At 35.8% G+C, this 60,948-nt stretch overlaps 5 protein-coding genes across 19 annotated transcripts in view; 2 read left to right on the top strand and 3 right to left on the bottom strand.

Annotated features, from left to right (window-relative positions):
* Positions 1-915: 915 nt before the first annotated feature.
* Positions 916-13,202, bottom strand: LOC132033818 (uncharacterized). 14 transcript variants are annotated; one of them, XM_059423914.1, is made up of 12 exons: positions 12,785-12,979; positions 4,885-6,076; positions 4,008-4,194; positions 3,773-3,932; positions 3,652-3,689; positions 3,507-3,558; positions 3,344-3,377; positions 1,887-2,073; positions 1,616-1,799; positions 1,501-1,538; positions 1,352-1,406; positions 916-1,233 (listed from the first exon to the last, which is right to left on the bottom strand). In XM_059423914.1, the coding sequence occupies exons 2-12, from the start codon at positions 4,992-4,994 to the stop codon at positions 1,151-1,153; spliced, it is 1,128 nt and encodes a 375-aa protein (XP_059279897.1). In that variant the 5' UTR covers positions 4,995-6,076; positions 12,785-12,979; the 3' UTR covers positions 916-1,150. The 14 variants fall into 14 exon arrangements, with proteins under 14 accessions (XP_059279897.1, XP_059279898.1, XP_059279902.1 ...); XM_059423915.1 differs by lacking the exon at positions 12,785-12,979 and adding an exon at positions 6,313-6,330 and having other exon boundaries at positions 4,885-5,189; XM_059423919.1 differs by lacking the exon at positions 12,785-12,979 and having other exon boundaries at positions 916-1,172; positions 1,212-1,233; positions 4,885-6,248.
* Positions 13,203-15,325: 2,123 nt separating this feature from the next.
* Positions 15,326-17,529, top strand: LOC132033817 (pentatricopeptide repeat-containing protein At1g34160). The gene has a single exon (XM_059423912.1). The coding sequence runs from the start codon at positions 15,326-15,328 to the stop codon at positions 17,054-17,056; it is 1,731 nt and encodes a 576-aa protein (XP_059279895.1). The 3' UTR covers positions 17,057-17,529.
* A 204-nt stretch (positions 17,530-17,733) lies between these two features.
* On the bottom strand, positions 17,734-25,679 carry LOC132033820 (very-long-chain aldehyde decarbonylase GL1-9-like). The gene is made up of 3 exons (XM_059423927.1): positions 25,441-25,679; positions 24,977-25,329; positions 17,734-18,669 (listed from the first exon to the last, which is right to left on the bottom strand). The coding sequence occupies exons 2-3, from the start codon at positions 25,205-25,207 to the stop codon at positions 18,127-18,129; spliced, it is 774 nt and encodes a 257-aa protein (XP_059279910.1). The 5' UTR covers positions 25,208-25,329; positions 25,441-25,679; the 3' UTR covers positions 17,734-18,126.
* An 18,656-nt stretch (positions 25,680-44,335) lies between these two features.
* LOC132033816 (NAC domain-containing protein 17-like) lies at positions 44,336-48,307 on the top strand. Its single transcript, XM_059423910.1, has 3 exons — positions 44,336-44,807; positions 46,348-47,553; positions 47,843-48,307. The coding sequence occupies exons 1-3, from the start codon at positions 44,588-44,590 to the stop codon at positions 48,220-48,222; spliced, it is 1,806 nt and encodes a 601-aa protein (XP_059279893.1). The 5' UTR covers positions 44,336-44,587; the 3' UTR covers positions 48,223-48,307.
* Positions 48,308-49,858: 1,551 nt separating this feature from the next.
* The window catches only part of LOC132033815 (uncharacterized aarF domain-containing protein kinase At1g71810, chloroplastic), a 17,492-nt gene continuing 6,402 nt past the window's right edge, over positions 49,859-60,948 (bottom strand). The window contains exons 7-21 of one of the 2 annotated variants that reach the window (XM_059423908.1): positions 60,191-60,234; positions 58,822-58,912; positions 57,740-57,781; positions 57,547-57,655; positions 56,497-56,611; positions 56,361-56,410; positions 56,176-56,254; positions 54,590-54,640; positions 54,324-54,465; positions 53,598-53,642; positions 53,289-53,393; positions 53,117-53,158; positions 52,125-52,304; positions 51,050-51,169; positions 49,859-50,425 (exon numbers count right to left, since the gene is read on the bottom strand). In XM_059423908.1, the coding sequence (XP_059279891.1) occupies positions 50,321-50,425; positions 51,050-51,169; positions 52,125-52,304; positions 53,117-53,158; positions 53,289-53,393; positions 53,598-53,642; positions 54,324-54,465; positions 54,590-54,640; positions 56,176-56,254; positions 56,361-56,410; positions 56,497-56,611; positions 57,547-57,655; positions 57,740-57,781; positions 58,822-58,912; positions 60,191-60,234 (1,320 nt within the window). In that variant the 3' untranslated portion in view covers positions 49,859-50,320. The remainder of the gene's footprint in view (positions 50,426-51,049; positions 51,170-52,124; positions 52,305-53,116; positions 53,159-53,288; positions 53,394-53,597; positions 53,643-54,323; positions 54,466-54,589; positions 54,641-56,175; positions 56,255-56,360; positions 56,411-56,496; positions 56,612-57,546; positions 57,656-57,739; positions 57,782-58,821; positions 58,913-60,190; positions 60,235-60,948) is intronic. The other variant, XM_059423909.1, reaches the window with a different exon arrangement.

The following is a 60,948-nucleotide window of genomic DNA, read 5'->3' as shown; positions in this document are numbered from 1 at the left end:
GTTATCATGAGGACGACATACTTAAGTACGCCTACATATAGGCGTAAGTATCTCGCGGTCGTATAACTTCGTAATTCCTTCACAAGTGTATGCCGCTTGGGGGCATAAGTAAATTAAACCTATTTTTTTTTTAAAATTTGATTCGCGGCGTGGGTCAACCCTAAACTTTTTATGGGTTTCAATGGCCAAAGCCCGAAAATTTAAAAGATTTGAATATGAAGGGCAAAATTTAAAGACTAATTTAACGAGGCAATTCTGCGAATTGCCCTGCTAGTTATCCAAGGTTTAAGCCCATAATGCCAAACCAGTTTCCCTTTATGTCTTCATATTTTCTTATGATTGTTTAGAAATAGTTAACCACTTTTTTGTCCGTGAAAGGGAGGTCATTTATAAATCGCATTGTAGTGCAGCTCTCGCTGAAGACTGCTTTGTTTGCAAGCTATCATTGTTTTCTTGTTGTTGAGGCCTCAATATGATTTATGTTATCCAATTTTTTGTGCTCGATTCCACAACAATGCCAAACCCATCTATTTTAAGGGAAGCCCAAGTGAGAGATTGATTATGAAATAAGAAGGAATAATTACTTAATGTAGCTTGATTTATTTATTGATAATAACTACTCTTTTAGTTATTTATATTTAGTAACTAATTTACTTTTCTAATTTACCATCCATAGCTATATCAGTAACTATACACATACATGGTTAAACAAATATCCCTTAATAATAGGCATTGACTGTTATTAAAATTGGTTCCATAATTTTAGCTTCCCTTTCCTTCTTCAACCATTATTCTCCTTCTCTCTTCCCTTTCCTTCTTCAACCATGTTCCATTTCCTTCTTCCACTAAATCCTAAATCCTAACTTCTTCTCAACAACGGCTATCATTGTTAACCTCTTCTTTTTCACTAAACCCTAAACCTTTAATTATTTTTGTTTTCATTAATTAATATGTATGTAATTTATGTATTTGAACCAGTTCTTCCCTCAACCTCATCTTGGTTTCGAGACAGAATCCTTCAGAAGACACAAACAATTCCTACGTTGGGGGTGATGCGAATGGAGTATATAAGATAACAAAAACCTATGACCACAACAACACTTTCTGATCCTTCAAATATATCACAAGCTGACCATCAACATTTCCTACACTACAGCTCAAATATATCTAATGTGTCACTGTCATCCTCTCCTGCAAAAACAAATGTATCTTCTGTGTCACTGTCATCCTCTCCTGCAGAAACAATGTCGATTTATATAAGACGAAAATGCAAAACACAACATCCAGATCAAGTTGAGAGCAGACAATTTGAAGCCGAGAATCAGCAGCTGCAGATCAAAGCAGGACTTACCACCCTCAGGCACATCGGTATCAAAATCGCTAGGACCTCCACCCATGTTGAGTTTCTGAGAGAACAATATAGGGGTAATGTTAAAACTTCAGCATAAATAGAGACGCAACTAAATACTAGTGCCTATTAATATTTCTAGAGATGCTTACCGAAAAGTCCATGTCCCCAAAATCCATATCCATCCTAGCTGAAATATAGTATCATGGTCAGCAAATATACCAAGAGGTTAATATTAACAGTAAAGCATTTCCCTAGTGACATTACACTTACGGTTACTGTCCTGTTCATCGTTACTGTCCTGTTCATCTTCATCAACCCATTTGTCCCAGTCAACTTTCAAAAACACTGGACGTAGACCTTCCTGCTTTATCAGTCTGCTCCACCATTTGTCTTCTGCCTTCTTCACCAGACACACGATATGTCTAGAAGTACTATTAGTTTTGCTCTCCTGAATGATCAGTTTACAGTAAGATTAACATTGATTCTTGGACAAAATATTTGTAGATGCGAAGGGAAATGAGGCAGATTCACTTACATCAACATTAATTTTATCAAAGAGATCGAGATCCACTTCGTATGGTACATTATCAGCTCCAGCAGTTGCAGAAAAGAAGAATTTTCCTTTTGGTTCCAGTTTCAGCTTCACATTCTTGGCATCCGGCAATTCCACCGTGATAAACAACTTGTCAGACCTCTGGGCCCATTTGACAGTAGGATGTCGGCTGAGATTGAGGAGCAGAAAAAAATGGAAATCAACTAAATCATAAAATCACGAGCACAATCAAGATAAAGCCAGGAAGAGACAAGTAGCAAGATATCTCCAATTTCAAAATGTTGCAAAATTCCAGACAGATAGCTCAGAAAGGCATAGCCAGTCCAAGAAGCCGTAAAATTTACTCAATAACAAGAAATTTCGAGGAGATAAGCCAACAAATTATCGTATGTATAACTATTTCCTTTTGTCATTTGCATCACACTATCCTACAATATTCAGGATGTAAGAATCGAGTTCCACAATGGCTATACGTTAACTACATGCAGAAGCCGAAATTTATTTCTTCTAAAGCAAGAACGAGATCAAGCCCATAGGCATTTAGAAATGAGTGAGGTGCTCGGTTCAATAAGAGAACAACTTCACATAGGGCAAAGCTATGAGATAAAGGTACTCTTCCACTGAACTACATGTTTGAACAGCTGGTGACGACTGCTGAGCGTAGTAATAGCCTAATGGGTTATGGGTGCACGAGTGCACCACGATAGCTTACTGTGGATGGATGACAAGCTGAGACACTTCATAGAGAAAAATCGACTTGATATTGGAAACACTTTATCAGTAAACAATCTTCACCTTTAACACCCCCTTAAATGTCAAACCACTATGTAGCCACTCTCCAGAGGTAACAAGATGAGATGTACAAGTTACACACTCAAACTGCAAAGCAGAAATTAAGAACCTGACACTCACTCGGAATTGAATATCCTTAACCTTTTGGCATTTCCCTTGGTTGAAGGTCTAAACAAAGTTCAACCAAATATTCACTTAAACAGAATCATAGTCAACAAGACAGCAAAGTATCAACAAGACCCGGTTAGACAAAGGATAGAGACTCAACACCCAATCCAAGCAAAATGACCACCGGAGGGGATTTGGAGTCTTTTCTTCACTCGAATGAAGCTGAAAGTCAAGAACGAGAATGGGAAGTAGCGCCGCAACTCGGGACCGAAAGCACAACATGAATAGCAAGCGCGTAGGCGCAGGTTTTCTGTCTTTCCTTTCCCAAAAAAGGGAGGGAAATGCTAAACTAACATAAAGCCAAATCAACTATACCACTTATACTGCCAGTAGAAAAGCCTTGCATTCTCAGCTGGACAAATGATTGAGCTGGGCAGTTACAAACTAATTTGGAGCATAGTGGACAATATTGGATAAAGTGAATTGCGCTACACGGGTGAACTAATAAAACGCCAACAAGAAGAAGAAAAGATACATACTCCTCAATTTCTTCGGTGTCACTGTCATCCTCTCCTGCAGAAACAATGTCGATTTATATTAGACAAAAATGCAAAACACAACTTCCTGAACAAGTTGAGAGCAGACGATTTGAAGCCAAGAATCAGCAGTCACTCAGTTGCTGCAGACCAAAGCAGGACTTACTCTCAGGCACATCGGCATCAAAATTGCTAGGACCTCCACCCATGTTGAGTTTCTGAGAGAACAATAAAGGGGTAATGTTAAAACTTCAGCATAAATAGAGACGCAACTAAATACTATTGCCTATTAATATTTCTAGAGCGCTTACTGAAAAGTCCATGTCCCTAAAATCCATATCCATCCCAGCTGAAATATAGTATCATGGTTAGCAAATATACCAAGAGGTTAATATTAACAGTAAAGCATTTTCCTAGTGACGCTATACTTACGCTTACTGTCCTGTTCATCTTCATCAACCCATTTGTCCCAGTCAACTTTCAAACACACTGGACGTAGACCTTCCTGTTTTATCAGTCTGCTCCACCACTTGTCTTCTGCCTTCTTCACCAGATACATGATATGTCTAGAAGTACTACTAGTTTTGCTCTCCTGAATGATCAGTTTACAGTAAGATTAACGTTGATTCTTGCACAAAATATTTGCAGATGAGGGAGATTCACTTACATCGACATTAATTTTATCAAAGAGATCGAGGTCCACTTCGTATGGTACATTATCAGCTCCTGCAGTTGCAGAAAAGAAGAATTTTCCTTCTGGTTCCAGTTTCAGCTTCGCATTCTTGGCATCCGGCAACTCCACCGTGATGAACAACTTGTCAGACTTCTGGGCCCACTTGACGATAGGATGTCGACTGAGATAGAGAAACGCAAAAAAATTGGATATCAACTAAATCATAAAATCACGACCACAATCAAGATAAAACCAGCAAGAGACAAGTGGCAGGACCAATTACAAAAAGTTGCAAAATTCCAGACAGATACACTTCAGAAAGGCATAGCCAGTCCGAGAAGTCACAAAATGTATTGCAAAGCAGGAAATTTCTAGGAGATAAGCAAACAAATTATCATATGTATAACTATCTCCTTTGTCATTTTTATCTACATCAAACTATTCCACTATATTCAGGATGTAAGAAATCGGATGAAGACTCGTAGCAGTGGGTCCTGATTTGCTATATAGCTAAATCCAAAAGTAGAAATTTATTTCTTCTGAACCAAGAACCACATCAAGCTCTCTATATGCATTTAGGAATGAATGAGGTGCACAGTTCAATAAGAGAACAACTAGACATAGGGGCAAAGCTATGAGATGAAGCCAAGAAGGTACTACACCACCGAATTTCATGTTTGAACAGCTGGTGACTACTGATGAGCATGGATGGTGGAGATGCCAAAGCATCAATGTTCATTTGTTGGGTAGCAGAGAAGTTAGTGAGCAAGAATGGCTGCAAGCACCGAAAAAGCTGTAGGCTCGCATCTTAAGTCCTACTTGTGTCTACTATTTAAGCAAAATGTTTGACATTTCAAGGCAGGAGATATACAGGGTTAGGAAAGCGCATCTTCCTGGCCTGCTTTGTTCCAGCCAGTATTTTGTGTGTAATTTGGGCGCCGACTTCATCATCAGATATTTACAACGAAACAAGTTAAACATTGCCTACATCTGATTCACTCTCTCCCAAAGATAGTAGAATAAATCATTCTTCCCTCAAACACAAATGCCAAGTCAAGATCTGGATATTCTTGCCATAGTCGGCTATACTAGTTGAATTTCCCTAGGTGTGAATGCAGACTTCCTGCAAAAAGATCATATCTTATTTTGCTTGGGCGAGGTATGAGTTCAGACATCCTGCAAAATGACCATATCTCACTTTGCTTGGGCTCCATGTTTTGTGCTTTGTTTTCTTTTGTATTCAAAAGGATACCCATAGTTTCTCATACAGAAGACCAGAGTTAAGAAACGACTGGATGATTTTTTCCCCCCATTTGTTCAACCCTTGGCGAACAGAATTAAACAATGCAACTACTCGGTGAAACAATTAAAATGCGCACAATGCAACTACTCGGTGAAACAGTTAAAATGAGCAAATAGATCCACATGCCATCCATTTTGTATTTGCTTGGACCTTTTTATTTGTCTAGTTCCATTGTCAATCTTTGGGTCTTTTCGCTTCTCCATTTGCTAAACTGATGAAATAATCACTAAATACCTAAAGAGAATTCTTCATAAAAAATATCCATGGTTGTTGAAATAGTATGATATACCATGAAGACTCAACTAAAACAAATTAATTATCCCATTATAATTACTCAGTAGTGACGGGTGAACTAATCATACCTTTAACTTGAAGAACGAGGTACTATCAAAGTTCCAAGTTTATGACCATCAAATATATCAATAAGACAATAATATAAGTACATTTTTTAGCCATATTCCATCTTGACGCACACTTCTATCGGTATTCCCAAATACTAATTCCTGATATTTAAGTGATCGAAAACCCAACACATTGTTTATTACCCATATTTGATACTCGCGCCCGTCACTATTGAGAAATTATAATGGAAAACAAATCAAATAACAGAGGAATACCAATAACAATTGGAATAGATTAGTTTCTAGTAAATGCCAAGTTCAAGCAACGAGCAGACTAAATAAATAAACGAAGTAGAGAAGAAAATATGATGTCGGAAAATTCAAATACAAATTCCTCTTCGTAATACTAGTTCATATTCCTTTACTTGTTCCTACAAGGCTAAATGGTCCAGTTAATGTGATGCTCAAAACCCCAAACCCTGGGGTTTAATTCAAGCATTTCGAGTAAAAAGATGAAAAAACACACAAAGCCTTTAGTATATCTAACGCAATGGATGAACAAAAAAAGGTAAAAACAGAGATCACATCCGACAGTACGTACAAGATAGATACGCGTAATAAAACGCCAACAAGAAGAAGAAAAGATACATCATACCTCATGGTTATAGAATTTCTCTTGGGAATACAGACGGGAAAAATTGAGAGAGAGATATATGCGTTGCGTGTATACAACTGCGTTAAGAATAAGCAAGACAAATGGCAGTTGCTTTATTTACATGGGGAGGTGTAGGGGATTAAATTTCTTTAGGTATCAAAGAATATTCTTCATGCATGTTGGGGAAAAAATTGATACTCCGACATGCATGGAAATTGAAAATTACTCATAGAAGTGTCTACTCCAAGCCTGTAGCAACCTGTCATGGAGCTGAAAAAAGTTGCGAAGGAGATATCAGAACCACTAGGTATTTGGCAGAATAACCTGCCTCTATCTGTACACTCTCATCGCTATGTTGAGGTATTTGTATGGTTGTAGTTGCTATTCAGTTGTCCTAGTTCTTATCTGCAAAGAAGGTTTTCATATAACAGTTGCTGTTTTTGGTTTTAATGTCCATGACCCATCTTTGGGATCATAATTACAAATAAAAGATCGAAGAGCAGTCAGTGGCAATACATCTTCATTTATAGTGATGGAAGAAGGGCTCTCGATGCACTTGGGAACTCAACTCATAGGGCCATTCTAGGTTTTAGTAAACTTCACTTAACGACCTCTAAGTCTGTTGGATTAGAATGGAAATGGCGGTTGGGATCTCCTATATATCAAATTTTCTTGGTGGAGATTTTTGATCTCACTAATTGGATGATATATACTTCTGATGCAACTATGTCTACACGTATTCCATGGTGATTATTAGAAGTCTTTGGCTAATGCGTTTGTTCTTTCATCTTTGTTCTGTATTCTAGGCTAAGCTCGACATCCTTATGCACCTATTTCACTTGTTTGGCGTAGTAGGGTATTCGGTGGCTCCCTGTTCAGTGCTATGCGTGGTTCCTTGGTAACATCTAGTTTGATCAAGGAAACCACTTACCCATTCTCTCTTTTTCCCATCGCTATCAACTTACAGACAAAAGACTGAAAAGAGAAATCCTCCCACATTCCTCCCGTGTCGCGAGACTCACGATCAAGTCACTGTGAGTGTCAATGGCAACTGATCTTGTAATAGCTTATTTCATGTTGAGATCTCGGTCTGCCTTAGGCTTCAACTTTGATTTGTCCCCGCGGAGTATTTACAAGAAAATTTGGTAAAAAGTATTCTGAACCAGTTCTGCTCTTATCCTGGTAGACAAACAGATCTCCTTGTCCTCACCTGCAAAATGCCACAGTTTCTTGTATGAGATTTCTGTTTCCAGAATGCTACAGTACAGTTTCTTTTGTGAGAAAATTGCCTGTTTCCAGAACAGAGATACTTTACTCTTTATTTAGGCAAAGTTAATGTTGTCTCTTCCTGTTGATCAGCTGGCTGAATAGATACATGAAACTCCCATTTGTTCTTTTTTGTTGGATACACAAGGTTACTTGGTGGATAACAGGCCCGCCCCTCTACCCTTCTCCCCTCTACCCTTCTCCACTTAAATAAAATCTAGGCATGATTGAACACATGACGTGCACCTACATGAGAACCCCATATGACTGGGGAAAAGGACCTACTATCGCGAGTACTTATTATTTAGTTGGAAAGATTAAGGAAAGAGAAGGGAGCAGAAAATGGGGGAAAATTGGAGAAACTTCATCCTGAAAGGAAGTAAACAATCAAGAGTGTTTTATTATTTTTTGAAACTGGTAAATTTGTAAAAAGTGGCTTCTCATATAGGAGCCGTTTAGCTGAAGGACTAGTAATGCTGGAATCATAATGCAAGGGTTGTTATGCTGTATATAAAAATCGAGAGTTGCTAAATTGCCACACTAATTTAATCCAAATTTGGCCACACTTATATAAAAACCACCATAACCTCTATTATACAATTTTAAATTAAGATAAACTTTGAGAAGAAAAGATAGAAATGACATTAAGTAAGCATAAATTATTAAATTTGACCTAAATAGTCATATAAATTTACCCCATTTGAGCCATTGTGGCCAAAATAGTGTGGCCAAAAGACCTTATTGATAAAGATATAAGAATTGTTCTGTGAAAATGGAGAAACAGCAATACAATAAATAATGATACAAGATTTTGCTTTGCACGAGTGTTAACTTTAGAAGCAAAGTTTTGTCTTCATAATAATTTGCTAGGTTCCCATAAATTATGGTGCAAACTGAACGTTGCACTAGCTAGTATATAGTTCTATATCCTACTAGTCGTTATAGTACTAGTTATCCAAGGTTTAAGCCCATAATGCCAAACCAGTTCATATTTTCTTAGATTGTTTCGAAATAGTTAACCACCTTTTTGCCCGTGAAAGGGAGGTCATTTATAAATCGCATTGTAGTGTAGCTCTCGATAACTGCTTTGTTTGGGAGCTTTTCTTCTTGTTGAGGCCTCTATGTGATTTATGTTATCCAATTCTTTGTGCTCGATTCCACACAAATGCCAAACCCATCTATTTTAAGTGAAGTACAAGTGACTGATTGATTACGAATTAAAGAACCCGAAGCAAAGGGTGCAGCCACCAATTTATTAATTTAGGGGAATCTAAAGACGTAGTTACGAATGTGGTCACAGGCGAACCACTTATGCTCGAGCTCATTTTCCCTTATGCGTCCTAATGTCAGCAAAACAATACTAGTTTTTTTTCTTCTCCTTTTCCGGACATTCATAGGATGTTTTTCAGCTCGATCAAAAACAGAGACCAATTCCCCTCACCTCGTTTTCATTTCGAAACAAAATCCTTCCAAAGACACAAATAATTACGTTGGAGGGCGATGCAAACGGAGCATATATGATCAACAAAAATTCAATGACCACACCAACACTTTCTCATCCTTCAAATATATCATAAGCTCACCATCGACATTTCCTGCACTACAGCTCTAACCACAACTAAAAGTACTACACTAAAACTCAAGCAGGTTAAAGTGTTCCGCTTTTACAAATTCATCAAGTTTTTGCTTCGGGTTCGGTGCTTGCAGGCGCTGCTGCTTTAGATTCACTATGTGCAGAATTTTCTTCCTCAATTTCTTCAGTGTCACTGTCATCCTCTCCTGCAGAAACAATGTCAATTTTATATTAGACAAAAATGCAAAACACAACTTCCCCAACAAGTTGAGAGCAGACGATTTCAAGCCGAGAATTCAGCAGTCGACTGCTCAGTTGCTGCTGATCAAAGCAGGACTTACCCTCAGGCACATCGGCATCAAAATCGCTAGGATCTCCATCCATGTTGAGTTTCTGAGAGAACAATAAAGGGGTAATGTTAAAACTTCAGCATAAATAGAGACGCAACTAAATGCTATCGCCTATTAATATTTCTAGAAGCACTTACCGAAAAGTCCATGTCTCCAAAATCCATATCCATCCCAGCTGAAATATTAGTATCATGGTTAGCAAATATACCAAGAGGTTATTATTAACAGTAAAGCATTTTCCTAGTGACATTATACTTACGCTTACTCTCCTGTTCATCTTCATCAACCCATTTGTCCCAGTCAACTTTCAAAAACACCGGACGTAGACCTTCCTGTTTTATCAGTCTACTCCACCACTTGTCTTCTGCCTTCTTCACCAGATACACGATATGTCTAGAAGTACTATTAGTTTTGCTCTCCTGAATGATCAGTTTACAGTATGATTAACGTTGATTCTTGCCCAAAATATTTGCAGATGAGGGAGATTCACTTACATCAACATTAATTTTATCAAAGAGATCAAGATCCACTTCGTATGGTACATTATCAGCTCCTGCAGTTGCAGAAAAGAAGAATTTTCCTTCTGGTTCCAGTTTCAGCTTCACATTCTTGGCATCCGGCAACTCCACCGTGATAAACAACTTGTCAGACCTCTGGGCCCACTTGACGGTAGGATGTCGGCTGAGATCGAGAAGCACAAAAAAATTGGATATCAACTAAATCATAAAAACACGACCACAATCAAGATAAAACCAGCAAGAGACAAGTGACAGGACCAATTACAAAAAGTTGCAAAATTCCAGACAGATACACTTCAGAAATGCATAGCCAGTCCGAGAAGCCACAAAATGTATTGCAAAGCAGGAAATTTCTAGGAGATAAGCAAACAAATTATCATATGTATAACCATCTCCTTTGCCATTTTATCTACATCAAACTATCCCACTACATTCAGGATGTAAGAAATTGGATGATGACTCGTAACAGTAGGTCCGGATTTGCTATATAGCTAAATCCAGAAGCAAAAATTTATTTCTTCTGAACCAAGAACCACATCAAGCTCTCCATATGCATTTAGGAATGAATGAGGTGCACAGTTCAATAAGAGAACAACTAGACATAGGAGCAAAGCTATGAGATGAAGCCAAGGAGGTGGTCCTCCACCGAATTTCATGTTTGAACAGCTGGTGAAGACTGATGATCATGGGTAGTGGAGATTAGGGATGGAAATTAGGGCGGGGCAGGGCGGGGTGGGGCAGCGCAAAGGTTAAACGGGGCAGGGCAGGGCAGGGCGATTCTTAAACAGGGCAGGGCAGGGCAGGGTGGGCCGGGTTAAAGCTCTTATTTTTAAAAAACTTAATGGGGCAGGGCAGATGGCAGGGCAGGTCTGAGCTTAGACTTGTTTAGTTGTTTCACAAACTTTTGTGGCAATTTCAAGTGCAAAACTTAGCAAAAAAAAGTGGGAACTTTGCAGGAAAAGGGTGATTTTTTTAATTCTGTTGATTTTTGTATGCTTTATTTCTTTAACCTTGGTAAAATATAATTTGACTAAAATTATTTTAGTGAAATCACGATAGTGCAGTGATGGTTCCAGATAGCTTTTTTTTTTTTTTTTTTTTTTTTTTTTTTTGAGATGGAAATTTATTGGTCCCATCTAATGCTAGTGCAGTGATGGTTTAAGTAATTCCTTAAAAGTCAGTCTACATAATGATAAATACTATAAGGAAAGATCAAATCAATTGTAAAAACTAAAAGATCCAACAAAATAATAGGAAGGTGGAACAACTCATCAGTTAAAAAAAATTAACTAATGTACATAGTTTTACTCAAGATGAACGACATATATTGTATAAACTTGAAACTTCTAATACATAAAGTTCAAATAAAAAGCAAAAAATAAATAACGAAATACTGTATAATAGGAAAATGAAGGTAAAAAAACGCAAACAGGGCAGGGTAGTGCGGGGCTAAACGGGGCAGGGCAGGGCGGGACCTTAATAGGGCAGTGACTTAAACGGGGAAGGGCAGGGCAAAACTTTAGCAGGGGAAGGCTTAACCCGCCCCACCCTGCCCTATTACCATCCCTAGTGGAGATGCCAAAGCATCAATGTTCATTTGTTGGGTACCGGAGAAGTTAGTGAGCAAGAATGGCTGCAAGCACCGAAAAAGCTGTAGGCTCACATCTTAAGTCCTACTTGTGTCTACTATTTAAGCAAAATGTTTGACATTTCAAGGCAGGAGATATACAGGGTTAGGAAAGCGCATCTTCCTGGCCTGCTTTGTTCCAGCCAGTATTTTGTGTAATTTGGGGCGCCAACTTCATCATCAGATATTTACAACAAAACAAGTTAAACGTTGCCTACATCTGATTCACTCTCTCCCAAAGATAGTAGAATAAATCATTCTTCCCTCAAACACAAATGCCAAGTCAAGATCTGGATATTCTTGCCATAAATATCCATGGTTGTTGAATTTCCCTAGGTGTGATATACCAGACATCCTGCAAAATGATTTATAATTAATCCCATTATAATTGGGCTCCATGTTTTGTGCTTTGTTTTCTTTGTATTCAAAAGGATACCCATATATATATCATATAGAAGACAGAGTTAATAAACGACATGATTTTTAGTGAAACAGTTAATGCAAAAATAGACCCACATGCCATCCATATCAAGAAAAGATGCCTTGTATTTGCTTGGACCTTTTTATTTTGTCTAGTTCCATTGTCAATCTTTGGGTCTTTTCGCTTCTCCATTTGCTAAACTGATGAAATAATCACTAAATAGCTAAAGATTAATTCTTCATAAAAGCCATGGTTGTTGAAATAATATGATATATCCATGAAGACTAACAAAACAAAAAGGATTTATTTAATTAATCCCATTTAAATTAATAGTGACGGGTGAAAAAAAAAAAAAAAACAGAAGAATGCCGTACTAAAAATTCCAAGTTATTAACCATCATATATCTTGATGTCAATAATATAATTTTTTTACCATATTCCATTATGTCTGAACCCACACTACTATTTCATATTCCCAAACTTGTCCTAATAGTTAAGTGATCGAAAACCCAACACATTGTTTACTACCCATATTTGATACTCGCGCCCGCATCCATACGGTATAATACAAGTGCAAAGATTAATTACGTCAGAGCAGCTACTGGTCATGTGCTACCAAGGTAATATAATCAATCCATAGACTACAAGCAAGAAAGTGAACTTTTTCCCATTTAAATTAAGGAAATGAAAAAAAAAAAAAAAAAAACAGAGTAATACCTTTACTTGTTCCAACAAGGCTAAATGCTCAAAACCCCAAACCCTAGGGTTTAATTCAAGCATTTCGAGTAAAAAGATGAAGAAAAAAAAACACAAATATTTTAAGTATGACTCAACGCAATGGATGAACCAAAAAAGGCAAAAACAGAGATCACATCGAACAGAACATACAAGGTAATGAAACGCCAAGAAGAAAAGATACATCATACCTCATGGTTATAGAGTTTCGCTTGGGAATACAGACGGGAAAATTTGAGAAAGATATATGCTTTGCGTGTATACAGGCTACGTTAAGAAAGACAAATGGCAGTTGCTTTATTTATATGGGGGAGGTGTAGGGGCTACTCGAAATGTCTAGATACTTCTTGGGCCTTGATTTTGTGAAACCTGTATTTCTCTTCTTCTTTCGTTTTGTTTTTTGCTAAATGGATAAACTTTTTGATAATTTATACAATTGATGTTGAAAAATGATACCAAAAAGAATGTCCACTTAATCATTTGTACACTGTTAAAGAAAATATAACTCTTAGAAAAGAACTAGGCAATTTAACTAAAGTATCCTTAATTAAATAGGTATTGAGATTTAATCACTTAGCACTTAATAAGGGGGTAAATATGAAAAAATAAGGTTAATTCATTCATGATTTGGTAAGTGGATACTCTTTTGAATTAAAAAAAGAAAAAGCTAAGTGTAGACTCTTTTTGAACTGGAAGGAGTAATAAGCAGGCACGGAGTCAGTGTATTGGTTACAGGTTCAGCCGAATCCAGTAACTTCATCAAACCTGTATTTATCTTAAGAAAATTCTTTAAACATATGCGAATTTATTGATATAGAACCCAATAATTTAAAAACATTAGAGTCCCCAACCTATAAGCTTGAAATCCTGATTCCGCCTTTGTAATATGTACTATTTAAAATTGAGTGTTTGTATAAGATTTCACTTGGAAGTTTTGTGAGTGAATATCATTTTGACTTGAAATACTTCGCTAATCAGTTTTTCAACGTTAATTTTTCTATTTTAAATTAATGTTGGAATATTTGATCAAAGAGAAGGACGAGGAAAAAGGAAGAAAATCTACTTAAAACAATTAATGCTTGGCCGTTTTGGATTAAAACATCTCATAGATACGTTGACACGATGAGATGTTTGATGTAGTTAAACTCATGTGACTTTTATTTTCCACCAACTATATATTGAGGGTCAAATCTGATGATTAGATAAACGCTGTAAAAGATAAAAGATCATTATTACAAGAAAAAGGTAAAGACAGAACAGAGAAGAAGTTTGCATTAAGAACTTACATCTTTTATGCATGCAACTTCTTTTCTTAGCAACTTCCAAAGCTACATTTAGTTCACACATTTAATGATCTCTCTCTCGAATTGAGTACAAGTTCATCAGCACGATTCATAGACTTCTTTGGAGATTCATTATGTGACCCTCATTTAAATATTTATGACCATCAAAGTCCACGTATTTCTCCTTGTGTATGTCTCCAGACCAATGTTCTCAGAGGCGTTTTCAGGCGAGCTCTAGGGTGGGGCGTACCAAAAATATTTCAGGGCGCAAATGAAAGACTTAGATCCATAGGGTGTACGCCCTAGAATTTGGGGAGTAAAGGCGTACGCCCTGGGCGTTAAGGCGTACGCCCCGGGCGTTAATTTAATTTTTATTGCTTTAAAAGTGTTTTTGCTATAGATTATGATTTTTATTATTGTTGTAATGATATTTATAATTTATGTTATCATGTTTTTATGTTGTAGTGATTTTCTTAAAAAAATATATATAAATAAAGAAAGCAACTCTCATAGAAAATAACACTGCCATAAATAGTTTTTTTAAGATGATTATGTCTGAATTAATATGATAGAGATTTCACAAAGACTATATTCCTGAAGCAACTTCATCCATTTTTTTGTCATTGCTCTTACGCTTTTCGACCTTCTCCTTCTTTGAATATCAACAACTCTGCTGGGGTTCGAATCAGGAATATTAGGGGTGTTTTCACCCACTTTTTTATTACTTAAAATACCGAAAGGCAAAAATTAAAGATCAACAATTTGAGGAGCAAAAATTAAAGACCACCCCAAGATAGGGGCAATAGTGCGAATTGCCCTACTTGTTTCATTTCATGAAGGAATTGCACGGCTTTCCCTTCAAATGGGTTGGTCTTTAATTTTGGGCTTTAAATGGGCTGATCTTCAATTTTTGTCCTTCAAAATCAAAATTATATCTAGCGTAGTATAAGTTCTTTAAGAACACGGAATATAACTTGTGAAATATTATGATACGAAAATATAAATTCATGTCCGCGAAAAAGTTATTTATCTCAAGGTGCAAAATTAAAGACCAGCACAAAGAGCAGAAGTCCAAATGACCCTCATTTCATCACTCTGTTGGGCTTATTTAGTTCTTGAGCTGAAATATGAGGGCTATATTCATCAATTCACTTAATATTTTACTCAAAAAAAAAAAAAAAAAAAAAAAAAAAAAAACCCCGTTTAAAACTGCTCCCAAGCTCACATTCGTGAAGCATGCATGGCCTACGTAGATTCATTACTCTCAAAATGCACTTCCTTTTCACAACTCAAACAACTCCAAGCACATCTCATAACCACCGGCATATTCCAATTCTACACATCCCGCTCCAAATTCCTCGATTTCTGCGCCATCTCTCCCTTCGGCAACCTCCTTTACGCCGCCCACATCTTCCGCCACATCACTTCTCCTTGCAAAAACGAATACAACGCCATCATTCGCGGCCTTGCCCAAAGCCACAAACCCATTGATGCCATCACATTTTATATCTCTATGGCACGTGACTCTTGTATGCCTGATGCTCTTACTTGTTCCTTTACGCTTAAAGCTTGTGCACGTGCATTGGCCCGTATCGAAACCCCACAAATCCATGCTCAGGTGATACGATTTGGGTTTAGTGCAGATGTTTTGTTGAGGACGACTTTGCTGGATGCATACTCGAAATGTGGTGATTTAAGGGATGCGTGCAAGGTGTTTGATGAAATGTGTGTGAGAGATATCGCGAGTTGGAACGCGTTGATTGCTGGGTTAGCTCAAGGGAATAGACCAACTGAAGCTTTGTTGCTTTTTAAGAAAATGAGAGAGGAAAATGTTAATATGGAGCCGAATGAGGTTACTGTGCTTGGTGCTCTTTCTGCTTGTTCGCAGTTGGGGGCGAATAAAGAAGGGGGACGTGTTCACGATTATATTAAAAGTAAGAATCTTGATGGAAATGTGATTGTTTGTAATGCTGTTATTGATATGTATGGGAAATGTGGTATTCTTGGAAGAGCTTATGAGGTGTTTAATGAGATGAAATGCTTGAGGACTCGTGTCACGTGGAATACTATGATTATGGCACTCGCGATGTATGGAGATGGAGAGCAAGCACTTGAGCTTTTTGAGAGAATGGGGCGAGCTGGGATTGAGGCGGATAGTGTGAGTTACTTAGCTGCCATATGTGCTTGTAACCATGCAGGGATGGTTGAGGAAGGAATGAAATTGTTTGATGCCATGGATAGATATGGAGTGAGTAAGAATGTAAAGCATTATGGTAGTATGGTGGACTTGTTGGGAAGGGCTGGGAGGTTGGATGAAGCTTACAAAATTGTTCAGTCAATGCCTACAGTTCCTGATGCAGTTTTATGGCAAACTCTGTTAGGGGCTTCCAAGACTTATGGAAATGTGGAAATGGCAGAGATAGCGTCCAAGAAGCTAGTTGAAATGGGATCAGATCATTGTGGGGATTTCGTGTTGCTATCCAATCTTTATGCAGCACAAGGGAGGTGGCACGATGTGAGAAGAGTAAGGGAGGCGATGAAAGGTCAGGATGTAAAGAAGGTACCAGGTTTTAGCTATATTGAGGTTGGTGGAACGATATACAAGTTTATGAATGGTGATAAGAACAATCCGAAGTGGGAGGAGATTTATTGGAAACTTGACGAGGTCTTGTTAAGGATTAGGGAATACGGGTATGTGGCCGAAACTAATTATGTGTTTCATGATATTGGAACGGAGGAGAAGGAGAATGCACTGTGTTACCATAGTGAGAAGCTGGCAGTGTCTTTTGGTTTGATTAGTACACCTGATGGAACTTGTATAAGTGTGAATAAGAATCTTAGAATATGTGGGGATTGCCATGTTGTGATTAAGCTCATATCAAAGATATACAAGCGGGAGATTATTGTGAGGGACAGGACTCGTTTCCACAGATTTAAAGATGGGACTTGTTCTTGTAAAGAATATTGGTGAGGTTGATCCAAATGTTTATGTAATTCGACGTGGCACAGAAAATCATATGTATAACTGAAAGGGCTGACCTTGTGCACAAAGTGCTATCCGAGTTTGACAGATAGGGGAGAATGGATGTGTGCCGTATGCAGCATTACTTGGCATTTCCGCAAAGAGACTGTGGAAGTCGCGACTTACAGGTCACTAAAGGAGCAACTCTACCATTATAACAGAGCTTGCACTCACAAGAGATATGATTCATTTTCAAAAATCTGAAGCAAGGAGCTTCTTCCTCTTGCAGAAATTTGTGTTGAGGAATCTGTTTTGTATAATGTCATGAAAAGAGGAGTTTTACAGAAAATTAACTTTCACCTTTCTTTTGCTGTTGATTCAATTACTATTGGCACTACATGTGCGCGCTAGTCAATAAACAAGTCGAACTAACCTGTTCTCTTTTGATTAAGCAAATATAATGGTGTTGCAAAGCAGCAAAATTTTGAATCTTTGATTGGTGCGACGGGCAGCAAAATTTTGACTTTTTGATTGGTGCTAAGGCAGGCCCCATGAGTAGTCGATCAAATGAGAGTTCGTCAACGAAGGGTTTATTAGACTAATAAAGTGGTGATAACTAAAGAACTAAAGATAAAAGTTTATAACTGGTATGTCAAAAAGGCTTCTAATAAATAGCACAAGGGTGATTGAAATAACTCCAGAGACCATGAAATTTTACACTACATAGTTTTAACAATTTTAATTACATGATCTTGATTTCTTGTAACTCACAACTCTCGAATACCAATACAAAATCAACCTGCTGAAGTATAAGCAAGTTGCAATAGTTGAAGTAATACTGCACAAAGTAAGAGCTCAGAAACAATAGGCTTACAAATCATCAAGAGGTTAGACAAAAATTAAGAATAAACAGGGTCAACTGAAAAGAAAGGAATGAACATTTCTACTTTCTGCAGCACACTTTCAAGTCTTGATGAATGTAGACCTTCCAAGTCAACTGCTAGAGTGAACAACCTCAACTGGTAGCTATCCCTACAAAAGACATGTTGATTCATACAGAGACTAATGATAAAAACCAACTAATCTTTCATCAGTCGCGCCTCAAATCCACCCTCAGGCCTTTTTACAAGTCTGTATGGCATGTATGTTCCAAGAAGTTTGTCCCATATTGGAAAGAACGGCTGAGAATAATTGAACTTTGTGCCTTGGAGCTGATGATGAATGTCATGGTAAGCAGTGTTATTTTGGAAAAACAAATGGAAGATATTACCAGGCAGCCAGAGTCCACAATGATCATCAACCGTTTTGACCACAGCAAAGCAGAAAAAGATGACAGCAGTACGTGCAGTCATTCCGGCAACAAGAAATGAAAGAGCACCACCAAAGGTATCCAAGAGGAGACCTTCAAGTGGGTGGTTATAAAGGGCACCAATCGCGTAAGGCACAACCAACCGATGATGCTGGGAGTGAACATGGCGGTATAAAAACTTGTTCTGATGCATGTAGCGATGCACAAAGTACTGCCAGGTATCCATGACCAGCATCGCTATAATGATCTGCACAATCTGAACAGGAATTGAGGGCTGGACTACATTTTCTGATACAGTTACCTTACATGTTAACTGCAATAGAAAACCAGAAACTTGAGTCAGTTATTGTCTAGAAATTTCAAAAGCTAATCAATATCATAAAGAAACAGGCATATGCAGCTTGTACTGGAAACTGATACTTCCTCTTCCATTTTAAGTGTCAAAATCTTTACTCTAAATGAAATTGAACTTCAGATAACCTTATTACACAACCTCAAAATTTTCTCTCACTCAGCACTATAAGACCCAAGCAACATTTTTTCATGCTAGCTAGCAGCTTTTCCCCTCTAACTTGATAGAGAATGGGACTAGCCTCCAAGAGTAAATAGCTCAGTACAAGCATTAAACAACATTATACACCCTCGAAAAGAAAGCACTAAACAGCCATGTTTGTTAAGACGAGAGGATCATTTTCCACAACAAAAGAAATCTAAATCAGCAAAAAAAAAAAAAAATTACCGCTAGAGGGATATGATTATAAAAATTGCAGACCGATCACAGCTCTAATAATCACTTAGAAGTGTTATACAACTATCACAGAGTAACTAAAATTCGACTGATAAGAAGTTGTGACAACAAAGATGTGATTTGAATCACAAGAACCTTTTTCCTTTTATTTTTTTGGGAATGCTTGAATCACAGGAAATATTTTATGGCTGCCGAAAAATATGGTACCCCACCCCCCAATCCGCCACCCTCCAGTGTTATTAAATGAAAAGCACAAGGTTAGCAAATTTATGCAACTGAAACTGCTCCTAGATTGTTTGATTCCTGGTCATTCCACAGTAATCTCAAAATCTATGTTGCTCGGACTCTTGAAAGATGAGGATAAGATGAATGAAGTAATCCACGACCTGAGGTCAATCTAAACACGGGAAAAGGTGTGATAATCACAAACAGGCCAATAGCCTCAATAACCTCAATAACTTGGGAGGTAACCTCCAAGTCTCAAAGTCACCAGGTGGAATTTGATTTTGAATTCTTACCACCTAATATATAAACAAAAAAGAATGAAAAAGGAAAATGGAAGAGAGGAGAATGCAACTTTAGGCAAACTCACAATATTAGATCATGAGACAAGAACTCATTTCGCTGACAGTCGATGAGCAAAATAAACATTTGCAGAAATCTCTAAAAGTCCAACATGTAAGTAAATGAACTTCAAGAACTATTCTGTTTAGTTAGTCCCTGTTAGATCGTTAACCATTTGTCACACAATTTCCCGCCGATCTATCCATAATAAATGATCATAGAGACGTCAAGTCATATAGATGACATCCTTGGAACTATCTATATGTCAAGCAAATACAACTGTACCAGAAAAAGTTTCAAATGTTACATTAATAGCCCAACACCCTATATTGGAGGACACAGATAATTCCAGTCTCAACTCCCAACAATTTAGGTCAATACTTCATTTTTGTTGATAGGTCATAGGTGAAGACTTTTGATGGCTATAAACTCCACAAAGACAAAAGATGACTGCCTTTATCCTATGATCCTGTTAGCTAATGGAACTTCTTGGGCAAAAACCTTGATAACTGCATTAAAAATAATTAATTCAGATAAAGAATAAGCAGGAGGATTTGAAAAAGGACAAATTCCCAACCCTTATTTAAATAAGGCCAAATACATCGATGACCCCTTAAACTTGTCCAGATTTTTCATTAGACACCTAAGTAAAACCTACGACCAGTTGAACACCTAATTTATGCTACATGTATTTGGCCTTCAACTTAACTTGAATTCAATAAGAGGATTCTCTTTGTGTTGACAGGACATCATATGATCCAACGCATTGTGGGGCATAGTTGATAGAAATTCAATGTAAAGACTCAAAAAGTTGTTTGTGGGGTTTTCTTTTAAGTCTTTTTCTTTAAATCTCTCACATTGTTGGCAAGTGTATTGAGAATTTTTCTGAATAAGAAGGAAAAACCTCAATTCACTTTCCAACCATGTGAAAGAAAGTTAACGAAAAGACTTAAAGAAAACACCTACAATAGTGAATTGAGATTTTTGAATGTGGAAACATTCAAAAAGAATTGAATGTTTCCATTTAATTTCTATCAACTTTCCCCCTACAATACGTTGAATGGCAAGTTGTCCTAATCAACACAAAGAACCCACAAGTAAGGAATCACAAATCATGAACTGCACTGCATTTATTCTACCGCTTCAAGAAGCTCTTGTTTAATTTATGGATGTTATTTGTAATCGCCTAAAATTTCTAAACTTTGTTATTTTATTTCAAAATTTTAATTTTAGGAATTTGGCAAAATCTTACTTCATCACTCTATAAGAAAATAAACTCAACGTGTATGTATGAAATAGTAATTTTGGAGACCTCATCTTAGGTTTGACTTCTTAACACTAATCTTGTTTGTGAATTTACGATATTACACTTACATATTACAATTATTGTAAAGGGAGCAAGTGTAATATCATAACTACAAGAAATGCTAGTGTTCCAAAGCCAAACATAAGGGGAGATCTTTGAAATTATAGGCAAGTGCAAAAACATAAATTAAAAAAAAAAAAAAATGAGACTACAGTCATGAAAAGATGTAGCATTAATAGATGACTTGACCCAAAGTTAAGTTTCAAAGAAGAAACCATAGCCTGAGGTATATGTATGTAGTTGCTTCAGTGAGCTCTCTTTCATCAAAAAAAATTGACTAAAACTCCCTCCATTCTTCCATATATTCTCATCAAAACTCTCATCATGAATACTCTATTTGTTCAAGGAGAATCATCTACATCTTCCCTCTTCTCTTATGATGTATTTATGAGTTTCAGAGGCGAAGACACCCGAAAACTTCACCGGTCATCTTTACTCCCAACTGCGTCAAGTCGGGATTAATAACTTCATAATAATTTTAATATAAACTTTGCTAGGTCTTAGGATGAAGGAAATAAAGCAGAATGAGTTTGATGAAGCTGAATGGTGTGAAGAAGAAAAAGGTGCATCATTTGCCATGTCAGCATCTTGTGTTTAATAGGTACAATTTGAGCATGGATTAAGTGTTCAATAGGTTATAGGTTTAGCTAAAGTATCGAATGAAAAATTCGAACAAGTTTAAGGGGGCGTCTATGTATTTGGCGTATAAATAAAATGGTGATTGATGACCACACATACTGATAGGCCTCTTCTGAAATGTCATGTCATTCCAGGCTTACCAAATTCAAGAAATACTAGAACAAGCCGTTAGCATGGGGAATTAAAAAGTTAAAAACAGATAAAGGAAAAAGATATATTTCAAAGACAGCCCTTATTTCTTTTTGGTGCACCCATTAGATTTTTGTTTGTATAGAGGATTCAGTGTCTTTCATAGAAAACCATCTCTTTTTGTAGTTGTTTTCTACCTTTTTGATATACCTCTTGTATACGGGCTTTGCCCATGTTTTAATGAAATAGATTTACCTTATCAAAGAAGGTGCATTTTGGCCATCTTCGAAGGGGGGATAAAAGAAATTTAATGAGTTTTATTCTCTAAAAATGATAATGGTGGTGCCCGAACAAAATTTGCACCACTTGACTATTTCCTCAGGTACCTACTACCTCTTACCAGCAAAGGCACCGGGTATTTCTACCTAACAAAGCTTAGGCAAATGAAAGGAAATCACCTATTTGCTGGGATTTGGACGTTGCTCTCCCATGGTTTTCACCCACTTCATTAACCGCTAAGCCAGACACTCGGGTGAAAAAAGAAATTTAATTAGTTGACGAACACATTGTGGAGAATCTAGTGTTTATTCTTCCTTTGACTCATCTATGGATCTATGTTGCTTAGCATAGTATATGACCTAGAGCACAATCTGCTTGGTATAAACTAGCGCTCACACTGAAAGATGTTTGTAGGAGAAAGGGATCACCAGTTCATCATTCTTTAACCAGCACAATTTCTGACAGGAGAATAGGAAATCACTTCTTTGGAGCAAACAAATTCCTAATACATATGTGTTTTTTTCAATACTACAGGTCCGCAGATGCTATAACACCAATATGCAAGTTCATTCTCAGAACAGAACAGGACCAATATGAAAGTTGTGGCCTAACAGAGGGAGAAGGTATGGAAAAGCACATCCACATGGATAAATTATATTGGTGTTATTCAATGGCTACATTGAGGAAACCCAGGTGAGTAGCTACCCATTGAAAAAACATTTCTTGTTATTATAGTCGTCAGGGAAACAATATTGGCACCTCACATTTAATTTTAGGTTGATCAGCTCAGTAGTGACTAAAATCTAGCGAGACCTGAATTTTCTACATGATAAGGACATAGTGTCCTAAAAACTTTTGAAATTACAAATTCTGCAAGTTTTATTCTAAAAGCTTATAGTTCAATAAATGTATCAATGTATAAAAAATAGAAGCAACAAGCAAGGTCCAGTTTGTACAAGTAAATCTGGCATTTCAATAGTGACTGGCCAGACATTCCACAGCACCCGGATTTGGCAGATACAACAGTATGCTAGTATGCCAGACATCATATCTCCTACTTTGACCATTACGGGAGCAAGTGATCCTTCAGATAGTTTTCCTTTAAAATTCCAATAAGTAATGTGAGATGAAAAATCACTGTTTAGTGTCTAATCTCCTTGAAGCTCTTCCAAGTCCTCCAACTTTGAACCATTTCCATAAATTGGCGTACTTAAAACATATGAGGCATGATATTCAGTAAGACTAGAAAAGCTAATTAGCTCTTGATTTCACTTCCTCGTGCTTATAGTTATAGGTCAGGTCAAATACACAAATTGATTTAACTTCATCTATGAAATGTGTACAATCTAACATAACATTTTTTTATCTAACTCTCTTATGCTTGCACCACACCCGAATTTGAAACTTGTCCAACCCTTTGTTCATTAACTTGTTAGAAATACTTCATTCACTCTGGAGAATTTAACATAATGGTTAGTTTTGCCATGCTTTCAATGCTTTAATCTAGCTTCCCTCTCTCTGTCCCCTTCTATCAATTTCATGAGGAAAATGTTCTTAAAAGGGAATGTAGTCAATCCTTTGAACGGTCAAAGACTGTACTATTATGTGTATGATTGGGTGTGGAGGGGGACACAGCAAATTTGTCGATGGCCACCATTGGACCATCGTTATAGAACTTAACAATGCTTCCAGTGCAAAAGAATTGAAATTCAACATTCTTGCATTCATTAACTTGTTAAGAAACTACTTTCATCGTTTTTAATGCTTCATTTTGTCATGAGGATATGACATAATGGTTACCATGCTTTAGATATTCTTTTCCATACTTTCTTTCCTCCTTTCTGACTCCTTTTCTATCAATCAATTTCATGAGGAATGATATTCTTTGAAGGACCGTACCAAATATGGCGACATGCTTAGCATTTGAACACTAAGACTGTAATATAGGAAAGGATGGGGAAGTGAGCAAGCTGTCGATGGTCACTGTTGTCCAAAAAAGTTATCACTGCATAATGTAAGGCTGATTGGCATATTAAATAGAAGAATCCCGAATCTATGTCAAACAACCACTGAACTAAATAAAGCGAACCACATGAGAAGTCATGCAATAGTTAGTTATCCTCTGAAGTAAATAAATGCAAATGACAAGCTGGTTATAATTGGAAGTGCAGCAGCGATATAATATGAACAATTTGATATAAATAGCCTCAGCCGATGCATAAACTGCTCCCCGACTAGTCAGAGGTAGGAGGAGAGTAGGTATAACGTACACAGACTTCTCTTAGCATTTCTACAAAAGGGTTTCCGTTCCTCAAACGCGTGACCTACATGTCGTCAAAGGAGCACTCTACCTATCCATTCCCAGGCCTTACCCACCTAGTCACACAATTACCTATTTTATTTTTAATAACCGTGGTGTCCGGGCTAACTTGCACTCACCTCGACTTATTCCACGAGAGCTACCTCCCACCAGCATCAGGTAGCATCAGGTACCAGGTAACTCTGTCCACCAAGTCTTAGACAGATGGGAATCACCTAATGTATTTAGCAAAAATTACATCCAAACCATTCGGCCATCTAGTTTACAAAATATGTACACAATGGATAGATAGTGTATAGTTTATCACTAAATATGCATATACTATACATACCTATACACTACCTGTACAGCCGAAGTGTATAGGTAGTGTATACTTCGTCCATGTTTTGTAAACTAGATGGACGAAGGGTATATTTATGTAAGTTTCCCATGTTTTTATTTGAACCTGAGACCTCATGGTTCTCCTCCCACTTCATCGACCACTAGGCCACACCCTTTTGCACCACAGTATCTAATTAATCACAAAATTCCAAGCAAGACGGATAGACAGAACAAAAAACAGCTGAGGGATTTACCAAGAAGAGCAAGTGGGCAACAGTGGCCTGAAAAAACTGCTGAAGAAGAACCCCTTTAACAACAGAACCAAGTGGAACTACATTCTTGTCATCTTCTTCTTTCCTAGTATGAAGACGATAGTTATCCATTGGTGGCAATAGTTGATAAAACCCTGCATATAACCAATACACCACTATTGGTGCAAATGTCCCCATCACTTCATCACTCACATAACCTTCCCAAAACACCATTTTATTTTTTTCCCCTTTTAAAAAAATATAACCCCCCTTCCCTTTTCCCCTCAATCCAACACACTCTCAATTATGAATTTCCAGCTCAAGATCTACATATACAAGCACACATTACATATACCCTGAAACAAAAAACAACAACCCAATAAGTTCTTGAATAAAAAGATCAAATTTTTAGCCCCCCCAAATAGAAATTTGTGCTAAAGATAATGGTGGGTATGGGCAAAACTTACACAAATAATGATTGGAAATGTCTTTTTTGTGAATTCTTGAAAGAACAGATCTGGGGCATATTTATGTGTATATATGTGTTGTATATGAAGGGTTGAGTTGGGGTTAATGCAATGTTAGTGGTGACAGTTGTGAGATTTGGCTTCTTTATTTTTTATTTTATTTTTTTTTGAATTTATGATTCTGAGAGATTCGTTGGAAAAGGGAAAGGGATGACAAAGAAAAAGGGGCAAACAACAAAAATAGCTTGCTCTGCTATCTTTTGTTTCTTTCTTCTTCATTTTTAATTCTTTTTTTAGAAAAGAATATCTTAATTTTACTTGAGATTTTTTTAATGGTAAATGTAACATTTGACTTTTTAAGAGGTGATCATTTTCTTTTCTTTTATTAGAATTTTGAATCGATTGTAAAAGCATTGATTGCAGGGAGAACAGTGTATGTTGTGAGGAAAGTCACATGGGGCCATTTTATGAGTCAAGTCACCAGAATACTTGTGTCCGTACACCGTTACTGCAAAAAGATACATATCCTTGTGATAGTAGTATCATTACGGCTCGTTTGGTACGAGGAATAAGAATAAATAATCCTGAAATTATATTTGAGATGCGTTTATTTCATATTTGGTTAGGATAAAATCACGGTATAACTAATCTCGAGATTAGTTATTTCGGAATTATATTGTTATTTTATCTCTATGAGAGGGTGGAATAACTAATCCCAGGATAAGTTATCTTGGGATAACTTGTTTCCAACCAAACGACCCCTTAGTTTGTTTAATTTTATGAATTTTGCTAACTTAGTGCTCCCTTCGTCTCAAAGATTGTCTTAGTTTGACTAGATACGAAATTTAAAAAATAAAAGAATATTTTTAAAAGTGTGGTCCAAAACTATTTGTGCGCTTGTAAATTATTTCATAAAATTAAATTATTTCTAAATATAAAAATGTGTCAATCTTTTTTGGATAAACTAATAAGGAAAATAAGATAAATTTTTTTTTTTTGGGACAGAGGAAGTATATGAATAGATTAGCACACAAAAATGTGAATTTTATCCATTGAACGCCACTTAATTTTTGTAAGGTAGAAGTGTTAGTGAGTTTTGAGCTTATGTCTAAAGAATTAGGAGAAATGTCTGAAATGCCCTTAAACTAGTTGAAATGGAGTAATTTGTCCATTTGTTTTTGGCACAAAAATGTTTTATTGTAGTCAAATGGAGCAAATATATCCCTGAACTATGCAATTATGCCCTTCGTTCACGTATCTAGTCTATCGAGTTCGAGTGTTTAGGAAACGCATTTGTACTAAAGTGGAATTGTATATCTGGTCACAAGAATAATTAAAGTGTCTATCTGATGGTTCTTGCCAAGTTTAAGTGTCAAGCCATGTATTTTGCTTGAAAAAAGAGAACCTAATTCTTATGCATAAAAGAGGAATTGACAAAAAGATTCAAATGAAATTCTAGCTTTTACCCTTTGAGGAAGAGACTAATAAGTGACGCCCAGAGTTTTAGCTTAGAATAAAAGGCTAAATGCTAAACTGCTAAAGATATAGACATTTCCCATTTCACGTACTTGAATTTAACAATAAGAAAATTAACGTGCTTGCGATCAAAACGTATATTCCATCTAATAATAATTCGTGTGACACAGTTCAGATTTTGAGAGTCAAACCTGTTAAATTTAACCATGTCTTCGGACAAAGAATCTCTAAGTTTTTTGAGATGAAATTTTGTAATGAATCAGAGAAATAAGGAGAAATTAGGGATTTGAGACTCAATTTGGGGATTTAAATTCAATTTGGGGGATTCACAATATTAAGGAATAAGTGAAGGGGAGCCACATGGCAGGAAGTGAGTGGTCCAGCTATTTCATGCATCAGCACAACGAAGGGTCATGATTAGATCTCACTTAATGAGCTTCAACGGCTCAGATTAGAAAGCAGTTAAGTTGTTGAATGTCTATATCAACAACTAATCTAGCTGGCCCAAATCAGTACAATCCAAATCTTCTTCCTTCTAAATTCCTCTTCTCTCTAATTCTTCTATCCTCTAACTCCTTCTTCTTCTCAATTCTAGGTCTTATCATGGGAGTTCAACCATTAATAATTACCTTGATTTCGAGTTCCATTATTGTATCAAGGAGTGTATATCAATTGTAACGTTGAATATTAATAAAATTCCCCTTCGATTCACTCTTGTGTTTGATTCACATTCGTTTAATTTCATTTTTTAACCCTAAGAACATAACAAATTTACATATTTGAAAACTATTTAAAAATACTATAAGTCATAATAATTGACAATACAAACTATTTAAAAGACATATGAAAAAGTCACGGTAAAAAAAATTCGTTTGAATTTTGAATTTTAAAATGTACTACATAAATTGGGACAAGAATATAATGAGAAGATGTTTAGGACCCGCCATAAGAATTTTTCACTTTTTTTCAAAAACGTTTTTTTTTTTAAAAATCAACGTTCTTAAATACAACTTCAAAGTTGTATTTTATATTCTTTTCACTAAAAACTTTTTTTCACTTTTTTCACTTTCAATACCTTCAAACAATCAAATATTTTTGCAAAAACTATAACCAAACACAACTCCATCTTCAACTCTAATTTAAAAATTCCAAATAAAGTGAAAAATATTAACTACACAAGAAGTCAAACCCCTTCCTCCTCCCTAAAACGTGTGTAAGAAGGGAGTGGGGTTTGTTCAAAAATAACTTATCATTGCAAGTTTGCAACTATATCAATAATACGAGAACATGTATGCACATGGTAACGGGTGAAACAAAACAAAATGCAGACATTCACTCTACACTTGTCTTCAAGTTACACATTAAATAAATGAAAAAAAAAATTATGTCACTTTTAATTTAAATAGAAGAAAATAATTCTACAAAAAATATCATTTAATTTTTACTAATCTCTTGTTAAAAAGATCATGCAATTAGGATAACATCTGTATGGATTACAAATTCAAATCTTCCTAGACAAGAACTTTGTGGGTGGATTGTTATCTTGGCAAAATACATCAAATCACACTTAAACTATACCCAAAATGTTGAGTTCACACTCAAATCTTCCTAGACAAGAACTTTGTGGGTATTACACACCCGAACATCTTAAAAATGAATTTAATACCACCCCGATGCACATACAACCAAATGAGCAAGGAATTTTATGCACTCGCCGCCACATCAAAAAAAAATAGAAATCTGCTAAATTTTAATTTTATATTCTTTTCCTTTTCTTTATTCATTTAATTTTTCTTTTGTTAATTATATTTATACTAATTAATCTCTAATTAACCATTAAAATCCTCCAATAATTATATCTCCTTCATCACTAAACCATCCCACCGTTAAATCACCATTGCCGCCAGCCCACCACCAACTAAACCACCACCGGAATCATGCCACAACCATTGCCACCATAAATTCAACACCATAGCTAAATTCACCATCAATAGGTGAATTCACCACCAAAATCACATCACCACCACAATCAAAGCCGATAAATCACCACCAGCGAGTTGACCACCCACTACCAAACCCACAACTTACCACCACCAAAAATCACAATTACTCATAAATTCACCATCTACCACCAAATCCCCCACCAAAAATCAAAACACCACCACTACCACCATAATGGCTCAACCAATTTCTTCTTCTTCCTCCAATTTCACCACCTGTGTGACCCCACTTTTAGACCTATTATTGAATTGTCCAACCCGTTCAAAGAAAGAAAAAGACGAAGGGTTTGGGGGTGGTGTGGCATGAAGGTGGAGGAGCAGTGCAGGGGCGGCGTGGCGGTGGTGAAATGCAGAAGAAGAAGAAGAAGGGGCTGGAGGTGGAGGTGGCGTGAGCGTGGAGGAGAAGATGGGGGTTGGGGTGTGGTGGTTAAATGAAGAATAAGAAGGGTTTGGCTGATGGGGGTGGTCTGGTGCTACTCAAATGAAGAAGAAGAAGAAGAAGAAGAAGAAGAAGAAGGAGGAGGAGGAGGAGGAGAGGCGAGTTTGGGTGATGGTAGTGAAATGGAGAAGAATAGTTGAAAAATTCAATTTTTATTAAATTTAAAAATTATTTTTACTACTTCACTCGCCTATTTATTAATTATAATTTTTTTTTTGCTTTACATTCATTTTAAGCGATAATAAATTCACTTCGTTAAGATACGGTATAATAGGTCTTCAAATCCTATATGTTACAAGTGAACTACATCGTATAGTGTTAAGTGTGATTTGATATATTTTGCCTATTATCTTCTATACTTGTCAATACTTGTCAAAAATGCATTAAATACCAATCATATGGATTACAAATTCAAATCTTCCTAGACAAAAACTTTGTGGGTGGATTATTATCTTCTATACTTGTCAAAAATGCATTAAATACCAACCAAAGTAAAACTTACGTACCAAATGAGCAAATGAGAATTTTATGCACGTGCTGAAAAAGCAAAAAAAAAAAAATGAAGAAAGGAAAGTTTTGCGAGAAAACTTTGAGAGTAGTTTATAAAAGGGTTTGACAGACTTTAATTCTTAGGTTTTAGAAGGGTTTTGGTGACCGGTTCTGCTCGGGTCCATTAGTTTTTGCTCAAGTAATTATTAATGATGACTGACACGTGGAGTTATATAAGCATAAAAAGTTGAGATTGTTTTCTAGCTTAATTATTTTCTATTTTTGATTGTACTTTTTATTAATAGTTTTCTAGCTTAATTATTTTCTATTTTTGATTGTATTTTTTATTAATAGTAATATTAGACACGATTATAACCCTTATGCCATGAATAACGACCCTAAAACTGCTTACTTTTGGTTACCGTAAGGACTATATATGCTGCTGAAAAAGTAAAAAAACGAAAGGACTATACATGCTCAGAAGTAAATAGAAACGACAATTTGAAACCTAACCCAATACTTAAAGGACTTATTTGAGATGAGTGGTTTGTGGAGTTAATGAGTTATCAAGATGGCTAGGGGCGTCGGCCTGCATTAGGAGTCTCACAATTAAAGGAAGTTCTTTTGCTTCTATTAAATACTTTCAGATGATGGATGAATTATGCACTTGTATGTGTATATATTACTTCTGCAATATGTTAATCCGTGCCTTTAAAATTTAGGAATTGGATATGGTCTTCTAACCTCTACTTTTGCAAGAGGCAATATCTGAGATACACCGTACAAAATGACAAATTGATAATTGCAGAGTGAAGTAACTTCAATCCCAGCAGCATTAAGTTGGCAGGAATGCTTTATAAATACTTTATGAGTTATCCTTTGTAGATTATAAGGAGGACTAATTAGGAACTTGAATTTCAATCTTCATGCTCTATCTTTTTTAGTGCCACAGCATTAAAAAAAAAAAGCATGGGAAGCAGCTGTTTACAGATGTAAATTATCCAAATTTGAATCCCATATCATATTTTTCAATTGATGTCATTAAACTCCAAATCTTAGACCATGATATAACTAAGATATCTGCTTCTGTCATTCAAATCAAATTAGAGGGGTAATATTGCACATTCACTTAAGCCGACGAATAAAATTGCACCACTCCATCGTTAGGATACGGCTCAATAAGATGTTCAAATCCTACATGTTACATTTATACTAATCGTATTTTTGTTATTGTGCAAGCAATACATCATCACCTAGATATTGTTAAATAACTAATTTGTATACTATTTTCATTTCAAATCCCTTTATCCTTATTCATACGTAGTGTTGAGTAAAAGGCAATTTATCCTATCTTATTTTAATTAACTAAGTATGAAGATTGTTGCTCACTTGACTCTTGAGGTGGTTTTGGACTTTTTTAATTGATTTTGAGTGCTCTTCTCAATGCTGCAGGGTGTGAAGTATCATGGTCTTATTTAAAAAATTTCTTGAAGAAGCTCATTGCTCAAATTGAGTCAAATGACTGGTTGTTTCGGATGAATTATGAGGAAGGTATTCATTTTTGTTAAAATGTATAGAAGCAGTATATTTATCCCCGAGCTTTTGTGATGGTAATTTCAGCTTTAAATTGTTATCAGTTACTTGGTGCAGCACATATCAAAATCCTTTTCCCTGATATCTAAATTTACAAATCTTAGCTCTACTCATAAGATGTGGTAGACATAATGTGAAGAGACTCAAATTTTAAGGCCCACTGTGGGAATACACCACTTTAATTCCACCGCTTCATGGTTTCAATAATTGTTTCTCAACTGTATCATTTGCTTTGTAGGTTAAGAAATATGCAGCATTTTGTACAACTGAAGTCAAGGAAGGAAAGCAGATCAATAATATGCTGCAATTGTAGCTTCTCTTCAATTAGCTGCGTTTGAGAAATTTGTGTATATATCTCTCATTTTCTCACTAGACTTTTCAGTAAGGTGTCCCAGTTTATCACCAATTTTTGGTGAATGAATGCCGCCGGCTGGTTGTGCTTCACTCAGATAGTAGTTTCCATTAAACCCCATGTATCTTGCATTCTTATGGTGCTTTGACTGCTTAAACTTAAGCAGATTGAAAAGAAGCCGAATGCAATATTGAGTATGAACACACCTCTTATGAATGAAGTGATTGCCATATCAAAAGGCAAGTTTCTCTACCTTTTCTTTCTCTTAATTGGAAGATAGTTTTGTTGCTGTGTAAGTTAGACGTCTTAATTTCTCTTTCGGTGATAAGCATACTAACTACCAAGAGGCATTTGATCTTTGTTGTAAAAATAGTGCATATTTTATATAATATACTATACTTGCATGTTGAGTTTGTGATATGAGTAACCTTTTCATATTAGATCAAACTTTCATACATCTCGCCGGACCTTCTTTAATTTACTATACTATTTCGTTTGATTTGAACATCGGTCTTTCGTCGTTTGCAGTTCTTTTTCTTCCTTCTAACACCTCTATACTCCGAGGAAAAAGAAAAAAACATCAATCCTTTTGATCACCTCTATTTTTGAGGCCTTAGGTCAGATCAGTGGAACCAATTTTATCTACATGAACTTGTTTCCCTCTTAATCCTGCTTACCACTTTGGATAAGTTTTATGCAAGCATCGGTATGAAAGTTCCACAATAAATATATCCAACGTATTGCATGTAATTGGAAGGCTTGCAGCAGGTGGATAACAACAGTTCTCTCCAATTCAATTTAATCACATTCTATCTACCTCTTTTTTCAGGAAATTTTCGTTCTTTTAAAACGTTCAACCTGTGAGAAAAAATATCTTCCATAGAGAGGTAGTGATGTTTTGTTTCTTGGACAATAATTGCCTTCAATTTTACTTCTGAAAGCATCATTGTATTAATCTTGTCCAGGATTCAAATTGAAGCAATGCTTCCAATTTGGATGTATAGGTGGCGATTACATTGTCGATGCTATGTGCGTCGGCTGCTGTTTGCACGAAGGATGCTTGCAGATTAGCTTTTAAACGAATACGTCGATGACAAGAAATGTTTCACTGTGCTTGGACAAGACATTAGTTGATACTGCTAACAATGCTTGTATGATATAACCCCTGGTTTCAGCCAGTTGAGAGAGAAGATTATAATATGCTTAATATCTCCTTCCTTCGAACTTTAAAATGTCAGCTTTAGATCATCTTGCCAGTTTACAAGTACAATAATTACTTTTTTTTGGGTTTAAATAGAACCTATGAGCAAGTCGGAAGGACGGGTACTCCTTTTTACTCTGGTTATACTAATTTTTCATTTGTCCGGTTTCTTGAACTGCTTATGCTTGGTTTTAAATAGTATGGTACCTTTTAAGCTCCATATTTACCAAGTCGAGTCTAGTCTAGTCGAATAAAATGAGATCGACAACGAAATATATATGCCTAGTTGCCCACTTATATTACATCTGTTATTAGGAGGTGTAATAATTCTATTTTTGAATAATTGTATTAAAAAATAGAATAGTATGTACTACTCCAGAAAAATAAACTGTAATTACTTTTCCTCCAGTAGGGCTTCGAGATTTCTCAATCTCCACTACTCTAATCCGATGAATACTATGGATAAACCGCCGGATTCCACCGCCCGTGCCAAAGCTTCGCCACCATTGGCCTCGCAATTACTCCGAGCAGAACATAAACAACAAACAGGAAACCCTTTGCAGTAACAGTCGGAATTGCAACAATCTCCAACACATTATCTCCGCAAACTTTCCGACTCCCTCTCTCATTCTATCGATGCTTAGTGAGCTACCACGACACATTGATTCCATCCGGACCTCAATCGATTCCTCTATACTCCTCCTGCACCCACCCCCACACACAAATAACATCACTCCCAGTCCCAGAGCCAGAGCTAAAGCCAGAACCATCTTGGGAATCTGACCCCTCTGAGATGGAAAATGAAGAGGAAGAACAAGTGAAATCCCCTTCTCCTTTAGAGCCGAAATCGTCTCCTCTTTCAGAGTTGTAATCCCCTACTCGTGTAGAGTGAAAATCGCATTGTTCAAAGGTGGAAATCCACTGCGAAACAATGAACACTCGTGCTCTTCTTAGCTACATGATAAGGCGTTTCTCATGTATAAAAACACTTAAACTTGATGTCCTCAAGGCATTGAAACTGTCACCTAATCCTGCAAAGCTTATACTGGAATGTATTGGCGAGTTTTATACTCAAGATAGCAACGCTTATGTTGAGGGCCACCATTGATCAAAGAAAGGAAAGCTAAAGTATTGCTATTAGAGTGCTTCTTGATGATGATGGGAGAGAGAAGAGTAGTTGAGATTGAGAATGTTGTGATGGAAAAGGCAGAACAAGCAGCTTTAGCATGGTATAGGAGGTTGAATTTCGAAGGAGGTATAGTTAAAAATCAGTACTTTCCTTCTACTTTATGATTTACATTAATGGAAGACTATTTACTTTCATTTTAAGCCGTCTAGGATCTAGTACATTAATTATAGAATACTCCCTCTGTCCCAATTCAAGTGTCTAAGATGGGAGACTTTTGTATCTTGCGGTCTTAGATTAAAGATGTGTATAGTCCTTTAAATCTTGTGGTGTTAAACTTGCCATGTAGAATGTTGGAATTGGAAAACTTACTAAATATAGAAAGAGACACTCTTTTTGGGACTGACCAAAAAGGAAAGTAAGACACTTAAATTGGGACGGAGAGAGTATTTTGTTTCGTTTTAGTTTAGTATTTGTAAGGAAATAAACATATTTTCTTTTATTTTATTCCCTTCAGTTCTCTGTATATACTGATGTAGTCTTTTATTTCCCATGCAAGAAATAATGGAAGGAATCAATGCAATGAATTATGTTCCTTCATTTTCTCCTCCCCTTTTTCGATTCCATAACAGGTATACTAAAGGCGCAGGAAATTGATGCTCGGGGTTTGCTGTCACTTATAGGGTGTTTCGGGATTCCACAAGCATTTAGAAATGAGGATATAAAGGATTTGCTGCACCAAAGTTACATCAAGATGATTTCTGTTTCCCTAAGTAGATCAAGTGTATGAGCCGAGGGTCTTTCGGAAACAGCCGTCCTACCTTGGTAGGAGTAAGGTCTGCATACACTCTACCCTCCCAGACCCCACGTTGTGGGATTTCACTGGGTTGTTGTTGTAAGTAGATCAAGTGTTCTCATGCCAAGGATTCCTGAAATAGGATATGTTGAAGGAAAATCTGGTAGTTGACACTGTTTATTTTGCCATTTGTTTTGGACTTGAGGACAGATTTAACCCTCGGAGGCTTTTAACGTCGTTTTTACATGAGTCTGAAGTATCATTGTTGAACAAACTTACAAGATCTGAACAAATGAAAGGATCAGGAGATTCAGTTCGTGAGGTTATTGTAGTAAAAAGGAGGTACTGGTGTTTTGAAATCTGTCATCCAATGTTTGGGACTTAACAATATTAATCATTCAAAACTTCTTCCAGAGTGGGAAATTGGTAGGAAAGTAATGAGCTTGGAGAAAGAAAATGCTCAATTGAGGAAAAAGCTGAAAGGTAGTGGTCAAAAGATAGCACAAAAGAGAAAAATTGATCAAACTGAGCGGTTGAGCAACAAAGAAGTGAAACGTTCACATTTTCCAAATCCATGGCCGCCACAACAACAAAGAGTTGTTAATCATGTCGATAGCAACAACACTTTGTTAGAAAGTGGTGGAACTGCTGGCTACATTTATGGTCAGGTCATTCTGTGTACCCCCCAGTATTGTATAGGCCAACATCTTACTTAGAAGGGCCAAAAATCATAACCGATGATGTGTAGAGTAAGGCTCCGCCATACATGGAAAGCTCTAGGGGTTTGCCAAACGCCAAACCTGGTGATTTTAATAGGCCACCACCATACTTGGAAGGTTCTGCGAGGTTGCCAAACACAATAACTGGTGATACTTATAAGCATCCGCCATACTTGGGAGGCTCAACGGGGTTTCCAAACACCATACCTTCACCATATCAGTTTGCTGATACTGTTCCAGCTACTGAACTATACCGAAGCAGTGGGTCAAGAGCGTTGATGCTGTTCCATCTGCTGCGCCTGCTCATCCTCCATCCTCAATCCTCCTTGTACTGGCAGAGATAGTTTTGAGTCCTTAACAATGTCTTACGAGGTTCATCTTGTTTTGAAAATTGTCAATTATGATGATGAGATACATACATGTGGATGTGCAATTTGTGTGCAAATAGATTAGAAACCTACATAGATGTAGAATCTTCTGAATCAACAATAATAGAAGCAGGTATGGCAAGCCTTTTCCTCCTGTTGTTCTCTATAATTTGTTAATTTTTGAAAATGAACTGCTTCAGATTTTTGAATCATTTTCCAAAAGTTTCGTATCATTTTCTTGTGATTCCCCTTTGGTTGACTCAAAGTGAAAATAGTTAGGATTCTATTCTATTTAATGATCCTTTCCACTGGGTTAACCTCCCAAATGTAAAATTGTAATTACATTGTTTTCTTTGTATTGCTCAAAATTTATGACATGCAATGTTTACATATGAGACATCCTCTAGGAGACTGGATTTCATGAGTCACTGAACATGAAATTAAGTTCTCTTGGTTAAATATCAGCTAGCACGTGACCGTGTGAAATTCCTTGAGTTTCTATTTATGGAACTGAAAATTGGAAGGATAATAGAGCGAACTATCATCCACATCTATAGTGCTAAACAATTATGGTAAAGCTCTCACAACAATATGCAGCAATATATCATAGATGAGATTGAATCAGACAGAAGGTTCACTCCTCACCCCGCTAGTGGGGCATTGTGGGGTTGAGACTTCCTTGCTCTTAACCCCGTGGTAAGTCCAATAATCAGGAAGAAGGTGATCGAATTCTTCCTTTAATGCGAACTGACTATTCTGCTACTAATCATGATTTGACTCTATTATGGTACCTCCCTCTGTCGTAATAGAAATTGAGAATAGAGGTGACTTTGCTACCCTTGGCCACCCCCACCCTCATCCGCAATAGAAAAAACAACAGGAAAAGGTAAAGGACCCGCAAGGGTGGCTCAGTTGGTTGAGCATGGGGCTTTCATAATGGAGGTCTCAAGTTCGAAACCCCCTGCTTACGACACCAGAGGATTTGCCTTCTGGGTCGAGGTTGTCGCACCGGACTTGCCTAGTGCGGGTTACCTCTCCTGTGTGGTTTGCGAGCTATTGCATAGGAGCTGGGTTTACACTGTGCGCACCCGAAGGGTAGCTGCTGCGGGTTCCCATGTCATAAAAAAAAAAAAAAAGGTGAAGGTAGAAAAAACAGGTAGGAATGGAATAACATCAAATTGTACATGACCTTTGCCGTGTGATATTCCTCAACCCCTGGATGAAGGCATTATTGATTTGACAATATGCTGTTCTTATGTTTAAATGTTTTGAGTATCTTTATTTTCCTCTTCTTTTGTCAATCTTGTGAGAACGCCTCGTATTAAAATATGGCTTCCGTTGGTAGTTTATCTTCTCAATTTTGTGGGCTTGACTTTGTACTATACACCCTGATTTGGAAGATACAACAGAATGCTAGTAAGCCAGACACCATATCTCCTACTTTGAGAATTATGGGAGCAAGTGATTAAAATAACAACATACCCTCTGTAATCCCACAGGTGGGGTCTGGGGAGGGTAGAGTACATGGTTGCATGCAGACTTTGCCCATACCTTGCAGAGATAAAAAGGCAATCCTTCGGATATTTTTCCTTAAAAAAAAAAAATCCACCTTTCCTTCCCAAAGTGGAATTTGGAGAAAGAAAAGTGCACTTAATCAATTACCATGCCATGTCATAAGACAAAAAGTTTCTCGCAACCAATATCCTGGGGAAAGCCTCTCTACTAATCAAGTCTTTTTGACGAGGTACCATCCTTCTTTTTTGGATCTCTCCCTGAGTAGTATTTCCTTTCACAGATAAATTGGCAGATGCTTTAACATACGCAAATGTGAGACACTGAAATGATAAATTCAGTGCTCCTGGGTCAACTTAAGTGATGCAAGATGAAGAGACATCATTTGGTGTCTAATCTCCTTGAAGCTCTTCCAACTTCAAGTCATCCAACTTTTAACCATTTCCCTAAATTGGTGCAAAAGTGAAAATGGGGTATAGAAGCTCCGGTCAGGATACTGCCTTTGAAAAGGACGGATGTTGTTACTAGTGTTCAAGCTAGTGAAAGAGTTGAAGGAATGAGGCCTGCTATTCAGTAAGAATAGGAAAGCTACTTAGCTAGCTCTTCATTTCACTTCCTCGTGCTTATAGGTTAGGTCCAATACAATAATTGATTTTTCATTTACAAAACCTGTACAATCTAATAGAACATTTTTTTCTTTCTTTCTTATGCTTGCAACGCCAAATAAATAAATGGAACTCATCCATCGCTTTGTTCACAAAATAGTTTTGCCATGCTTTATATTAGACTTCTCTCCGTCCCTTTTTCTATCAATTTCAAGAGGAAAATGTTTTTAGAAGGACAAAATCAAATATGGCAATGTAGTCAACGTGTGGATTGGGGGACAACACATTTGTCGATGGCCACTATTGGACCATATTTATAAAACTTAACAATGCTTCCAGCGTAGAAAAATTGGAAGTCACCATCCCTTCATTCATTAACTTGTTAAGAAAATACTTTCATCCGAATTGCTACTAATACATGCAGTAGAATAGACTGTCTGCTTCATATCCTTTGGATTGCGGCCCTTCCCCGAAACCTACTAACTTGGGAAGCTTTGTGCACCGGACTGTCGTTTGTTTTTTTTAGCATTCTTTATAAAAGAAAATTGGAAATTTCTTATTTTCACTTGAGATTTTTCTAATGGTAAGTGTTACATTTCACTTGTTCAGAGGTGATCATTTTCTTTCTTTCTTTTATATTTGAATTGGTTGTAATAGGATTCTTTCTTGGAAAAGTTTCAGAAATATACAAGTTGGTCACTTACATTGTAAAAAAATAGCCCAAAATTTACATTACAAAAAATAGCCCAAAATATACAAATATATACAAACATATACAGACATATATAAACATATACAGGCATTTATACTAACATATACAAGCATATAAGATATAAGAGAGAGAGAGAGCAGACGAGAGAGAGAGAGAGAAAGTTTGGGTCATTTTTTATAAGAATTAAAAAAATGGGTTAATTTTGATAACATTATTGCCCCAATTAACATACAGTGTAATTTTCTATCCTTTGTTTGCAGGGAGAATAGTGAATCTTGAATAGGAGTAACGACTATTCGTGTTCAAATAACTTTATTATTTAAAAATATTCCCACTCCCACCCCCACGGCCCCACCCAAAAAAAGAAAAGAGAGAAGAAAAGAAAGACCCAGTCTACTTATTGCAATTAAATTTTTTTCTTCTGAAATTTTTGACAACATATTGTGTTGGTAGCACTTCCATTTTTTTAATTTGGATGCAGGAGAAAGAGAAAGACCAAATTAGAATCGAACATTGCATTTCTAAAATGAAATATTACAATTCTACAAGTGAATGTAGCTCTTCAAGTATAAGCTGCCAAGTGCCAACTATTTCAACAAAAAAAAAAAATGGAAGATAAGATGAATATTATTGATTAAGCTGGCAACTTATTGCTGATTGCTCTTTATTACACGGTCAATTTTGCCAGTTTTGTCCTATTCAAATGAGTAATAAGCAAAGAAATGTAAATGAAGATAAGTACATAATTAGTTCAACCATTTTCATGATAATTTTTATTAATACACTTTATGATTCATATAATTGATCAGAACTATATGTGAATTTTCTCTCCAATTTTTCTTTCTGAGTTGGAAGGTCTCATGAATAACAAGGTAAAAAAGATACAGAGAATAGACTTTTAATGAGATTAAAACCTGTATATGATAAAATACAACTAAAGCTCGTTTATGTTAATTGATTAAATGTTGAAACTAATTCTGTAAATAAAGAATTACTATATGTTTGATAGAAGTGTTGAAGCTAATAAATATTTTTTCAGTTAAAATGATTTGAAAAAGTTATTTATAAAAACTCTGTAAATGTAAAAATATTTTTATATAAAAAGGGGTGAATGATGTTAACAGAATAGAGGAATAAATGAATAATTAGGAGTTATGTTTTAGGAAGAGTGTTTTGGAGATTAAACAATCTTTATTATAAACTGAGGTGATCCACTTATGATCGTATGCTTAAATGTATTTTTGATATTTATCAAACGCATAGATAAACTAAAAAATGATCCCGCTTGTATGCACCAAGGCTGGTCTATATATGGTAGAATCTTTTAGTATTATTACTTTCTGTCATTTTTCTTCCTTTAAATATTGACGTTTGACTTGGCTTTAGGTACATAAGAAGGTTAAGGTTCATTGTAACTTGACATGATTGAAAAGTTTATTCCTCCCTTTGGTGTGTTCACACTGTTAGCTCAATAATTTTATTTGGCAACAATTTATTCGTACCAAATATTTGTATCAATCTAAGGAATACATGACGCATATCTTAAAATACCTTCTTATTATTAAATTATAGTTAATTACCACACATTGTAACTTTATTTTTAGCTCAATCATAAAAAAGTAGTATAATTTGATGTAAACATCGGGTATAAATAAATTTCCACCATTTTGATTTCTGCATGTATTGAATCTTACACTCAGTGGATAATTAGAAACTATATCCATATATTTGAGACGCACCCCATTTCCTTTAATTATCTAGAAATATTAGCAAGGAAGTGTCAAATGTATTGCATTAAATTAATAAAGTTTGACTTGGTCGCGTAATTATAATTGGAGTTATGATGTGTTGTCAATAAGATGCTTAAAAAAATATTTGATCTTTCTCATTTTCTCGATGAGTGAATTTGTGTGATTCGAGAGGATTCTATATAGGCTTAGTGTTTCTAGGTTCTAATATTTTTCCAGATTTGAAAAAGAAAATAAATAAATATATATACACACACATGATAATAAGGGGACATCAATTGTTTTTTTTTTTGGTTAATAAGGAGATATTTTTGTTCATTGACGACTAAAAAGACTTCACATTATTATATTTATTATCTTGAATAATTTTTTTGTCGTTCTTCTTATTTATATGTTTTGAATTTGCTCAAGAATGCTTTATGATCCAAGACATAACTTTTATAGAAATTTCATTAAATAAAAAAGTTGTCATTTTTTCATTTTATTTTCCTTCTCTTGTTCCCTCAATTAGACTTATCAAATGAATACAACGTTGATCAGTACCTTTGACTTTATTAAAAGATATCTTGTTGTTCATGATTAAATAATTAATTTTCTTTACTAATCTAATATCAATTTCTGACCTCTCTGGACTCTTTGTTCCAGACAGTTAAATTAATTTATTTCTTAGACTTGGTCGAATACTTGTGAACTTTGAGACGTTTTGATGCATGGTCATATTAAAGTCCAAAGTTTTAAAATTAGACATTCATTAGTATATTTGATAGGTAATTACTTTGATTATCTATAGTAAAAATTGTTGAATAGAGAAAATGGAAAGTACTAGACCTGTTCAAATTTGCAAAGAAAAGTCTCATGAAGAATGAAATATATACTATACAAGGCTGATTTAATTGAATTTCTTTTGTCGGAAATTATACCTGGTGAGTAGAACAAAATCCATTTTTTCATTTACATTAAGTTGAAAAAGAAGCAAAAACTAACTTTTTCTTATTCTCCTTGAGGGTTTAAAAGTTGTTTTTGTTCACAAGTTCTAATTCAAATGTGATACTTTAATATTTTTTCTAATATTCTTGTATGTACTACCACTAATGCTATGAAGATGTGAAAGTAAAAGACTTGGATATTAATTAGCATGAAGTCAGAGATGGGGACAAGCTCTAGTAGACTGATAAATCATGCTCTCATCTATATGGAGGAAGCCCATAACAATTGCCTAATCCAACAAATGATTCTATCATTTAAAATGGGGTTACTTCATTTAGCAGTTGAGATGTTTTTTTTTGTCTGGCTAGTTACTGTATAATATAATGAGAAATGTGTTAAAACATTTTCCTCATAATCTCCTTCTGTACATTGAATGTCTACTTGCTAAATGTTAGCAATAGAGATAATTATAAAAAGAAGTAATTATACTAATCGAACTATTATAAGTAATCACAAAATCCCGCAAATTTTTAACTGTTCTTGTAGAAGTTATTAATTTAGTCTATGTATTATCCCGCTATGGTATGATTTTACTCGCGTCATATATTTTTATTGGTTATAGATCACTTTATTTAAGATAAATTAAGAAAATTTAAGCTGAATTATTTTAAAATAAAAAAATATGACATTCTTTTTTACACAATCTTGAATGAAAAGTATATCACATAAATGACACGAGGGTGTATCAATTCTATAACATCATCTTGAACATTTTATGATACTATTACTATTTTAAAATCAAATATTTTTATTTGATTATTATTTCTTATATATCTTTTTAAGTAATTTGAAACTTGTGTCTTGTAATACTTCATATGTAGAACATAAATACACAAACTTTATTTTTTTTAAATGAATTATTTAACCTATAAAATGAATCATTTCTCTCTCTCTCTCTCTCTTTTTAAGCAGAGAATAAAAGTACATACAAAGTTATTTTCTTTTTATGATCGTTGTTCTAAAAGCTTTTTTCTCAATAAATAGTATTTATCCAATCGTGCTGACACTTAAATCCCATTATTGGATACATGAACTTTGCCCCAAAAAGACAACCTTGTACTGTAGTCTTCAAGGTTCAAAAGAATTCAAACCTCACAAAATATTACTCTACTAGTCGCAACTTTTCCAAATGTCTGCTCACCTGCTTCTGTTTGTTGTAGAATTTTCTCACGACCAAACAATCTCTTTTTTTTAAAAAGAATATTTTCATTCTCTTAAAATTCTAAACTAAAACTTTAAGAGAAAAGGTTCAATTATGTTATTGACCTTTGTGAAATGATTCAATTTTGCCATCTGTTAATAATTGTGGTAAAATATATTTCTACTGTAATAATATTGATTTAAATATACCCTTATTTACTAATAATAGATGTTTTCTAATACATGACCATTTTTCACGAGGAAAAAAAAGAAGAAGATAAATTTGTCTATAAAATAGCCTAAATTTATACCGAAATGTTGTACAATTATAGAAATTTTATTCTTCTCACTCGTAGTGCATCATCACTTTAAACCAATAACTACCATATCAATGTTTTTTTTTTTTGTGCGGATTGCCCTTCAAACGCACTGGATTTTTGCCCCTCAAATTGCTAGTCTTTAATTTTTACCCTTTGCTTAAAAAAGTGACCGAAAATACCATGAAGTTTTGGGTTTGAACCCCTGCTCAGTTAAAACAAAAAAAAAAATTCGCAGGGCAAGACTTTTGTGAAACCTCCACCTTAAGATCGAACATTTGCCCAAAATTAGGCCTATTCGGGTAAAAGTGAGGCCTTAAGGCATAATTTTGGACAAAAGTTTGCCTTAAGGCCTAAAACCTCTGTCTTAAAAGGCCTAATTTTGCTACAAAACTTTGTCTTACTAATTTTTATTTGACTGAACCAAAATTCGAACCCAAAGCCTCGGGGTATTAGGCGAGGGTTTAAAATTAAAGACCACCCCTGAATAAGGACAATCATGCAAATTGCCCCATATCAATTAGCTCTCCTAACTTTCTAAAACACCACTTGAAGATTACTCATTCTACCACCACTTCACTTTGATAACAGTCATAAAAGAACACACAAAAAATTCACACAAAAACCAATTCATACAATCTCTCTCCTTTTCTCTCACCATCATCTTTGCCATTTTCCCTTGTTACCATTTTACCTATATCATAAGATCCCCTCGACTATTGGATCGCCACAATATTGTTGCAAATGATTTAAAAGTTAAAATTGCGTCTATGGAGTTCTAACAAAGGGGAAAATTTGGCGGTGCACTTATTCATCATTTGAGATCTATTTGAGATGATTTGAGGCTTGAGAGTGGTTGATTTGTGCTTTGGGATAGAGACATTCCCGTTGGAGGTTCTGAGTGTTAAAAAAAAAAATTACTATCGCTAGAATAATGAACCTCTTCTTCAAGATTTGAAGGCAAATCTGAATTATTTCGCATTATTCCGGAACAAATTTAATCCTTTATTCTTATAAACCCCTTCTTCAAGATTTGAAGGCAAATCTGAATTATTTCGCATTATTCAGGAACAAATTTAATCCTTTATTCTTATAAAAGATGTTCACATATTAAAAATAATAACTAATAAAAAAAAATTCAATAATATTACAACATCAGGGGTATATTCAAGGTTGAACCCTTTTACAAAGGCTCAATGCCATATTTGAACCTTTTCAAGAACCTTAAATAATACTAATCCAAGAACCCCCACTTTAAATCACTAAGCATAGTCACACCAGATTCCTTCTCTTCACCCCACCCACCAACACCCCACTCCCCCTTCCACAAAACCGCGGGGTATATTTTTTCTTCCCAATTTCTTATTTGATCAAACAACTCTCAACTCAACTCCTCACTTCTTATTGTCATTCTCTAAATTCTCCCCAAATTTTTAGAGTTTGCCTCCTTCTCAATTTTGTCTATTAGGGTTTCAATTTTACACCTTTCCTCTACAATTAACTGAAGATTCTATTGATTCTTGAATTGGGTATTTATATTATTTTGTAGATTTGAAAAAAAAAAAAAATGAAGCTTTTGATGGATTCATCAACACCATCATCATCAGCTTGTAAAGAAATTGATGTTTTTGGAGAAAATAGTGTTTTCCCACCTGGATTTAGGTTTCATCCAACAGATGAGGAACTTGTTGTGTACTATTTAAAGAGGAAGATCTGTAGGCGAAGTATTTTGCTTGATGCAATTGCTGAGACTGATGTGTACAAGTGGGAACCTGAGGATTTGCCTGGTATGGATTCTTGGATTTTTGTTATTATGAGTTCTTGATGAAAAAATGAGATTTTTATGTGTTTTTTTGGGTGTTGACTTGATTTGATTGTATGGGTGTTTGGGTTTTTGTAGGGGTTTTGGTGTGTGAAGTGTATTTTTTTTTTTTTGGTACTGTTTTGATTTTGTGATTTGCCTGGTATGAATTCTTAGATTTTGTTTTGAGTTTAAAAATGAGATTTTTAAGTGTTTTTTTGGGTGTTGACTTGATCTGATCATATCTTGGTGATTGGGTGTTTTTTGGATACTGCTTTGATTTTTGTGAATTTACTTATGAATTCTTAGATTTTGTTATGAGTTTAAAAATGAGATTTTAAGTGTTTTTTTGGATGTTGACATGATTTGATCATATCTTGGTGATTGGGTGTTTTTTGGATACTGTTTTTATTTTTGTGATTTTATTTATGAATTCTTAGATTTTGTTATGAGTTTAAAAATGAGATTTTGATGTGTTTTTTTGGTTGTTGACTTGAATTGATCTCATTATCTGGGCGCGTGTGTGTTTTGTATTGTTATGATGGGTGAAGTGTGTTTTTTTGGTACTGTTTTGATTTTGTGTTTACTTGTGAATTCTTAGATTTTGTTATGAGTTTAAAATGAGATTTTTATGTGTTTTTTTGGTTGTTGACTTGACTTGATTTCATCATCTGTGTGACTGGATATTTTGTAGGGTTTTGGTGTGTGTTTTTGGTATTGTTGATTTTGTGATTGTACTTTTGAGGGTTGTGATTTATCTGGTGATTTTTTCATTTAAAAAAAAAAAAAGAAGAAAAAGAAGAGATTTTGATGTGTTTTTTGGGTGTTGACTTGATTTGATTATATGTGTGACTGGGTGTTTTGTAGGGTTTTGGTGTGTGAAGTGTGGCTTTTTGGTTACTGTTTTGATGTTATGATTTTATTTTTGTGGGTTGTATTTATCTGGTTGCTGTATTGATTTTCTCTGGAGTATTTGTGTGTTCAATTTGTTGATTGGCATGAAATTTACCATTTTGCTTTATTGAATTGTCTCTTTGGATAAAGGTGTTTACTGGTCGACGGATAAAGTGGAAGTAAACTTGTTATATAGTTGAATTTTCTCGTTTCTTGTTAGTTATTGTGATTTTTTGTTTGTTTATTTGACAAATATATATTTGTGGAAATTAGTTTTTATCACAAAATTATTCTGAGTCACGTGTTATTGTGATTGAAATTTGCATGGAGAAATAAGAATGGAGATCTAGGACATATTTAAGGTCTTGGTAGTTTATTTATGAAAGATGAGAGAGGAATTATCATCATCAGTACTTAACATGCATTTAATGTTCCATGCATAGATATTGCATTCTAAACTCCTTTTGTTTCTGTTTGTTTTGATGGCTTTTTGCTGATATGTTATTCTCTTCTACTGTCTGATGTTAATTGGTGCTGACTGATAGTCATATTTGTGTTGATAGACTTAGGATCATGTTTGAATCTCTTCTCAATTTGTAACTGACTGTTTCTTTTGCGAATTGGAATTGCAGATTTGTCTAAGTTAAAAACTGGGGACAGGCAGTGGTTCTTCTTTAGTCCCAGAGATCGAAAATATCCCAATGGAGCACGGTCAAACAGGGGAACAAAGCACGGGTATTGGAAAGCTACTGGAAAAGATCGTATTATTACATGTAACTCTCGTGCTGTTGGAGTCAAGAAGACGCTGGTCTTTTATAGAGGACGAGCACCAGTAGGTGAACGAACAGACTGGGTGATGCATGAATACACCATGGATGAAGACGAGCTGAAGAGGTGCCAGACTGCACAGGACTACTATGCACTTTACAAGGTTTTCAAGAAGAGTGGGCCCGGCCCCAAGAATGGTGAGCAATATGGTGCACCATTTAGAGAGGAGGACTGGGCTGAGGATGACTCCCCGAATGCCAAAGTCCCTGTACAGCAGGAGATTTCTGCAAAGCACCTTAATGTAGTTCCTGCTATTGATGATGTACTTGAGGAATTGCTGAACCGTATTGTGGATGAGCCTGTGCTTCTTGAGCCTTTTGCCGTAGATAACAATTTTGCATTGGAGCAGTTTGTACAAGAGGAAGATACTGAAAGTACCTTGCTAGATCAGTCTTCGAGGGAAGTTAATTTGTACGATCATTGTGCTGTCACCGGCCCAAGCTGCCAGCAGTATAATGGGAGGGCAAGCTTTGACCTGACACAGTCAGACACATCACAATTACATTTGCACGAGGCACTAGAGGTCTCATCTGCTCCTTTGAATCCTGAAAAGCCACTACACGTGGTGGAAGAGGATTTCCTGGAAGATTTTCTGGAGATGGATGACCTTCTTGTGCCCGAACCAAGTGTCCAAAACTTTGATAATCAAACACCAAACAGCCAAGTCTTTGACAACCCTGCTGGAAACCCGGAGACTGTGCAGTTTGATGACTTTGATGGCTTAACAGAGTTCGACCTGTATCATGATGCACCTTTGCTTCTTGATAATGTGGGGACACCAATGGTGGGGCAAAGTGCTGAACCATACGTGAACAACTTTGTAAACGGGATTGGATACCAAGATTCCACTACATTCATGAGCACTTTCCAAAATGACATGATGAACAACCAGCAGATGCTTTTGAATCATGAAAACCAGATAAACAATCAATTATGGACACATGATGAAAGATTCAACGTCTTTAACCCCATTGAAGGAGATCAATCAGTTGTTCATCACGCATCTTCAGGTATTCAAAGAATTCCATATTGCAATGCTGACAGTTTTGCTTGGCTAATGCCATAATATTATCATACTTCTCAAATTTGTATAAACACATTCTCTATGTTATCTGACTTACTGGAGCTCCTGGACAGATGGATGGTATTGAATAACCATGTCATCTTCAGTGTGGCAAGAACTCTTTTGCCCAAGTGGAAAATGGGGGAGTTTGAGCCAGCTTCAAGAGCTCTTCTGCTGTTAATTTTGGTATTAGATTTTTATTTCTAACTTTAGCAAGTTTTGGCAATGTTGTTTAGGTGTGGTATATGATAATAATATGGCAAATCATCCTATGGGCGCTAATCAAAATCTAGCCAAAAAGGATGATGGTATGCAGTCGTGGTTCTCCTCTAATTTGTGGGCTTTCGTGGATTCTATACCCACAACTCCTGCTTCAGCTGCTGAAAGTGCTCAAGTAGTTAACAGGGCCTTTGAGCGTATGTCTAGCTTTAGTAAGATGAAATTAAATGTCGCGAACATGAATGTTGCTACAGGTAATGCCTCTGCAACTTCAAGTAGTTCGGGCAAATCCAAATATGGATTTTTATGTTTTTCTTTACTTGGAGTACTTTGTGCAATCTTGTGGGTGTTAATAGGAACTTCTGCCCAGACCGTGGGGAGATATATATCCTCATAAACATGTGAAGAGTTTTGCTTTTCTATTTTATCATCTGGCTTCTTGCCAGTATCAATGGAAAGCTGAGCACATATTTTACCAATAATAGGCAAGTGTACCTGATGTATGAACGTCTCAGTTCTGCTCCCCTTACTCCCTCTAACTCGGGCCGTAGACAGCAGAAATCCCTGAAACAAAGACCAATAAAATTGAGATTTGAAGATAACTACGCATTAAAAGTAGGGTGATACGTTTGATTTATCCCCAAAATATTGACATATATCTCCAGTTTCTCTTTGTTTGTGGTTTTAGCTCATGAATATTATCCTCCTCACTGAAGGGGCGAGGGTGATGTAGCTGGAGGCTCAAGTATATTATATTGGCGCTTATCAATTTTTGTTAAAATATCTAGTGATCGAGCTACTCCAGTGGAAGATATTCATCTTTTGTATGATTAATGTTAACGCGTAATTATTACGCGTAGCTTGTATATTCGCGGTAAATACTTGCCTTTTTTACTTCGTAAATTTGCTTCGGTAGATTGTTCTTTCCCCGTTAGGTTTAGCAGGCACATAATACGTTCTACTGGATCAATATTGCATGGCCCGGAGTGTTTTGTTTTAGTCGGAATATTTGACTAGCTGGTGTTATAAAGGTTTATTAGTGCTGTCAAAGAATAAGCAATGATTCTCCATATTCATAACGATGAAAATGAGAGTCCTTAGGCAAATAAATTGCTGACAATTATAACACCGGAAACGGAGAAAAGAAATGAAAAGATATCCTATTTTTCACCTGGGAGGGAGCCGATTTTCACCTAAAGCGTAGTTAGTAGGATATGCACCTCCAAACTATTGAGATACACTTGACCTGGATTGGGATTGCCATCCTGCAGTTATTGTATAACCATATCGCGGACTATAAAGTATTTATCACTATAGTTGTATGACAACAGCGCGCTCTATGAAAAGTTAACGACTTGCAATACTCTTTTATGTAATTTCTAGTTTCTCAATGTCCTACCAATTACTAAAACTGCGCATATTCAAGTTCCAACTTTAAACTGTTCTCCTCCTTAACAATTTTATTTCTCAAATCTTTGCGAAGTTCAATTACTTGGATCTTTTTTCAAATAAAGAGTAGTATGATTCAACCAGACGGATATTTGTGTATGACACGATGGATGCTTTATGTAGATTTCCCAGGTGATAGAGGAAATTGAACGCATTCAATGTTGCAATTATATGGTTCTTGCTCCAGTTGCATTAGACGGATAATGCATTGCCTTTGTCAATGGCCATCGACATTTTTTCCCTGGTTTATTGCCTGGAACTCTCAAGAAACAAAAGAAGAAAAGAAGAAAGACAACGAGCATCTTGCTCAAAGACAACGAGCATCTCACTCTCTCAAGCCACAACCATTTGTGGCCATCAGAAAACTACTCCTGATCTTCTCCTCCCCGTATATTATGGTGTTTTCATCAATTATCTGCTAACAGTAGTCCGGAATATGCATGATCCGGAGCCACCAATGCCATCAGCCACTGCATGCATTATTAGCCAATGCAACTCTACATTCCTTGTGGAAAAGTGTTTTTCGCCTTTCCAGTGGGGCAAATAGCGCCTTTAAGCTACTTCAACACCTTAATGTAGCAACATTTGAACAAAAAGAAGATATTCTATTAGAAATACGTATACTGAATTCTCGTGACCAAGCATTGCAGCTCATTCACGAGATCTTATTGGTTTTACATTATGGTGTAGACAATTTTGTACACTTGGCTCGAATGGTACAAGGAAAAAAAATCAGTAGGTCAAGTAAAATTTTGCAAGGTACCAGAGTGTATTTGTAATAGGAGAATTGCAACATTTTGCCTCCATACTGTATTTATACTACCTATATTTTTTTTTATGACGTTGCATTGCTTGCAACTGTATAGGTTCAGGGGACTGAGCTTCTCCGTCTTTTAAGTTAAAACAACCAAGAGCTCTTCATTCTGGAATGGCCAATTTGACTAGATAATTGCTTACCCCAAGTCCCAACAAACCCCAAAAAGCTCTTTGACGAGGACCTAAATCGAATGTCTTGCTTTTTCCACAATATGATAATCCGAAATATTTCACAAGAATACCCTCTTTAACGTCCTTGCAGCGACTCGGGAAGCCAGCTTTCCAGCTAAATCAGCAGGCAACCGAAGTAACTGTTGTTGCATATCTTGGGGAAGCTGCAAAATATGCATATCCATTAGTAAACACACAAAAGCTAAAATAGGCTTCGCATAGCACATCTATTTTTAGTTATAAAGAAGTGTCTCCCAAACCAATCTATTAGCCCATTTGGCACGTATTTACCATTTGCTGCCAAAGGGAGTTCAACTGAAAAAAGAGATTGATCAATAAGCGTAGCTTATATAGAAATAAGAGGACAACGATGAAAACTAACATATCAAAATGGATTATCACCGTTATAAAAGCATTATCACCGTTACAAAAACCTGTCTTCACATATCTAATCTCTGACAGCAATCGTACACTCAAAACACACTCAGCTCGTACAGCTTCCTAAATAACTGGTGGGCAAATTAATGTTTGTGTAAGGGAGGTAAACAAGGGTGTGCAGCGTGTGCAATTTTCTGATCAACCAGCACACTTACGCAGTTAAGCCTACATGACATCTTTCACCTTTCATTTTTTCAGAAAGTAGTGAAACATTTTTCATTATAAACGCCAGCCAAAAGATTGGATTAGAATTATGGAAAATGGAGATCTCTATGTCATTGCTATCATACAGAGGCGACCAGTATAAAATTGGTTTATATCAAGGAGAAAATAAATCTATTGAGATTTACCTCAGGTAGAACTGAAAGGAGGGGTAGAAATTCTTGGACAGCTTCAAATTGCTGAAGGGCTACCGGTGCTCCATTCAAAGATATCATCTGCTCGTTGGATGTGCTAACTCCATTAACCTTCTACAAAGAATAAGTTACAAGTCCATGTTTTACTAACATATCAAGTAATTGTGCAATAATAATAAACATCAATTTGGTGCTGATGATCAATAATGCGGTATCCATAGTTAAATCATGTATGCACAGGATGTAAAGATAACATAACAGTTCAGTAAGTGGGAGATTGGAGCTTAAGTAACTAGCCTAGGAGCTTGGAGACCAAGATTGGTGAATTTAAAGCGGAAATCTCAGCTGGAGAGGAAAATATTCTTGGATTCCATCCATGTTCTAGCATGCATCAATAAACATGATTCCAGCAGCTACCTAAGATGCAAGCATTTTTGTCATATTAATGAGACCACCCATCCCTTAAAGCACTGATGTGAGACTCTTCACACCCCACCCCCCATGCCCATGGCTGGACATTTGGAGCATGACCCAATATCGGGAAACGAGATTTGGGATAGATCCAGCTCTGATACCATGTTAAAAATGTATCTTGACCTAGTTTTTGGGGTGGAGTTAGGCCCTATTTCCATTTCTTTACAGTCATGATACTAAGCAAGGCAAACAGTTGGTACTTAAGGGCCCACATACATATTTGCAATGGAACTTCAGCATTCTGAAAGACATGTAAAATTTGTGACGACAAGCTAATGGGAGTAAAATACTGGATTCCAATATTAAACTTATGCTGCCTCTGGTGTCTCCAAGCTCCTATATCCTAGTTGTTCATGTATCTATGCATGTATTTGAATTTGTTTTCTTTGAGAATACATGCATGTTATGGGAGTATGCTGTGGGTAGTCTCTCTCTAATATCAAAAGGAGTAAACAGGATAGTGATATTAACGTGCATGCAAATCCATATCAACACTTTCATGAGATATTTTCACATAATGGAGATTGGTGCACCGTGGTGGTTTTATATCACTGCAAGAAAACATGCATCCATTTTACTAGCAAGATTCTCTTACCATGCTGGGTTTCTTGTCCTCTCTAAGTCCTGATATCAACAGTAATAGACGTTGCAAATTTCTTAGATTAGTAATATCTTCTTCAGTCATTGAAGATGGTCGGGAGGGAGAGAACGGTAACCTAGTTGCAACTGCATTTGTTACTGAATTGAGAGTTGCAACACCAAGTGCATCCATACCCTGTAAATTGGGAAAAAGCGTAAATTCCAAATACAACAAGCGCAGAGGCCTTGAATGACAGTGACCGAGTAGACTTTCTTGAAATTTTGGATACACCAGCAGAAACTCAACCAACACGGAAAAAGGAGTTACGTTAGCCACTCTCCAAAACATCAAAAATGAAGTGGCAATTCACCAATGTTAGTTTCTTAGATTATTCGCGTTAGCATCTATAGAGATTCCACTTCAAACAGAGGAAGGTATACTCTAACATCAAAAGCACTGATTACGGGAACTAGACAGGATATTTTAAGTTTCCATGTCATATTCAATGACTAAGCAGTTTCTAACGTTCTAAAAGGTATTGGGTCTTGCATTTTCAGGTGCATTTCCATCCCAAAATGACCAGCATGATAGCAAAACTTCTCTTCACCTTCCCATTATCTTTTTCTCTCTAGTACTTCTACTGGAACTATAATTTTTTGGAAAAGAACAAAGATGAGAACGCCCAAGTGTCAATAATATCAGAATTAGAAACAATAACCGGCTACGCGTGATAATGATGGAAACAGTTAGTCTGTCATTAGAATCCAATGAAATCAAAAAAATTGACCGAAAAATTGTGAACCTGAAACTTCCTAAATAGTTAAGCAAACAACTATATCTATTATATTGGTATAGGGTCTTTTCCGATTCATCTACATTCAAGGCTATAGAATTTCTGGCTGCTACCATGTGGTATTCATCACCTGTTTGAATTTAGTCAAAAGAAGGCGTTGTGCATTCATAAAAGGTTTTCTTGCATTTTGTAATATCAAAACACAAGTCCTTACCTTTGCAAACTCCTCAAGTAGAATTTCTCTGATAAAGGCAGCCTGAATATAAAACAAATGAAAATGAACTAATTAGTGTGTCTGTATTTCTTCCTTTCTTCCCTTCTTTTTTTCCGCCTGTATTCCAGTCTCTGATCTGCTTAATAGTGTAATATTTACTGAGATAGAATACCTTATCATCAAGTGTAAAAGAAAGAATTTGCTTGATCACGACCTTCGAATCAGTTCCACCATTTTGCTTCTCTATCAGGGTTCTCTCTGTCTTGGCACGGAGAGACTGTTATGAAGAGAGATTGTATATCAGAAACAAAAAGCTAACATGGTGAAACGATGAAATACTTAAAATTTTCCAATTTTCTCATATGTAACTCGAATGTCAAGAAAACAAGAAATTCAGCTACGGCTTCTTACACTCATTAACTGTCAGGCATATGCTTACAAAATATAAAAGTGATACGTACAAACATATCAAAAAGCTTACCTCTGAAAAGAGTGACTCTAGTCGATCAATCCTGAACTGACCATCCTATAATCAAAGTACGTAATTAGAGTATATCACGAGTACATAACAGTTGGACTTGCAATTATCATTTTTTTTTTTTTAAGTCAATAGGATCAACAACCAGTAAAACTTCTGTATACTGTCTCAGGCTTCAAGCTTGATATTTCTCTACCTTGATATTTCTCTACCTAACGGTTAATAAATTAGTCTTTAATCTCCTTTTCAGAAGAATGCCCCTTCAAAGTATTCATAGTTAGTTGGAAACAAGTTTGTACCAAGTACTATGCTTAATAATTCCCAAACACAACAACAAAGAAAAAGGAGAGCAAAGAAAGTCATTTCCAGCATAGCTGCATCCATACACGATGGGAACCCAGTTCATTGCACATTATAATCCCTAGTTCCTGTAACATATTGAAGGAGGAGAACTAGGCCCTTTTTGTGGACAAAGCACAAGTGTGAAATACTTGAAGATTCATTTGATCATTTCCAATTAAATCATCTGAACTCATGAATACGACTAGTAAAGATTTTTAACCTTTTCCTCCTCTAGGAAAATTAATTGTTAGTGGTTCCGCTGTGGCACCAAAAATCAGAATGGAGGTCAGAAATATGAACTAGTACGAGGTCCTCAAGTTGCTTCAGCAAGAGGAAGGCTGGGAATGGGTGCTAAGAAAGAGAATGAGAGACCTCATTTGCTTATACCTTATAAAGAAGTGCTCTTAAAGAAGCTTTCAGTTTCGGTGAGCTGTCAGTTAGTACTTTTCTAGCGATCCATGGATATGTACTGCCCAGAACTTTGTATTCTGGGTTGATGCCAACTGCAATGCCCTCCAGCACAGCAAGGCTAGATGCTCAAAAATACCAGTGAATAACATCAGCCACCAACAAAATAAATGAGATCAAGCAAATACAAAACAAACTAATCCCTAATGATTCTTTTTGTTATGAAACTTTTCATGCAAAATTACCTTCGGATGACAAGAGAGAAATAAGAAGGTATTTGAAACTTAAATTTGTACCTGCAATCAAAGAGTTTTGCAAAACTTATCAAAACAATAATAATAATAATAATAATAATAATAATAATAATAATAATAATAATAAAAACAACAACAACAACAACAACAACAAAAACAACAACAACAACAACAACAATAATAATAATAATGATAAAATTAATAATGTTGCAAAGAATAAATGATCGATCTAGCATTTGGTGTCATCATAAGAAAAGCCATATATCTGCTAAAGCATTATCTAGACAACAAAGAACCTCTCTGAACATAATCATCAGTGCTTTCAACATGAATGCTAAGGTTTCCCAGATTTTCTCCCAAGCAAGTTCATCTGCTTCGAAGAGCCATTTAGTCTAATGTGCAACATGCGCACAACTCCGCTGGTAATACTTTGGTTTCCAGAGATAATTAAAGGTCATCACCACTTCATCTCGTCACAGCAAAGACCAAAGCATTTAGTTCTACTTATGTGGGAAGTTGATCAATATTTTGACGAAGAATACTATTTCTGTGCCCTCAAACTCTTTGCGTACCCATACGTCAAAATCAAGAAGAGAATGAGATCACGAAGATTCTTGATAAATATCAGACTGGGACAAAATTAAACAAATGTGATTCTGCAATTGGTGGGATGATGCATGACATAAGCAAAAGAAAGCAAAGTTCCCAGGTGAATGACCCTCTAGGCAGTGGACAAAGCATTACTTCACAAAGTAAGCCAGCCTGCTTGTCTGTTCTCAATTAATCCACCAAGTACCTGCTACGTCCCACCAGTTAAACTCTGCCCACAGCTTAGGCAAATGAGAAGGATTCACTGTTTTCCTCTGCTGAGATTTCCTAGGTTATCACTCCAACTTTGCAAGATATTACTATTACTTTGGATGATTACTGAAAGCGGTGGTCATACTTCATCTACCAAGAAGAATGTCAGCAAATACTGTTAAAGCTTGCATACTTTAATAATCAAAAGAGCCATTAAGGTTAACTAGGATGGTTTCTTAATGTGGATATGCATTAGCAATGGCATAATAAAAAATGAAAGCAGTATGTTACAGTCTACCTATTTATATTTAATGTAAGGAGTATAAGCATCAAAATGAATTCAGACGCTAATTCTGTATTAGCTTTTATTATCCTAGTTCCTCTTCTTTCTTTATGCGTTCAGGCTATTCTCTCTTCAGATTTTGGTGTTAGAAGCACAAGTATTAGTCTCTCAGTAATCTATCAGATCAGCCCAGATCAAGGTTGACCACTAAGATAATGTTCGATGAATTAGATTAGGATCAATGCCTTTAAAAAGACACGTCTTTCAAATATGTTTCGTCCTTCTTATATTTTTACTTAGAGAAGTCCCCCTCCCCGGGGTTTATCCTTATCATAGCAAACTCCATATACATCTTCTGTACCAATTTAGAAGATAGATATGATTTACGCATAAGTGATATAAGACCAAATTACATCACATAATAAAAGGTTAATGTAGGAAACCAAATATATATTCAATTTCAATTGAAGAAGAAATCATGAAAAGCACTTACATGGTGAATCCCAAATCCCCGAGAAGATCCCCAAAACTTACATTGCGGACTCCTTTGTCTACAGCATTCCGAAAAACACCTAAAAGGGAAGTTCATATCAGTAAAGAAGTGTCCAACAATTAGATCAATTTTGAGGTCTAGAATTTAACTGTTTAGCTAATAAATGTCAATATAAAGGACAAAACCTGTTAGAGCTTCTGTAACTGCTGCTTTGTCACTTGTGGGTGGAATAAGCCTGTCAAAGAATATATGCATCAACACTAACAACTTTCTAATATTAAGAAGTGACCTCTCATTGAGTAGTGAAAATATTAATAATACCCAAGAGTGACAAAGTCCTTGGCCAATGCACTGTAATCACGATTCACTAGATGGAGACATGCTTCAATGAAACCATCACGATATTCTTGTTTGAATTCACCCATCATACCGAAATCTGGGATTAAGAGCAAGATTAAGTAAAAAGAAAATGATAGGTAGCTAAATCTAAGGTACTCAACTGGTACTAAATATTCAAATTTCCATAAGACTAACTGTTACGAGAATGGACCGTAGGTCTAAGTCAATCCAAAAGCTAGCTCAAATGGCGAGTATTTTCCAAGACCATATAAGGAGATTGCAACCGCTATACTTAATCAATATGGTTTCTAACCCACCTTTCCCCTCCGACTGGACATGTGGATCTTGGAGTACTATAACTTGGGTAGCTCAACATTGGATGGCGCAACATCACCAATAGGTCTGGCTCTAATACCGTGTTAAGAAAATAACCATCGGCTTAACTTAAGCCCAAAAATTAGCTCAAGTGGTGAGGATTATCCAAAGACGATAGAAGGAGACCAAATCCCAAACACTTACCCGATGCGAGATTCTTTTTTTTTTTTTTTTCCTTACCCTATGTGAGATTATAACCCTAACAAATAGAATTACAAGGAAAAGGAGACAACCAAAAGCAACCCAAAGAAGTTTGTTCGCTAGCATCACGAACAATCAAGTGTATATGACCAGTTTCACACATACACTTCATAAGATATTCATAAGCTACTTTGAGTTTTCAGGAAGATAGCTACCACGAGTTTCCAGCAGCATTTTCATGTAGCTAAAACCAGCATTGAGGATAGTTAATGATATTAAACAAAGTAGTCGTTTTTACCTTCTCCTTACAGAAAAAGGCAACTAATGCTAGAGTGAGAGAAAAAGGAAAAGTAGCAGATACAGAAGGTTCCATCATATATAGGAAAAGTAGCAATACATAAGGTTACCGTCACATAACTAGAGAAGTAGCATGTAAAGAAGGCTACCAACATGATATATTTAGTTGATAGCTCACACCCTACATGCATAAAAGAAAAATTAAAATCAATGAAGTACCTAAGTAGGCTAGTTTCCCATCATATGTACGAAGAAGGTTTCCGGGATGTGGATCTGCGTGATAGAATCCATACTCTAGAAGTTGACTGAATGAGCAATAAACCCCTACCTGTAAACATTAAGTTCACTTTAAAGTATGGTTCAAAGTGGAACAACAGATAAACTTTGAGGAAAATGAGTTTTGTGACATAACCTCAACCAAATAAAGATCCTTGACCCCAGCCAGCTTTTGCCCCTAGCCAAGAAAAACGTGTAGCAACATGAGCAAGATGTCCAATCTTCATAACATTAGGAGACAACATACACTATTTGTTGGCTATAAGATATTCCACCTCATCAGAACTTTAAAAAAAAAAAAAAAAAAAAAAAAAAAAAAGATACTTGACACTCTCCACGTTGAGCATACATAAGTCAGTGAACCCAAAAAGAACACATTAGCGCTGGGAGCAACTATTCAACTCTAAAATATCTCAGCGTAACGAACCATTAATGATAAAGACGAAATTCTTCAAGGAAAAGACAAGATTCTCAAACATTTTATGCAAGTGAACATTAGTCTAAATTAAACCTCTTTGGATGTAACTCATTAATCCTGCACTGTTATCCCCCAGCCAGAAGGTAATGCACATCAATTATTGAATATGTTAATCAAGAGAAACTCTCAATCAGGTAATCTTGTTCTCTTTCTGAAGGGAGTGAATGTCAGGGACTGTCAGCAAGCCAACAGGAATAACAAAAAGAGATGTTTCAATCTGAGAAGCAAGGATTAGGAAGTGACCAAATGTCTCAAAACCATTGCCCTTCCGTAAGAAAATCTCCAAAATTTATACTCCCTCCGTTTAAGTTTATGTGAATCTTTTCGGAGTACGAGGGTCAAACTTTATAACTTTGACCTTAAATTTTGACATAGATTTTTCAAGTTTGTACTACATTAAAAGTACTATAAGTCATGATAATTTATAATTCAAATAATTTAGAAAAAATGTAAAAATGTAAGGAAAACGTGGTCAAAGAACCACCTTGTAGACTCCCCAAATAGTAAAGGGTTCACATAAATTGAAACAGAGGGAGTATTTGTTTTAATTCAGTATTTTAACTAATCCTGTCTTTGTTGACTTAGACATTAATGTGAAAGAACGCTAGCTGCATTATGGAAACTAGCTGCATTATGGAAAGATAAGAAAACGTCTAACGTAACTTGTCACAGACTTAAGAGCTCACAGAATGTAATTATCACTTGACTGTAAGATTTTAGCTCCTGGTATGTAGTTTTACCTCCAGCCACTGCATAGTGAGCACTTTCCGGGTTGTCTCTGCCATATGCATTTCAGGAACCACAACATCTTTTATTGCACCATACAACTGCCTGCTCATGCAATTATGAAATGTTTAGACTATTGCTAATAAAATAAGGTTCCCTATTAACATAGTTGATGCATGAATGTGCAATCACAAATTAAAGAATAGCCTACAATCTGATACTAATGATGTTAGATGAAGCATAGATAATCAAACTGTTGGAAATTACAAAAATTTTGCTATTGTCAGAATGATGAGAATGCTACAAACAATGATAATCAACTAATTTGACAAGGTACACAGAGACTTTCTATTGACACAGTCAATGAGTGGTCATTCATGATGGACCTGATCCTAAATAATTGTGCAGGTTGCATCAGATTGAGATCACATTCCTTTATAGGGTTTTTTTTTGCCTTATATTTGTCATGTTTTCAACTATTTTACTGGATTTTCCTTCCCTCTTTTTTTTTTTTTTTTTTTTTTTTTTAAAATAACTGTTCACCCTTTTGACATCCTCTTATTACGTCCCAAATTAGCTTAGCCTTGCATTTGCAGGAAGAAAGGATTCATTTCTTCTTGGTCTCGATGCATCAGAAAACCAAACAAAGAAAAATCAGTAAGCAAGATTTGTCGATGGAGTTTCTTAAGTTCCTCGCCCTCTGTTTTCCAAAATTTTCCCAGTTTTGCCCTTTTTATTGGCTCATTAAAGAACATAGGAAGAAATACTTCTCAGCCTACATGCTGCTTACTAAAAAGTATTAGAGGCTTTTTTTTCTCTTTTCTTTTTGGATTTTCCCCTCAACTTGCAGAAGGGAAAGGGTCAAAACCATAATCCATAAAAATGAAGATGCAAAAACAAAACGCTTGTACATCTTACTTTTGTAAGAGAGGTTTCTAGGTTCTTCACATTAATTTAAGAGAAAAGGCTTATAATTGCAAATTGTTATATTATTAATTCAGCAGAAGGATCACTGATTACAAAGCTTTGACGAGAAAATATGATATCAACTGAAGTGATTGCAATAGCTAATCCATAACAGAATGCTACAAATTAGCCTTAGTTTCATAGGAATTTTTTTAACCCATTTTGGATATTTATCTCATGATAAAAACTTATTTAGTTTCATAAACTTCAGTATCCCAATGGATAAAGACCTGGAGCCAATTGATTGTCTTGTTGTTAACCACAATAAACAGTGGGAGTAATCTCTGATCCGTAAGGTTCTTAAAAATGCAAACTCACTCATCACATTCTAAATGAGACAGGATTAAAGGTGGACTATAGGTATGCAGGTTTCAGATATCTTATACAGGTCACAGTCAAATAGATCAACTATTTTACCGAAATCTGACTCCATTCCGTGCTTCTTGTTTGTAGTCCATCTCCTGCATTCAATTTGATCACCTGTATTCAATATAAAGCACTAAGAATATTCATCCTTATTATTAAAAGTAGTTATTGTTAATTTTGATTATATATATATAGTCCACTTAAAATGAAAAATTAAGACAATATCGAAGGGTCAAATTACCAGACTAGTACTGGTCAAATATTTTCTGGTTTATTACCATGGAAATATCTGAAATGTTCATGTAAAAAAGGTAGTTGAATGTTGACATGTTCTTCTAAGCTCAAATCAAGTGGATGCTTTCCCCTCGTCATCTCCATTTCTCTTGGGTGCAGCATGACCTCACAAAAATTGGATTACAGACTACTAAATCAATCCTCAATCAAGTATCACCTCAATCCTAAATTAGTTGGGGTCAGCTTAATGAATCCTCTATATATATTTATATTTTTCTATCTATGTCCATTTTGTTTCAATAATTAATGATTAACTCTCAAGGAAAATTAGGGATCTCTAAATCTCACACTATAACTACGTTAATCACAACTAGTTGGTATTGCCTATATGGATACCTTATTTCCCTTTTGTTTTATTCTTAGCTAAATCTGTATTAATTTCGAGATATTTTATGTTATTTGAGAAACTATCCTCCATGTGAAAGTCAAACTTTTCCCCCATCGTCAATCATCATAATGTCATACTTTTATACCTTGCATCTGTAGGTCTATGCAGAGCATGGAAAAACCATATC

The sequence above is a fragment of the Lycium ferocissimum genome, chromosome 10 (genome assembly GCF_029784015.1).
Source record: "Lycium ferocissimum isolate CSIRO_LF1 chromosome 10, AGI_CSIRO_Lferr_CH_V1, whole genome shotgun sequence".
NCBI classification, from domain to species: domain Eukaryota; kingdom Viridiplantae; phylum Streptophyta; class Magnoliopsida; order Solanales; family Solanaceae; genus Lycium; species Lycium ferocissimum.
The sequence above is the reverse complement of the archived record's forward strand: the minus strand, read 5'-3'. Positions and strand labels throughout refer to the sequence as shown.

What these genes read in the sequence shown, in the direction of transcription:
- LOC132033820 (XM_059423927.1), bottom strand. Translation starts at nt 25,207, where the DNA reads ATGGTGTTTTGGGAAGGTTATGTGAGTGATGAAGTGATGGGGACATTT. An exon ending in TTGCCCACTTGCTCTTCTTG is followed by an intron (nt 18,670 to 24,976) that starts GTAAATCCCTCA and finishes TTTCTATTGCAG; the next exon opens with TTAACATGTAAGGTAACTGT.
- LOC132033817 (XM_059423912.1), top strand. Translation starts at nt 15,326, where the DNA reads ATGGCCTACGTAGATTCATTACTCTCAAAATGCACTTCCTTTTCACAA.
- LOC132033816 (XM_059423910.1), top strand. Translation starts at nt 44,588, where the DNA reads ATGAAGCTTTTGATGGATTCATCAACACCATCATCATCAGCTTGTAAA. An exon ending in GGAACCTGAGGATTTGCCTG is followed by an intron (nt 44,808 to 46,347) that starts GTATGGATTCTT and finishes TTGGAATTGCAG; the next exon opens with ATTTGTCTAAGTTAAAAACT. An exon ending in TGTTCATCACGCATCTTCAG is followed by an intron (nt 47,554 to 47,842) that starts GTATTCAAAGAA and finishes AATGTTGTTTAG; the next exon opens with GTGTGGTATATGATAATAAT.
- LOC132033818 (XM_059423914.1), bottom strand. Translation starts at nt 4,994, where the DNA reads ATGTTTAACTTGTTTCGTTGTAAATATCTGATGATGAAGTCGGCGCCC. An exon ending in TTAGGGACATGGACTTTTCA is followed by an intron (nt 3,559 to 3,651) that starts GTAAGCGCTCTA and finishes TTGTTCTCTCAG; the next exon opens with AAACTCAACATGGGTGGAGG. An exon ending in GACACCGAAGAAATTGAGGA is followed by an intron (nt 2,074 to 3,343) that starts GTATGTATCTTT and finishes CCTCAATCTCAG; the next exon opens with CCGACATCCTACTGTCAAAT.